This window comes from Urocitellus parryii, chromosome 11 (genome assembly GCF_045843805.1).
Source record: "Urocitellus parryii isolate mUroPar1 chromosome 11, mUroPar1.hap1, whole genome shotgun sequence".
NCBI classification, from domain to species: Eukaryota; Metazoa; Chordata; class Mammalia; order Rodentia; family Sciuridae; genus Urocitellus; species Urocitellus parryii.
Genome location: NC_135541.1, coordinates 78,193,651 through 78,265,739, shown reverse-complemented (window position 1 = coordinate 78,265,739; position 72,089 = coordinate 78,193,651).

Genomic DNA, 72,089 nt, shown 5'->3' with positions numbered 1-72,089 from the left:
TGTGGCTACCCGGGAGTCGTTGCACTACTTGCCTGTGTTGGCAGTGCAATGAGAATCCCTTCAAGCAGGAGGGGTAACATGGGGTGAAGGGGGGGTGTGACCTTCGTCTCCCCCAACTTTCAGAATTAGTTGCTAGGCGTAGCATTGGTTGGTTTGTGCTCCAAAATGAGCACTGTCTCAAAGGGTTTGCTGTTTCACTAAGTAAACTGAAGAATTTTCTCTGACAATGTCAAACAGAACATTTCCTTTATTGAAGAAATGTAGACTTGATCATATTGCAGGAAGGAAGAACAAACTGTGGTGCAGGAGATAGACAGGGAAACCACTGGTTATCCCTGTGGGGTGAGGACAGTTACTATTCTGACAAGGTCAGTGAAGACCAGCACCTCTGGGCCAAGTAAGTGGACAATGTGGATGTCTGGGGACAAGCTGGGTTTCTGTTAGATATATATTCCTCAGAATACTTTTCGAAGTTCATTAGCCAGGATATTTTAATGATAATATTTACTTTCCAAGCCAACCAACTCCTAGAATGTTTGGTGACATTATTTGACCAGAAATACTAATTATTTTATAATAATTTTAAAAATCTCTAATATATTCCATTTACTTAATGAGATAAAGCATGCATGCTTCTGTCTGGCATTCAAGGCATTGTGTCCCTGGCCTCAATCTACACTCCTTTATACCCTCTATGGTGCTGTTCAAATCATATAATAATATTAGTCTACTTACAGTCCCTTGAAGATACCCAGGTTTCCTCATCTCCATGCCTTTGCATGGAGGGGAGCAGGGAGAGCGAAGAAAGAATCAACATTTTCTGAATCCTTGCTTTTGGTGGAGTCTGAAGGATGTGTCATATTAGACTTTGCAATTATGTGAGGCAACATATCATTTTTTATCCTTAATTAGTTCAAGCTGAGTTTCTAGAGCTAAAAAAAAAAAAAAAAGCTAGTCACTACAATGTCAGGTTGGTTTAGCTATTGTGTCAGGGAAAATACATTCTTTTACTGATTTGCTAGGTACCTGGGTACCGAGGGTCACTGTGAGTGACAAGAGACTGTAAGTTTTTAGATTTGTGAAGTACTGCTGGTTAGACAAGAACTTTGAGAAAAGATATAACCCAACTCCCTGGTTTTGGAGGTGTAGAAACAAATGCACCAAAAGCTAAAGCAACTTGCCTAAAAATGTACCACAAGCAGGAATAAATGAAGTTCATGTTCTTTTCTATTATAACATGTCGCTCTCGGGTTTGTTTGTTTGTTTGTTTGTTTCCCCAGAATGAAGAAAAGTAGTGGGATATGTTCCTGTGTGTTGGGATATATTTTATCTCAGTGGATAGAATATTGGATTTACAGTATTAAATCTGGGATTGAATTCCAGTTCTGCCATTTCCTTAGATGACTTACTTAACCTTATGGGACCTGAGTTCATCTATGTAGAAAGTGAGGCTACTAATATATGTGCTGCACACATCAAGTGATGGTTTCTACAAAAGCACTTGGCAAACTCTTCAACAATTTTTCTTCAAGAGATATTCTGAAACATTATTTTTGTCATTGTAAGTATGCTTTATTTTCTTATTTTGTAAACGGAAGATTTTATAATTCACTTCAGGAGCAGTTCCCCTTTAATCATATATGAAAATAACCTTATATTTTACAGTAAACTGTTTCATCTTATTCTCAAACTGAGAAATAGTAGCTAGCTGGCCTAATATCCACAGGGCATATGTAGTTCTGGATATACATTCCAGGCTGGCAGTATAAATACATGCTACTATTAATAGGACCAATCTAATTTTTCTGATCTGTATTCCAAGGGCAGGGTCAATTGACAGAATTCTGTTTTTTTCAGCAGCCTAACACACTGATTGAGACTTGATTTTTTATATGAAAATCATTTTTATTGAATACAATACTACTATGAAATCAGCATGGTAATTCTCTTTATGATATTATCAGAAGGATGGATGCAAGCCATCAGCCTAAACCTCCTCAAAAACTTGTTTTTATACATTTCAAAAGATAAAATTACAGAAAAATTTCAGGATCTGTGTGTATGGCAGGGAAGTAAATTTTTCTATTTTCAAAATCAGTTGCCATGGAGTGGGTTGGTTATTTATTCCCACTCCACTAATATCAGAATTGACCTTTTGATTTCTTTGATCAATGAAATTAGAGCAGATATGTCACATACCAGTTTTCAGCAGACGCTTTGAGAACCATTAGGTGATTCTGTGCTTTGCTGTTTTCTCTCCACTATGATACTGATAACACCCTGGACTGGGGATGATTCTTCAGTCAGTTATGACATATTAAATACACTGATCCACCATACATTGGTAATGGCATTTCCTTTTTAATATCAATGGAGAAATCAAGATATGAGAAAGAAATCTACCCAAAATGAAAGTAGAAGACCATGCATTAAAGAAATTAAACTTTTGTCAGTAATTTAGCACTCCCTTTTTTCTTTTCTTTTTTTTTAAAAAAAAAATCTTTATTTTATTTATTTATTTTTATGTGGTGCTGAGGATCAAACCCAGTGCCTCACGCATGCAAGGCAAGTGCTCTACCACTGAGCTACAACCCAGCCCCTGGCCCTTTTCATTCTATGGTGATTTTTTTAAAAGAAAAATCCAAAGATTTTTAATGATGTTTTTAAATATTTAACAACTTCTGGTGATGGAATAAATATATCTGAATCTTGCTAAATTGAGAACCCAAATATTGATTAGCAGACATTCTATTGACCTTTATTGTATTTTGCCAGACTAAATACCCGAAATTGCCCTTTCATAAACTCTATAAACTCCTTCAGGGCACCATCTTTACTCTCTTTTTGCTTGACACCAAGCACTTGTCCATCAAGAATTTCCTCCAAATTTTACTCTCCAAGCAACATGCAGACTTTACTGGGCAGAGATTTACAATCTAATTTGAATATTTACCGATTCACATAGAAATCAGGCAATGCATATTTGATCATACTATCATCTGTTGTTTGTCTCTTATTAAAAGACAACGAATGAACATACTTGCCATCCCCCAGAAGAAAAATGATTTAAAAGATACAGTACAAAGTTTTCTTCCAGTGCCTTTTAAATTGTGTGCCTCTAAACAAATTTTTAAAACCCCTCGAATCAAAGTAATTACAAGATGTAAAGCAATTTTCAACATAACCTATTTCTTAATCACTCTGTCCAATGGCCTAATATTAGTTCATCTCAATGTAGGCCTGGTTTATACAGTTTAGGCACATTTCATTCTAATTCACTTAGAGATTATACAAAGAAAAAACACATGTAATCATGAAAGAAAAAGGAAGCATCAACTCTCAGAGCTCCTTTGTTGTATTTATATCTTAAGAAATTGTCTTTAGTTGCGAATTAAAAATGAGTTGTCAGGTTCCCTTAATAATTAATGTCGAAATGAACAACTGTTTCAAGTACAACACATTCCATTTAATGTTAAACAGCATTATATTTACTGTAATTCCACCTTTCATCTAATGTCAACCTTTAAATCTTTAATGTTTTAATCACACTTCTTTTTCTGATATCCCTTGTGAGTTCCTCAAACCAATGCCCACTCCTTTGTGATAAGGTGGGCATTTTATGTGGCCAGGGTTAGTCAGCAGCAATTGTTAATTATTAAGGAAAACAAAATGCAGCTGCTGGAAAATTGTGTTTGTTCTCAGCAGGGCATGGTACCTTTAATCTCCACTGACACCGAGGCAAGTGAAGTCATAAAAGGGAGATAATGCATTTCAAGAACATGGCCCCAAAGAAAATTAAAGAATTTCCTATAAAATTAATGAGCCTAATTACCAGATAATGTGTGCATTTGCCTTTCAGTAAGTTATCCACTCTTCTGACAGAGAGCTGGAAAGAGGAGAAGCAATGGGGTGGGGCCCTAAGAAGCAGCCTTGCTGAGCTGCAGGTTGGGTGGAGCCCAAGAAACAGAAGGAAGCTTATATTGCATAGGTTTGTTTCTGCTGGAAAACCACGAAAAGATGAAAGGCGGATGTCTGTAAAGAAAGTGCTATACTTAGAGCAATGTATTGGGCTGAGTCATCAGTTCACCTGTCCCAACCCTAATTTTCTCACCCTCAACATGGCTTATTTAAAAGATTATCTTCACCTGCTTTATTTAAAGGCCTTAGTGCAATGCTTACAACTTTAAAAAAGTAAAGATCACTCTCTGAATATTACAAAATACAGTAGCCCCTCCATATCTGTGGGCTCTGTATCTTCAGATTCAACCAATTGTGCAGAGCAAACATGTGACTGTGCATGTCTGTATGAATCTGTATAGATCTGAATAACACAGAATAAAAACTATTTACATATCATTTATGCTGTATTAGGTATTAGAAATAATCAGGAGATGGCTCATATACGGGAGTAAATGTCTAGGTTCTATGCAAATTCCACACCATTTTATATAAGGAACTGGAGCATTTTATCTAGAGTCTGGTATCAGCAGAAGTCCTGGAAACAATCCTTCAGATACCAAAGGACAATTGTAGTCATTTAATTGCTACTACCATCCTGAGAATTAGATATATTATTTCCACCATCATTATATCTTAGTTCAAAGAGCTAGTGTGTGCAAGACAGAAAGGAGCTCTCTGGTTACAAGAACTGATCTGAGATTATGTTTTAGATGTGCAAAAAGTGTCACCCCTCAAAAAAAAAAAAAAAGAACAGAGAACAATAAATGAATAAGGATTTAAGCCTTTCTTGAGTAGCTAAATTTTGTTTCCAAATGAATGTTTATGGAAACTCAAGTGGAAAAGATGGCTGTACTGCAATTTTGAGGAAGAAGAGCCTCAATGATTAGCCCTCAACATGCCTGAATGTCTACATTGAGTCTGTGAATACTGCATGGTATTACTAGAATCAGTCAGGAGTCACAATGCACCATTAAAACCCTAAAAATTAACCTATGGCAGCAAGACTGTTTAAAGACATTTGTACAAACCTTGAAAATGCTTTGAAAGGTTTTTGCCTGATTCACAGATTTTGAGTCCACAAGATGCTCTGGGTATCCCGGTGACCCCACTGAAACTAGGCTTCATGTCACTTCTGAGAAGGAGGGTATCTAATGCAGTCAGATGCTTAGGATATGGGAATTGCAAAGTATCCTCAGAATAGTCTAAAATAGGTAAAAAAAAATATTCCTACCTTTATTGGTTCATAAGCCATGTCAGGAATCTGTTGAATCCATAGCTAATCTATGGAGAAAAATGTGCACATAAGTACTTAAGTTAAGAATCATTGATTGACATATTGCCTTTCTAGTGTCTGATGTATTCTGAACGACCAACAATAAAAAAAAAAAATCAAAAAAAAAAAAAAAGAATCATATGAAGCCTTATGTGGTCCCTGGGTGGGATGTTGATGTCTGCTATGGCTGGCCACAGGCCTTGTTCCCCAAAGTGTAGACTGGCTTCAGGGAAGTGCACGAAGCTGGAGGGGGTGGTTATCACCAGAGCCTGGGGACCCCCCAGGGCATACAAGCCTGGCTGCAGCTAGTGCTGCTATTACTGCAGGTGTCCGCAGTAGAGAGTCCATAGGGGTTGCCTGTGGTAGTTCACTGCCCAGCTTCTTTAGCAAAGGTGATGATGGCAGAACTGGCCCCCCTGAGGTTAAAGAACAAATCATGACCTGGAGCATAAAAATAGGCATGTAGACCAGTGAAATAGAATAGAAAACACAGAGATAAACCCACACAGATACAAACGCCTGATCCTTGACAAAGGTGCCAAAAATAAGCTGGATAAAATGCAGCCTTTTAAACAAATGGTGCTGGGAAAACTGATTATCCATATGTTAAAAAAAATGAAGCTAGATCCCAGTGTCTTACCCTGCACAAAAGTCAACTCAAAATGAATTAAAGAACCAGGAATTAGACCAGAAACTTTGCTACTGCTAGAAGAAAACAAAAGGAAGTACTCCAACCTATATGTGCAGGCAATGAGAAGGACTCCTGAAGCTCAAGAAATAATGCCAAGAATTAATGAATGGGATCATATCAAATTGAAAAGCTTCTGCATAGCAAAGAAAACAATTGAGGCGTGTGAAGAGAAGCCAGGTGTATTGGTGCACAGGTGTAATCTCAGCAGCTCTGGAGGCTGAGGCAGGAGGATCACAAGTTCAAAGCCAGTCTCAGCAAACTTGAGGTGCTAAGCAACTCAGTGAGACCCTGTCTCTAAATAAAATACAAAATAGGACTGGGGATGTGTGGCTCAGTGGTTGAGTACCTCTGAATTCACTCCCTAGTACCCACCCAAAAAAGAAAAAAGAGAGCCTACAGAATGGAAGAAAAGTGTTGTCACTCTAATGGAGTATTAATATCCATAATATATGAAGAACTCAAAACCTTAAACATCCTTCTTCCCCCAAATCAGTCAATAAATGGGCAAATTAACTAGATAGAGGTTTCTCAAAAGAAGTGAAGATGGCTAGCAAATACTTAGGTGGAACTGTTCAACAGCCTTAGCAATCAGGGAAATACAAGTCAAAACTATTCTGAGATGTCATCTCACACCAGCCAAAATGGCAGTCATCAAGAATACAAATTATACTAAATGCTAGGGAAGATGTATGGGGAAAGAAACTCTTATATAATGTCAGGATTGTAAATTAGTATATCCACTATGGAAGTCAGTATGGAATTTTTTCAAAAGACTGGGCATGGAACCACCATATGACCCAGCTATACTATTCCCCAATATTTATCCAGAAAAATTAAAATCAGCATACAAAAGTGATACATGCATGCCCATTTTTATAGTAGCACAATTCACAATAGCTGAACTATGGAACTAGCCTAGGTATTTATCAATATTTTAATGGATAAAGAAAATGTGATATAATATACACACACCCACACCCCCCCCCACACACACACAATGGATTTCTAGTCAGCCATAAAAAATTGTGTCATTTTCAGGAAAATAGATGGAACTATAGAGTGTCATGGTAACTGAAATAAGCCAGGCTCAGAAACTCAGGGGTTGTGTGTCTTCTCTCACAAATGGAAACTAGAGAGAAAAGTGGGGAAAAGGGATCTCACAAAAATAGAAAGGGTACTGACAGGACAGAGGAAGAGAATCAAGGGGTGGGAGGAGGGGAGCACAAGGAAAGGTACTGGGGAATGAAATTGACCCAATTATATTATGTGTACATAGGAATATATCACAATGAACCAGTAAGCACAATTGTTATGCACCAATGAATTTTTTTAAAAAATTAGAAAAAAGAATCACATGTGAATTTTGCATTTGACCCAGCAATTTTTTAGAGTTCAATATCTATCTAACTGAAATTATTTGAAACCAACATCAAGAGAGCTGCAATCCTGAGCATCTGCAATCTCCTGAACCTGTGAGGCTTCCCTGAGAATTGGAGTTGGCCCTGAGGTTCACAGTGGGCCACAGCTAGCTGCTGAGGGGTCACTGGGTAGCTGGATACCTAGAGCACAATGTGGACTCAAAATTGGTGAATCACACTGACCACCCTGGGACATCTGGCCCAGATTAATGGTGAGGAGTTCTTAGAAGTTTTATCTTTCAGTCCTCTACCCATTCTGGTCAGATGAACTGCTACTATTAAAATATCATATATATATGATATATTAATTTATAAATAATTATATTATACTAAATGTTATTCCCATGAGATTAAATATATATGAAGGCATTTTTGTAAACTATATGCAAGAACATGGGGAAAAATAATGTTTTATATTATTTAATGCAATCCTTAGAGTAGAGCTCAATAATAATTCTGTTTTATATATACTTAAGGAAATACACATTATAAGTGTTAAAGAAAAAGTTTCTCCCTAATAGCCGAAAGCTATTTACCTCACTTCTCCATGATGCAATGCTTACATAAATTGCTGGATTATGAAATTTGGGCAGGCAATTTCTTAATGAAGATATTCCTTACTTGATTGTGCCAAAAACGAAAAACCTGCATTCAGCAGCTGCACTTTCTCAGCAGTGAGAGAAACCTCACACTGCTCAGAATGCATGCAAAACGGTGGGACAAATCTCAATTGTTAAAGCCACAGTCAGATTCACACACACCTGGGTTCAAATCTCATCTCCACCACTTACAGCGAGTGTGACCTTGGACAATTTACTTAATATCTCAGAGCTCCATTTGCCTCATTAATAAAAGGGAAACACATTGTTATAGGCAATTGTGTAGATTAAATGAGAGATTCAGGTTAAGTGCTTAGCTTCGGTCTGGCACATCATAAACCATCTGTGCATGTTATCATTTGTTCTGTCATTTATCATGAATTTATTACATACCTTTTATGAGTCTCTACTATTTATGAAAAAGTGAAATTTCAAGAAAGTTAAAATGAACCTTTACTGCAGTCCTGTGGTTCTGGATTTTGTTTTTTCTCCTGTTATTTGAGTTTTATTCTTTTTCTCTGCTTCCACTCATACCATGCATTTTTTTTAATTTTTTTTACAAACAGAGCAGGCTTGCTTCTCAGCATTGGGAGAAACAGAAGTGAATAAGACAAAGAGCCTCTCCTGATGACTTCAATGTTTACTGAGATAGAGCAGAGGGAATACCTGACCCAAGATGCTACAGGGTCCTCAGATAAGGAACAAAGAAGAGTCAGTTACCTTAGCTGGGGTGGTTGAAGGACAGGGAGTTTGACATGAGAAGCAAAGCATCATGGGTAGAAGTGGTAGCAGGTGAAGGTAGTGAATCACCTGAAGGGAGTGATGAAGGCATACCAACCATTAAGAATTTGGGTTTCCCCTGAAAGAAATGAAGAATTAATGATATGGAGATGAAGATAATGTGAAGGAGAGAGAAGAGTAAAAGTCAACTCTGAGACCAGAGTCACAGAGGAAGCAAATGCCAGTCCCTGAACTGATAATACACATGGGGAAGCAGATTGGGAGAAATAACTTCCATCAGAAACACATTGGGTTGGATGTTTGTAGGATGTTGAGTGGTACTCGCTTTTTTCCCCCACCTATACAGGGAATTTGGGGTATGGACCACTTTGCTAATTTCCCAGGGCTCCTGTAACGAAGGACCACAGACTGGGTGACTCAAAGCAACAGAGATTTATTCTCACAATTTCAGTAGAAGTCTGAAATCAGTTTTGGAGGACCGTGTTCCTTCTGAAATCTCAAAGGGACAGTCTTCCCTTACCTTTTCCTAGCTGCTGTTGGAAAAACACAATCTAGGAAAAGGCCTTGGAATTTCAAGGCTTGTAAAGGCCTTGTTCTAATCTCTGCCTTTTCACACGGCTTTCTCCTGCATGTCTTTTGGTGTCCAAATTTCCTTCTTCTTACAAAGACACCAGACATTGCATTAGGGCCCACCCTAATCTAGGGCGACTTTATCTTAACTGTATTCCATCTACCAGGAGACTATATACGTTCACATTCACAGGTTCTGGTGGATGTGTAGTTGGAGAGGACACTATTCTGCCCTGTAGAGCCATAACAATACTATTCAATCGTAAATAAAATAAAATAAAATAAAATCCTGACATTTGTGAATATGTGATGGAACTGGAGATCATTTTATCTTAAGCAACTGGGAAGAATGATAAGTACCACATGATGTCACTCATATGTGAAATTGAAACAAGCTGATCTTTTAGAAGTTGAGATCAACTAGATGGTGGTCATCCGAGAAGAGTAGTGGGGAAGAATAGATGGAGAAAGTCTGGTCATTGGATACTAAGTTATAGTTCGATAAGAGTAAGAAGTTCTGGTATGCTGTTGCACAGTAGGGGGACTACAGATAACAAGTATGTAGTATAAATCTCAAAAAGCTAGAGGAACATATTGAGTGCTTTCACAGTGAAATACGCATAAATGATTAAGGAGGTACACATGTTTAACCATAAATTTTACCTAGTGTAAACATACATTGACGACATATGGTGCCCCATTTTTATATATAATTTTTGTATTTTTTTGCATCAGTTAAAATTAAATTTTTAAAAGGTAAAAAATAGAGAGCATCCCATTTATAAAGGTAACCTTGGTGATTGATGTGCTTTGGGGAAGCCCAACACAAACCCAAGGGAACCATACACATCACCTGTGGGAAACCTCTAATTGGTGGAGGCCATCAGAAACATGGGGACTACCAAGAAAAATTCTTCCCAGTTGCTTAAGAAAAGCTCAGCCTTCTATGTTCATCTTATCCTCAGATCTGGTAGACTTAGATAAAGAGATATCCCAGGAATCTACATTAAAGAATAAGGAAAAACCCATAGGTCTGACTAAAACCATCCTCTCCACTTAAATGGTGGAGGGGAGAATTTTTAACATGGGATTAAGTGACAAACTAGATGGAGCTCAATTTTGGCAACTGACATGGCTCAAAAGTAATGGACTCTTTCCAGATGTCATAAGAAGACAAAAAAAATGATATTCAACATAAAAATGCAGAAGACAATTACTGGCAAACAAAATTCATCTCTATATCCAATATATGGATAAGAAACGCTCGATCACCTGTTTATAACATTTGGGAGATATCTAATTAGGCCCAGATGTCAGATTGAAAGTATAGCCAAAGACATTAACAGATCCCATGGGGCTGAAAGTAGATACTTCAGCAACACCTAGACCACTATTTCTGTTAGGCAGAGCCACAGTTAAAAGTAGTCACAGAGAGTATTTCACACAGAATAAAAACAAGAAAAATTCTCATGTTCTGGAAGCCCAAGCAAGCCCAGAAGACTTGTTTTACACTGACCTCCTTCCCTGGGCCTGATTTTTCCTTGTCTTTTTACCATCTACAAAGAAATTTAAGTTTTACACAATGATATTCTCTTTTCCTCTTCAAAGTATTCTCTTTCTCCAATGCAATCTTGATTGTTTCTGGCAGAGACAGTTCATCCTTTTTACAATACCTAGGGTCACTTTTCAAATAGCTCCCACCTCCCCACGGCCAGTCAACCGCTATCCCTGAAGATACTCACAATATGCCAAGCAGGGTACTGAGAATCAACAAGACCTAAAAGTGGAAAAGGAATACTGGAGTTGATGGAAATGAGGAACTTTCCTTAACTATCATCTCAGCCCTCTTTGGTCTTCTGAGTAGGCCTTCCAAACATAGTGTTTGAACTGGGGTTCACTATGAGGGTTTTAAAAGTCTGCTTTTCCAGCATTATCAAGCCAGCTGGAGTTACTTATTTCATTCCAGCTCTGTAGGAAACCACAGGCTGCATAAAAATACATTAAGGAATATTTATAAGATGGCAAACAGGACCAAATGTATGGGAAAGAATAATATTGTGCATTGCTCATTACAAACATGATTATTTTGTGTATGTAACGGATGTGTTGTTAAAGCACAGTGGGTTGTTTGAAGTTTACAAGTTTGTTATGGATTGATTTATTCATGAAATGCTTTGTTTCTATGACAACTTTATTGGTTTGCCTGTGGTCTAAATACATATAGGCATGGCAGGAATTCCACGGTACAAAACAAATTACACACTCCCCCCTGAATCACTCACTGCCTTTAGGGAGTGTAGCAAAAGGATTTCCAACCAGCGCAGACATCACCATACACAGAGTGAGCATTAGAGAGATCACATAATAAAGGGGAAAAAGGCTTTTTTAAAAAGAACAACTTAAAAGTCTCCAATGGCCTCCAACTCTGTAATATAAGGAAAGATGGAAATGAGTAACGAAATGCTCAACATAAGATAAGAGAAACACAATCTACCCACAATGCATGAGGTTTTTATTTAAGAAAAAAACCACTGATCAAAGACCCATATTTCCTGCTATAAATAATGCCCCTTGAAGAATACCATTAATATTCACAACAGTTGTGTAACTACAAAAGAGACTGAGAATTGTTGTTTAGAGAAAATAATAATGGGTTTTGGAAGATAAAAGGAAAAGGTGGAAGAGAAAAAAAAAGAGAGAAAGAAAGAAAGATATTTACTATGGACCAAGGATAATCAGGGAGGGAATGGCCCTTAGTTATCTAGTGAAACTTCAGTCAGGGAAATCATGCCAGAGGGAGCTCAGACTTTCTAAAATCAAGAAAAGAGAGAGCAGAATCCAAATGATACTCTTTGTATTAGCCCAGAATGTAAACACATGTTTACATGAGAGGAGAAATGAAACTAAGAGACATTTTAAAATAAAATTGTTACTCTTCATAAATTCAAAGGACAAAACGCTACATAGCAAAAACAGTCTTAAACGTAGTAAAATTGTAAGAATTAGGTGAAAAACACATATGAAGGAAGATGCATTATCCCCAAATCACTATTTTATATTTTGCAAAATCTACTCCAAGTTTTTGCTTTTATTTTCATTTCAAATATTGTGTGAATGTGTGTGTGTGTGTGTGTGTGTGTGTGTGCATGCTCTGATAAATGTAGACGATAACTGCATACATAATCGTCTCTTGGAATCATCTGCTCTTCTAGTTCTTGCTCAGAATCTGGATTAGACAACTATGTGTTCTGCATGCAACCCCACCATCACAGCCATGGCAGATTAAGTCAGAGTTGAACAACTGACCTAGGAGAACCAACCCATTACTTGGCAGCAACTAATTCATTTCTTTTAATGAAGTATCCAGACAGGATATGTTGCAAAGGAAAAGGTAGAAAACACACGGTCACTTCCAGGGAGGTTTGGGACAGAGATTATCAGCAATGGTGCATTAATGCTGTTATTTAGCAAGAAAGGATGGGGCAAAAGAACCCAGGAAAGACAGACCTTGTAAGCCCCTCAAAAACTGAGGAGAATTTCAGTGAGTAGGTGCCTAAGCCCGTGGTGGCTCTTCCTCCCAAGAGGCTTAGCTTCAACTTATTTCTCTGGGGAACTTCTGCCTATTCAATAAAATACTAATTTGGGCTAATTAAGTTTCTTTCCTCTGCAACCATAAAGCTTTCATTAAGCTGCAAAATCTTATCTTGTCATTTCCAACAATGGTTAATTCACCTTTACTTGTAAAAAGCTGTATCATCCACTGCCAAGGTGTGGCAGAGTTCTAGTAACTAACATAAGAAAACAAAACAGCAACAAAACACCTGGAGCCTGCATACCCCAGACATTATCAGTGCATTTCTTGAACATAATTAGCTTCATTCCTTGGTGGCCCTGTTATTCTAAACTTTGGTGGTTGATAAAATTTCAAACAAGTATAGATGGCAGGGATCTCTGTGGCCACAAAGCTGTGCTGTATGCATCTTGCATATCACGAAGGACATAAGAGGCTTTATTTTCTGCATTTTATATTGTAGTTCAATGAATTTTGAAGATGAAACACCTTAGAAACCACCCTAGAAACCATTTATTCCTAAAAAAATTAAAATACATATATTTATATGGTGGAGTTTAGACAAATTGTATTGTGTGATTGAATTAGGAGGAATATGTTTGTATATGATAATTGAGAGTCCCACATTTTTATTTTAGGCTTCGGAGTGTTTACAGATATAGTGTGAGGGCCTCCTGCATCCGAATCTTATGAGATTACAGCTACAGTGCTGTGTTAAGGAGCTGCCACTTACATGTTGCAATGTTTCTCTTGAATTCAGACCTCTCCCAAATTTAAAATCACTATGCATATTAATAACTGTAATCCACCAAAATCAGTTTCACAATTTGAATAAAAAAATAAGCCTGTCCCCCCAAAAAACAAAACCAAATATTCTCTCTGATATATGTATGCTAACCCATAACAAGGGAAGGTAGGGAGGGGAATTATAGAAGTTCATTGGATTAGTAAAGGGGAATGAAGGGAAGGGAGGGAGCTTGGGAATAGGAAAGACAATGGGATGAATTAGACATAACTTTCTTATATTTATATATGAATACATGACCAGTATAACTCCACATCATGTACAATCACAAGAAAGGGATCAAAATTGAAATGGATTGTATTACATGTATGTATGTAAAAATACATTCTACTGTCATGTATATTTAAAAACAACAAATTAAAAAAATAAAAAGTTTATTACCCTCCCCCCTCAAAAAAATAATCAGTGAACCAAATATTTATTTGGGTGAACTAAATACTGAGGTTTTTCTTAGGGACATTGAAATACTGAACTATTCATGTATTCTTTAGTAAAAATTATTTGAGGTCCTGCAATGTGCACCACTTTTGCTCCTTAAAGACCACCTACCTGTCCTGGGGTAAATCAGAGAATGTACAAGTAAATAAGCAAATCAGGAGGCTGATAAATGGGGACACATACTATTGAGGAAACCTACCTGGGGTTGAGATTGGTAAATACAGAGAAAGGAAGGGGAAGTAAATGGCTTTAGGTAGAATTGTTAGGGAGTGATATTGAAACTGAGCCCTGAAGGTAAGAAGAATTTACTGAATGGATAGAATGCAGAGAAGAAGAAAAACTTGCAAAAGAAGGGGGAAAGGTAAAGAAAGTTCTGGTGGCAAAAGAATCTTGGATACATTTTAAAAATAACAACAATTATAATATTAATTGCTCACACTGTTCTAAGTGCTTTTCTATTATCCAACTAAGACCAGTGTGACTGACACAGAGAAAGTTCAGAAATACATTTATTTAGATAAATGGACTTTAAATAACTGCCTACATCCCATGGAACTCTATTTTTTTTTTTATCTGTGTGATGCAAAAGGTAGAATGGGAAAGGGCCCTGAATATTAAAAAGACACTTATCAACTCCCCTGCTATTTAAAAAATTATGAGCATTTTTTTAAGGTATAACTCCTAAAATACATTGTTTTTGCTCCTTATTTGCACAAGGAAATTTGTACTGATTAGAGGCCAATGTCTTGCCCAGTTCTATGGGCATCGTGCATGTCACATTCTTGGTGAGTAGTGCCGTGGAATTTGGTGATGTGGCAGTCCAGCTGACCCCAACAGGTTTCCATCAGGGTCACTGGGATGCAGCACAAGTCTTGCTTGTGTAATCATGCCTTGCCTCAGCAGTAGAAAAGAAGAGAGAAGTTGACTCCCCTGAGCAGAGACTCCTGGAAAATCCTTGTGGGGAACAAATACCATGTGAACATTTTATCTAACACTTCAGCGCCTGAACCATTTTGCTAATTTGACATGGGAAGCGCTAATAAGATAAAAAGCTCGGCCTCCTTATCCCATTAGCACTTCCTCTATAGTTTTTCTGACCCACATTCTGACCTGATCTCTCCCCTATTCCCCATGGCTTGTATTGTACTGATTAAAAACCTTCATTCTTTTGAAAAGATGTTGGGGAGTTGTCTGGATTTAACTAAAATTTCCAGCTTAAATTACTGTGTGATTTTCAGCTGATCAGAACCCATTTAGCATAGATGGCAGTGGCCAAGTCAGGGGATCGCAGTGGAGAAGGGATATAAACAGAAGCCAGTTAATAGGCAATTAAAGCTTCATTGCTCTCTCACCACCACAAAGCTCCTTATCTAGACTTACAAACACAAGAAGGTAAGCCAGCCATTTAAAATCACTGTTTATTTTGCTTGGCCATCTCAGAGTTTCCTTTTCTTTCTCTCTTCCTATCTCTTGGATTTTTTTTTTTTTTTAGATTTATCTGCATTCATTCAGAAGTCATTCATTTTTCAACCTGTTAGCTTTAGCCCCACTAGCTCTTTTTCTAGGATTTCTTTTTATTAGAAACATTCAGATTTCTCTTTACCAGAAACCTGACAGTTTATGGTAGAGACAAATAATTCAGTGATGCAGTGGATTCATTCCTATCATTCCTAGTGAAACACATAATCCCTCTCTGCTCTATCCCTGCCAGGGTGGTACATATCCAGGCTTCAGAGAGTTCCTGTTTTAATTACCACAGCTCCTACTCCTTGGCCTTTGTTTCCCATATTTTCTCCCCTCTGGGCTGTTTAGATTATGACTGCCAAGTCAATTTTCCCTTCACGCTAGGCACCATGTCCATGTATTTCTTGGATCTTGACACAGCTTCTCTAATATTTATGCTTCAACTCTGACTCTGTCACCTGCAAACTGCCTTGCCTTCGCCAGCACCTTGTTTTCTCATTGCAGAAAAAAAAACTGCAAGTGCCCATTCTCTTCTCTCCCCTTCAAGTGACATTGTCTTCTGCAAATAGGAGGTTTGTCCATCTGTATTCTGTGTGTCAAGGCAAGCACAGTGCCTGCACCTAGGAGACCTAGTGACCAGCCAGTGTGAGTGATCATGTTACACAGGAGAAAACCAAGTGCAGGAAGTTCAGGTGGCTTTTTTACTGTCATACTGCAGATGCTGGTGGAATCTGAATTCTCTCCCAGGACTTTTGCTCTTCACCAGATGCCTCCTATCCCCCACATCTCTAAGCATGAGGATCCCTTCTTGAAGTGAAAATTTTTGAAGAGACTTCTGGTTAAAAATGGTAGCTTGAAAGCATTTATTATTCCTTTTCCTTAAACAATTAAAATTATTTTAAAGAATAAAATGATATAAATCCATAACAGCTCAAGAAGAGAGAGTGAGAGAAGCCATAAGAGGGTGGAGAACTTCATAGTTCTAGAAAACAATTAGAGTATTTTGTGTTTTTGTTGTGGTGGTGGTTGTTGCTGGGTTTTTTGTTTGTTTGTTTGTTTGTTTTTGTTGTTGTTGTTGTTGTAATAGATGGACACAATACCTTTATTTTATTTTTTTGTGGTGCTGAGGATTAAACCCAGTGCCTTCCATGTGCAAGGTGAGCACTCTACTGCTGAGATACAACTCCCTCTGTTGCTGTTTTTTAATGAGCCATATTCATAAGAATATTTTAAATAAACTCTTTTGTACTATCTCTGAAGGTATTTTAATATACAAATACATAATATTTAATATGTATTAAATATATAATATGTTCAATATATGTGTGCATACATATATATACACACACATGTATATACATTTATATAAACTGACTCCTCTGAGCACAGGCTTTGGGATTTTTGCATTTGTACTCTCCTAGTAATTATCCTAAGTGTGTCTTCATAGCTATCAGAACTTGAGAAAGTCTTAGTTCAAGTATATTTACTAAAATGAGTTGATTTTATATGCAGGCCAAGATCAATATATATATATATATATATATATATATATATATATATATATATAATTTATTTTTAGGCCTTCTAGGCAATAATCTGTTTTGTATGATGAAAATAAAAACTACATTACAAGTCAATGGCAGTATTTTTCAATTGCTCAATCCTATATAATGGATATTACATTTTAATTTTTGCGTAACTAAATGCTTAAAAGGTTAGTTTGAATTAAGGAATAATTTTAAATAAATGTATACTTATTCAAAACTGCCTGCATACATGTGAAACTTAGACTATTTGTATGAGGGGTCCTGTTTTTCAATATGCAGTTCCTGCTTGATACTACATACAGGTTCAGCCTTCTTGCAGTGATTCAGGAACCATGGTATTTGGGAACCACAGCTCCAGACTATTCCTTCAGTCTGTTAGGGAGTTAATGATTATGATTATCTGCTTGAATCCAGTTAGGATATAGAAAACACACAAGTGTTGGATTCTTTTTAGTAAAATATTCCTCAGCAATGAGGGAATATTTCTTTGAGGGACCCAGTGTCTACAGAAGACTGACTTGGGTTACAGGAGATTTAAGCAGTTGAGGAAGAACTATGGAAAGAGAAGTCAGATTGAGCCACAAGTCATTGCATTTGAACAACTCAGAAGGGCTATAAGGCCATATTTAAGGAATTGGGTTCAATTGGTGCCAAGTCCGATTCAATTTCTTTTCCCAAGTACTTCAGATAATTCAAGTAATAATTCAGAGAATTCAATTTTTGTCTTATATGTATCTGATCATCATTCTGGTTATCTAGGTAATTTCGGTATAACTTTTCCAGAAAAAAAAAATAGATAGTTGTCTTCATTCTCCATTTTGTTTTGAAAGATATGGCAGACCTGCCCCACCAATGAATAACATCATTGGAAGCATTCTAATTTTCTTGAGACTTGTAGCCAGGCCTAGCCATTTTCTATACCCAGTGCACAAGAGACGTTTAACCAGACCTCCAGCTCCTCTTCTGGAGCCTCTGAGGTCAGGGCTGTGGGACTCTTGTATTTTCACTTGGAATTATATTAAGTGTATTTAGATAGCTTTCAGGACTTGAACGCCTTAATTCAAGTATATTGACTAAAATAGGTTGATTCTCTATCTCTAGCAAGCTAAAATCAAGACTTTTTTTTTAAAGCAGAAAATCTCTCTAGCATAGAAAGTTTTTATATTACTTTTCTCTGAAGCAATTCAGAGTTTCTATTAATTTCAATTCTTTAAAAGCACGTTTCTCTCTCTCTCTCTGTCTCTCTCTCTCTCTCTCTCTTGCTTGCTCTCTTGCTCTCTCCTTCTTTCATATTTTTTTTGGTTTTTTTTTCTGTCCCTCTTTCTTTTTATTTCTTACTGGTCCTAATTTTGTGGCTCAAGACTTTAACACTAGGTGCTATGAACATGTGGAGCGCTGAAAATTTTTTTGTAATGGTGACTGCTGTATTTATTTTAATCAATGACCTTGCAATGAGCAGATAGATTTCCACGTCAAGTAAGTACACCCAATCTGTATGAGTTAGATTTAAAAAAACAAGTCCCATAAAGTCAGACCAATAGATGAAGATAAACAACTTGAAGGAACAACTTAGTTAAATAAAGTTTTCTTTTTCTTTTTTTTTTCTTAAGTTTCTATTTTAGCATTATATTCCCCCTCACACATGACATTAATCAATAATAATGAAGATGCGTATATGGAACACAAGCCCTCTGTGGTCTTAGCAATAAGTGTTATACTATTATAATGGTGTTGTTTCTCTGCAAAACTTTTGAAATTGATTATTATTGTTTTGGATCATTCAAAACAGGCTACGATAATCAAAAAGATACGACTTTTTTTTGTGCCACAGATCTAATGAGGTAGTGGCTATTGTACTCCTCAAAGTGACTCAGGGATCGGGTTAAAGGAAGCTCTTTCAAAACACACTCCCATGTTCACCTCAGCAGGGAGTAGGAAGCACTTGGATCTCAACAATTATTTCTGGAAATGACAAATATCACTCCCAGTCAGACATAGGCTAGAGAATTTTATTACCAGATGTTTGAGAGAAAAAAAACACTGATTTGTATTGTCTGCCATTATCTGTGGTGTAAATATTCCCACATCTGATTGCAAGTTACCAGCATGAGCAATGTGGAAGTAGGAAGAAATATACCCCTTCTTTTTTTTATTGGTTGTTCAAAAAATTACAATGGTCTTGACATATCATATTTCATATACCCATTCTTTTGTATTTTCAATACAAAGAATATGTATGATTGTAAAATGTAATGAAATAATTAGGATGTGATATTTGAGTATTTGTTGTCTTTGTTTGAAATTTAATCCATTTCTTAGTTTATATAATTGACTTGTTAATAGTGACTATTTTTAGCAGCTTGCTCACCGAAATTATGCTGGGAAGAGTCAGGGCAAGCCAGCTTTATGACAGTATTGGTCCTTCTTCATGAGAGAAGACACTAAATATGGTTACCTCCTATCATAAAGAGATAGGGAATATGATTATATCCTGGGGGTACAATGACCACTTCAGTTTCCATGGGAATCATAACAACTGATTTTAAATAATATTTATTTTTCAAAAATTCTAGTGGAAAAACCAAAAACAGGTTAATTAGACTTCAACATTAGATAGTTTAGGAGTATACAGTGGATGTCTCATTTAGCTAAAATATAACTGAATGGAAGATTCCATGCAAGAGTATTCATTTTTGAACCAGCCTCTGGTGCAGAGCCTGCCTGTGTGTATCCTCAGTGATATTTTTATGAATGAACTGAAGTTTGCAGTATATGTGACTTTAGATTCTTATTTCATCCATCAGTTCTATATGTAATAAAACACTAAAATACCATTATACTGATACACTAAGACTCCAAAACAGTAGATGCCATAACTACTTGGGAATAAAGGTGCAAATTCTTTGACTCTTTTGATTAGGACAGTACAAAGGTTCATCATGGTCACTCTCAGATATTACAGTTCGAATGGCTGGATGTGCTTCCTGCCCTCCTGTGATTGTAAAATATAAAGACTACTTACTATCTGCTTTCAGCACAGACATGGTACACACATGTATTTGCTGAAACAACAATGGAATCAGACATAACTTTGGTCTGCTTCTAACCTGAGCTACATTCGTTTTCCTAACATATTGACTAAAATTGTCATAGGTTGGCGACTAGACCATTTGTTTAAATTCTGTGGATTTTTTCCTATCAGTGCTACTTGTTACAGGATTTGAACTTTGATACTGATGTACTCCAATGACATTTTGGGGAAATGCTGTGCTTTTCTTTAATCTTCTTTTTCTGGCCTTGATGTAACTGTTTCTGCCTGTAGAGTCAACAGGGCTTAAATTGTAGCAGTTAGTTAATTGATAGTATTTTCTGTTAGGAATCTCTAAGATGTTCTGACTCCAGGGGAAAAATATAAATACATAAAAGAGAAAAGTCTGCTTTCTAAAAATAATATTCTTCTTGGTATATTTTACAATAGGGAATTAATAATTATGATCTTTTCAAAACAAGTTATCTCCCTCCCTTCTTCTTCTCTCTTCTTTCCCTCATTTCTCTTACTTTTATTCCTAGCATTTTGCCCAGATTTTGTTAGCATACCACAGCATCTACGAGTCCTGCAAGGCTAAGATCCTGACCTTGTTCTTCCTGCTCCTCTAGAGCCCACTTTGATCTTAAAATCCTTAGAACATTACTATTAAAGGGGTTTTCTCTTCAACTCACGGTAATTGTTCAGAAACAAAGAAATTTGCTTTGAAAAATGAAACTGAGGATGCTGTTATATGTACCAGAGTTTTATCAGAGAAGCAGAACCACTAGGATGTTTAGATCTATATGAGTTTATGTACGAAGGGATTCACTGTAGGGATTTGGCTTTCTATAGCTGTGGGGTGTGGGGAAGCTTTCTCTGTGAAGCTGCTGGTTTTTTGTGTGTCTGATGACTGGATGTGAAGTCCACAGGTAGACAATCAGGAAGAGAAGAGGGACTTGATATGAGGATATCATATTAGAGAAAGCAAAAAGCCCCAGGCATGAGCAGGAGCTCCTCAAATAGAGTGAAAACATATTGCTGTGACTTTGGCAATTTAGGTGACCTTTAGATGTCAGAGCCACACATCATAGTGCTGTTGACTTGGTTCTGGAGTTGGAGACCTTTGAGCAGCCCCAGGGCTGCCTCATCCCCAGGATATAAATTAGCAGTTGAGCAACAATGGATGTGAACTACAAAGGCTTCTTTCTGCCTTCCAGAGCTCTCAAGAATCTCTCTGTGGCCTACCTTGGCAGAAACACCCATAAAAGGGAATTCTGGAAGTGTAATTCAGCCTAGGCAAATTGACACATTACAAAACCCACCATGGTCAGTATGTATCATTCTTGAATCAACCTTACTTGACCCCTATGTTCAATCTCATACAAGTTCTGCCAATTCTGCTTCTGAAATGTTTTTTTTTTTTCATTTTGTTTTGTTTTCCTTTCTACTCCTCCTGTCTTTCCGGTATTTTGTTTGTTTGTTTTGTGATGCTGAAGATGGAAACCAGGGCTAGGCAAAACCTCTCCCACTAAGCTACCTCCCCAGGTTGTTCTGGCTTCTTTTAATAGTTAAGAAGTGTCAGAGTCTCAAAAAAAAAGTGTTTCCTGAATATCCAATTTAAAATGGGTATTTCCCCAATGGATATCCTTTCATTTTACCAAGGTTTCTTTCCATACCACTCTGCTTTTTCATTCATACCTTTTTATAATGTGTAATTATATACTTGTTTTATGTACTTTTAAAATATCTCTTTCTGTCTTCTCCCACCAGACTGTACAATTTTATAAGGCCAAGGGCAATAGCTTTCAATCACCATATATCTGGAGTATAACTCAGGACCTGGCAGCAAGTACAAAATAAGGTATAGGGATTGCATGAATGAACATGGCATTCTTGGGTTGAGTGAATTTATACTAAATAATCAGCTTAATTTCACAAGCAAGAAGAGATATTTACAATTGTAATAGGAACAGCAGGGACTATTTCAGAGATTTATGGCACATCCACTAAGTTATTGTTATATTAAAATAATAGGTCTTCTTTTTTTAAAAAAATATGAAAATAGAGAAACTATTTATGATGTAATATTAAATTAAAAACCAGGGAAAATATATTTAATATGATTATTACCAGTTTGTAAAGAAATATATAGGAAAGCAAGGGGAAGGAAATACATCAATATGTTAGTATTTCTTTACTGGGATGACAAATTATGACTGTTATTTCCAATGTTTTCTAAATTTTTCTATGACAATAAAGGGCAACATAGAAATGCCTGAATATTTTTTTCCATATATATTTAAAAGCAGTATTAGGTTCATAGTACAATTAAGAGCAAAGAGCAGAGAGTTGCAATACCCCCTACCCGCACACACGCCCAGGCTGCCCCATTACCAACATCCCTCATGTTTCCCCATATTTGCAACAATTGATGAAACTACATTGACACATCATAATAACTTAACACTCCTAGTTTATGTTAGAGATAATTCTTGTTGCTTTATGTTCTACACCTTTGGACAATTGCATAAGAATCATAGTAGCATACACACACTATATTTTTACTAACCTAAAAATTATGCTCCAACTATTCATCTCCCCACCCAACTCCCAGTAACCACCATTTTTTCCTATCTTCAATATAATTTTACTTTTTCCAGCATGGGGTAAATTGGAATTATACTGTGTGTAGCCATTTCAGATTTTTTTTTTCTCTCAGTAACATGCATTGAAGTTTCCCCCATGCCTTTTCATGATTAGGTCATTTTTCCTTAGGTCTGGATAATATTCATTTGTCTCTATGTATCACAAATTATCTATCCATTCATCTGTTGAAAGACATCACAATTGCTTCCATGTTTTGGCAACTATGAATATAATTGCTATAAATAGCAATGTGCAGGATATTTTGTGGATATGTTTTCAACTTCTTAGGGTGAATACCAAGGAGTGTAATGGTAGGCTGTATGGTAAGAGTATGTTTAATTTTATAAAAAAAAAAGAACCACCAAATTATATTCTAAGGAGCTGGGTAAGGCTGTATACACCTGTAATCCCAGCATCTTGGGAGGCTGAGGCAGGAGGATCTCAAGTTCAAAGTCAGCGTCAGCAAAAGCAAGGCACTAAGCAACTCAATGAGACCCTGTCTCTAAATAAAATACAAAATAGGGCTGGGGATGTGGCTCTGTGGTTGAGTGCCTCTGAGTTCAATTCCCCATATCAAAAAAAAAAAAAAATATATATATATATATATATATATATATATATATATATATATATTTCAAGGAGTTATACCGTTTTGGCAATAAATGAGAATATCTGTTTTATATCCTCATAAGCATTTGGTAATGTCAGTGTGCAAAATTTTGGTCATTCTAATAGGCACACAGTGGTATCTGTTTGTTGTGTTGATATGCATTTTCCTGATAACATGTATGTGTGGAACATATTTTTATATGCTTATTGCCATCTATACATCCCCTTTGGTGAACAGACTGTTAACATCTGTGAACTATTTTTAAATTGGATTGTTTGTTTACTTATAGCAGAGTTTGAGTTCCTCCTATATTTTAGATATAAACTCTTTATCTTTTGCAATTATTTTTTCCCAATTGGTGGATTATCTTCTCCTTCTCCTGGAATTATCTTTCAGAGAGCAGAATGTTTTACTTTTATTAAAGTCTTTTTTATATATCAATTATTTCTTAGATTAATAAAACACATGACTTGGAGTTGTTTCTGAAAATTCATCACAAATCCAATGTTATCTAGGTTTTCTTCTATGTTATCATGTAGGTGTTCCATAGTATAGCATTTTACATTTAGACCTATGATCCATTTTGAGTTAATTTTGGTAAAAGATATACAATCTCTATCTAAATTCCCCCTTTTTTGCATATGGATGTCCAATTTTTCAACTCTATTTGTTAAAAAGACTAGCTTTGCTCTTTGATACAAACTTACATGAGTCTATTTCTGGTCTCCTATTCCATTTTTCATTAGTACTACAATGTTTTGATTACTGTAGCTTTAAAGTGGAATTTGAAATCAGGAGTATCAATCTTCCAATTTGTTCTTCTTCAATATTTTATCTAGATCCTTTCTCTTGCCATATAAACTTTAGCATCAGTTAATAATAATATCTACAAAATAACTTAAGATTTTGATTGAAATTCCATTGAATCTATAGATCAAGTTAAAAAGAACTGACATCTTGACAATATTGAATCATTTTTAACACGAACATGGGAGTCTCTCTTCATTTATGTAAAACTTCTTTGATTTCAACTATCAGTGCTTTTTCACTTTTTCTCATATACATTTTGTAGATATTTTGTTAGATTTATACCCAGGTATTTGATCTGCTGAAAACAGATCAGGCCTCTGTGATTTTTCTTTAAGGGAGAATCATTGAGTATTTTAGAGTATCACAATGATATGATAGAAATTTTACATTATTTCAGATTAGAGTAATCTGAAAGTGGTGTACTAAGTATGAAATATCAGGGAGAGCACCTTGGAGATTTTGCAGATGTCCAGTTCTGAAAGAGTAAGGGCCTTAACTAGAGTGGTAACTGTGAACATGGAGGAAACTGAGGACTACACCTATAGGACTAGGTAACTGGTTGGAGATTAGAAGTCAGAAGAAATGGGAATTCGAATTCTAATTAGGTTATAAACTTACATATATATCTATATATTTAAATCTTTATCTATCTGAATGAATAGTAATGGTCAAGGTGCATTATATTAGTGATTTGAAATTAAGTATATTTATATAGTGTATATATAAATCACATACACATATCTCTATATCATAATAAATGGACAAAAACAGAAAGGGGCCTATTTCATAAGAATATCAGGCAAATGGTGAATTTGTTTTGACATGTTCTGTTTGGAGTGAATCTGTTACACTCAAGTACAAACATTTGAGTAAATACTCAGACAGTAAAAAATGTTGGCTATCTTAAAAGCATAACCAGGTTGAAGATAGATTTGAGACAGAATGAGGTCTCTAAAGCAAAATCTAGAAAGACATTATTAGTAGACCACAGAAAATGCCTTGGGACAAAAGGACATTGAAAGTACACAGAGGCTTCTAAATAAAAAAGGACGAGTGCCATAAACATTTGGGAGCTCAATAAAAATTGATTTATTTTTCAGCACCTTACTGGGGTAGAGAAAACTATATTATCTTGAGGTAAAACTACAACATTAGAAGGCTCTGCTCCTCATACAGACATTTTATAATTCCAAATGTCTCCTCCATCTGTCACAAAAGTGGGTGGAACATACTGTACCATCTTAGAAATTTGAGGGCATTTATATAAAAAGTACTTGGGCAAATGGCAATTTATATCACAGTAGAAACATATGTAAAAGCGTATAGTATTCCATCAGGCTCACAGAATTTTTCTTTACAGTAAGTTCACTAGAGCAGTAGTCACAATCTGAAAGAGGAAAAGGAGTTTTTGAGTCCCTATTTATGTGAAAGGACATAAACCCTTGATTGCATTTTGATCCAAAAGTGTGGGGAAGGAGTTGGCAGGGAGAAGGAGAAAGACTTGCAGAGCTGTTTCCAGGGTGAAAGTTTTGGAATGAGGAGGAAAAACTGATTTACAGGTTTGCATCTCTTGGAGGCGATGTGAGATAGAACTGCACCCTCACACATGGGCTGGGGGAAGACAGGACCTTGACATTGGAGACCCTTCCTTCTTTCTCTTTACTTTCCCCAGTGATCATGCAGGTGATAAGTCTTCTATTTCCTTCCTTAAATCTAGATGTCTATTTCACAACATTGAATTTACCATAAAATTCTACTGTAATGCAGATCAATACATATGAAGACAAAACAGAACAAAGAAAATATGTTCCTATACTGGTCTAGACTTCTTTGGGAATCATATTTGTTCATCTACATGTTATTTTATGCCAGGATTTGTTTTAATTTTGTTTTATTCCTCTTGAGTTTTAAAAGTATTTTTGGAGGGTTTTTTTTTCCAACTTAGAAAATTTGACCCACTTTAAGTTAAATTCTTATTTTATTTTTTCCCTGGAAACTAAAATTAGATGTTTGGATTTCTTTTTAATAAACACAAACATTCAGGAGTGTGTTTTGTACATGAGCAACAACTTCTGTTTGGTAATTGGCATTTTTCCCTTTCTGATGAATCACATTTGTACAGCTGAATTTAGAAACACTTTACTAGAAACATTGCCAATCCTAATATCATACTTTTAATATTTTTTAAAAATATTAAAATACAGTAGAAAGAAAAACATGACCGCTGATAATGTCACAAGGGACAGAGTGGAGTCACCTTGCTTTTCTCTTAGACAATGGAAGGAGTGTTGGGTCTGAAACTCGCCTCACACTGAACAAGCTCTAGCTCAGAGAAGTGCTCTAAATGCATTTCCATTTATTCTTGATGGAATTGTAAATATATAATAGGTGTTCGATAAATATTTGTAGAATAAAAGAAAGAGAGAAGAGAATCAATGTATATTGCATTTTTAAAAGTGGAAACATACAGATTGAGGTTTCCTTTTTTAAAGACATGAAACTCAAAAAATTAAAATGAAGGCTTTGTCAGGTGTAAACCTTAAAATGAAAATTTTTTTTTGTTTGATGCCAAGTCCAATGTGCTGCCAAATTCACTTCTCTGTGTTAGCAACTGTATTTCTTTAAAGAAAAAAAAATCTTTTAAAATGTTTCCTTTTATTCATCTACTTGTCCCTAAAATGAGACCCTGGGGATTGATGAGTGACTGGCAGCTCTACAGTAAACTGGAAAGCTGAGACTTCTACGCATGTCTCATTATGTACCCAAAGCACCACAACCTGGCCACGGCACAGGCTCACTGCTTAGTTCTGAAATGGAAGCAGGTGGCTGTTAGCTGAAACCAAAAGCCAAAATTATCTGTACAATTGTGCCTTGACCCTGTGCCTACAAATATGAGAGGCAGTAATTGTGAATGTGGGTTGCAAGAAAGCATTTCTGGGGGTTTCAATTCACATTGGTGATGGTTGTGGTTTATGCCTTTATAAGCATGAGTAGCGCAAGGTTTATTTTGATATACATATATTTAAACTTAGGAAAAGGTTTTACACATTATTACTCTTTAGATTATTGCTGTCAGTGTGGTTTCTAAAGCCAGGTCACGCTTGTGTCTGGTGTTATTTCAGTTTAGAAACAGCCATAGAATGAGGAGCTTTCAGATTCTCACATGGGGGTCTCCCACTCAGAAACCCTAAGTCCAGGAACCTTGAGAGCGCTCCCTCTAAAATACAGACCTAGTGTTTCAGCAACTGTGGAGCTGTCATCAGCAAGAGAGGGAGGCCTAAAAGGAAAAAGAATGAATATTCATACAACAAATGCCGCCCAGAGAAGCTGGGAAAATAACTGATAAACCAATATATTTGGCTGAGGTATTACACATGATTGAAAGAAAAAGACATTAAAATATGGAGGGGTGGAAGGCATTTCAGGAAGAACTTGTCACCAGATGGTAAGCAATTATAAAGCTCTTGTTCTCTGTATCTATCACTGAGAAAAATGGTCACAGCGTAATGACCTCTGAGAAGCACAGTTCCCCCCCCCCCACAAAGAATCCTGAAGTAAAGAGTAAGTTCATGTTGATGTCAGACCAAAGGTTAAGCAGCATGTTTTGGTTTCTTTCGAAAGTACCAAATTCTTTAAAGATTGGGAAATGGAAAGAGCTATTTCTAAGAAACAGTCAGCCACACTTAACGTTTATGGAGAGAAATAGCACAATACAGAAGATACGTAAGCCAGAACTACCTAGTGATTCCAGTAGCTTGCTTCCCACAGAGAGTTTTGGCCCAAGGCATTTTAAAATTAACTGACTGGGTCAAGGGAAAGGTACCTTTATTGCCTGCACTGGCAAAAACTGATCATAAACATGTCGGAGATGGCTTAATAAACCTTCACTCAAAGCCATGAGGCCAAGTAACCAGCCTGTGAATGTGAAATTATACTTGGGACTGGAGTTCACAAGCAAGTGGCACACTGTGGACTTTACTCCCCAGAGAACTTGTCTTAACTCTGCGTCCACATGAATATGTGAAGGGGATGCATCATGGGCTTCAAGCTTCATATCATGCCAGTTTCAGGGTATCAAGCCACATTCAAAGATGGTCAATTTATTTTTGAAAATGATAATAGTGAATAGTGTTGTAAAACAAATTATTTAATGTGATATTTACATATAGCCCCAGCTCCTGTGATTCAGTTTAAGTTCAGGGGGGAAACAGTGTGCCCTCCTTCTCAACCTTGTCCCTTTCTCTGAAAAAGGCATTTTATGCATTTCTAAAAGAAGGTCACATGTTCATATATAGGAGACAAGAATTTTTAGCAGTAGGCACATTCTTTTCAATGGATTATGACAATATGGAGGAAAGGAAGGCTTTGGGATTTTGTCACTGCTTCCTGCTCTTTCCCTGCACAGATTGGCCCAGGCTAGGACCTGGAGTCTAGGATAGTACCTGAAAGTTTAGCTCAACTCAGTTCTGAGAGACCCTGCCCAATGGTATGTTGACCGCACTTTGTAGCTGTGATATTATCAGGATCCACAAATTGCCTGCTGACCCCATGCCTTTTGTGCCTAGGTTTGCAGAGAGCCTCAATGGATCTGAGTTATTTGTCTACAGCCATCAGACATACCTATCACATTTCTTTAGTCCTAGACCTCTAGTCCATACTGAATAGAAACCTGACCCTAAATCATTTTGGTAAGTGTGGTAATCACTGCTGATATCCTCTTGCCTGTTGAGGTACCAATGTAATGCTGAAGTGTTCCATCTACCAGAGGCCCAGTTATGGTGCCCTCTAGCCTGGAATTGACAAAAGTTTGCTATTGGCTTCGGCCCCGATGGGTTAGGCTACTGGTCTCTGGAAATGTCAGTTCATTTCTTCATCATAGTTTTTGAATTCCTTCTAGACAAGCGCCAGCTTTCTCTATCTATTCCCTTAAAACTCCCAAAACATTTTGCAGTCAGAGTCAGCCCAGCGATACCAAATTGAAAATAAGTAGTTCTGGGTTTTAATCCTGACCCTGCTACCAACTGTGCAACCTACAGCAAGTTCTATAAAATTCTTGGTCTTCAATTTCCTCATCCACATAAGCACTAAATTCCCAACGAGGTTCCTCCCCATTTCCAAAGTTCTTTGATTTTTGTGATTACATAGCAAAGGTTAAGAATAGTCATGAGAACCACACTGTCAGAAAAAGGTTTAGATAGGTAGTTGTTCTTTACAGGTGAAAGAAACACCAAAGGAGGTTTCTTTTAAGTGCGTGCAGCCAAATAAACCCAAGAATGACCTGAAATTTTTAGAAACATGATTACAGACATCACTGTCCTTTATATGTGAAGACAATGCTACTGACAGTGATTGCTATGTCCCTAGATAGGAAGACAGAAACATCTAAATGCACTAGAAAGCACTTTAAAAACACACAGAAAGGGTAACCTCACTCGCAGAACTTATCACAAAAGGCAACTTTTGCTAACAGTGTGAACTCCGGTTCCCTCCTATTACCAACCATCAAGTAAATCTGTCTGAAATTATTATTTGTAACTACACAGAGCTAACACAAGATTGGAAATACTTACTCAACATGCCCCAAAATGATTTTAAAATACATTTTTTATTAGAAGCTTTGCAATAATCTTATTATTAATAGCATTATCACCACGAGTATTCACCTGTCTTGATTTTGATCATCAATAATTTTACGCAGACCAAAGGTTTAAGCCTATATAAATAAGACAATTGCTTGAAATATACCAGATTCACAGATACCACTGAACAAAGCACCATGTAAGGTTTTTGGAGTAATTTGGAAAATTATCAAAATTGAAGTGCTCAGTTCATAGCTGTCATAGAATTAGCAAGAATTCTTCCATTTTCATAAACCACAAAAATGCTGAAATTATTTTAACTTTCTCTTTCTTTTCTTCATTTCAATAGAGAAGGCATATCTTTCAGCTAAGCTTCAATAACACATTTAATCTTCATATCATCTGTCATTTAGCAATGAGGTAACTGAGTTTCTGATAGGTTAAGAAATTTGTTCCAAAATCACACAGTTACAAAAGGCAGATTTTGATTCTGATGGAAGTCTACCTTATCCAAAGTCTTAATTCACAACCAGCCTGTAATTTTGGTATTCATGCTTTCTTTTATTGAATTAGGAAAGACAAATAGATTTGGAAGTGGTAGTAGCATGTTCCATTGTGAACAAGTCAATTTTGAGGTATTCCTGAGACCTGCAAGAGATCCAAATCTCTATTGGCATAACAAACAAATATATTTAAGGCCTTTGAATGCTATAGACTGGTACAAATATAGTTCTAAAAGTTATTGATATATATAGGTAGAGTTATAAGAATAAATATGTATACGTATATAAGTGAGAAATATATATATATATGTATATATTAGAATCTATACATATAGAATATATGTATATAATCTATATTTTTTAGAAAATATAAATATACATGTGAGAAAGGAGCCATATACATAGCTTTAGGAATAGGAAGATACCTGTTTGTTGGAGAAAAAGTGGTAATTAAAGAGAAGTCACACCTCTAACCATTGCAGAGCCCAGGGGGAAAGTACAAAATGGGTCTGCACAAGACCATGCCTCCTCCTCTTTCCATCCCTGGCCTCTTCCTGAGATTTGTGTGCATGTGTTGCATAGTGGGCAACCTCTGCAAATCCAAGTCTGCCCCTGTGCAAATGCCTCTTCATACTGTTTGGGCCTATGGACTGTGTGTTCTGGCAGCATACTGCCATGGAGAGATCCAACTCATAGGAGAAGCCAGGATAGTCTGAAAGTAAGCTCAGAGCCCCTGGGACAAGAAATGTGGTGGTCCAGGTACCTAGGGCATGTTCTGAAGGTCCGAAGAAAAACCTACAGATGGAACGCATGCACCTTTGATCCTGAGACTCTTTACCTTGTTAACAGGGATACATCAAAAGAGATCAACAAGAGGGGCCTGCCATGCTCAGAGGCAAGGGCAAACTGCTTCAAGTAGCCTGATATAAGGGTGGCGATGGATAAAATAATCAGGGCAAAACAGGAAATTTTTACAGTCTTTAAGTAGTAAAATTTTAAGACATGAATACAAATAGCTACAGAGGTATCAAGCAAAAGACATGGGTTGAAAAGTATTCTTTAGCTAAATGAGCATTTGATAATATTAAGGAATTACTGTTACTTTTTAAAGGTATGATAATTGTATTATCATTATGAAAAAGTCATCATTTTTAGGGATTGATACTAAAGCATCATTATCATTTAAGAACAAAAACCATTATTTATATTACAGTGTGTGGGAATTTGCTTTACAATACTCTGCTTCAGGAAGTGAATAAGGTCATAGGTGAAAGAGGATTGGCGATAAGTTGATAACATGAGTGTATTATATTTTTCTCTTTACTTGTGAATATTTTTAAGATTCTCCATAAGACATTTTTAAAGTGTTCATGGAATTTGACAACTACTGAGGCCTTTGTAACAGCAGCAGGAGAGAATTTTCCACTGAACAGTAGTTACAAATTCAAGAGTTAAGTCAATCTTAGAAAGAATGAGAGGTACAAGAAGAGATAACATGGGCCAATGTGTGGTTCTTCTGGGAAAAACAAGTAGAATAGTGTATGGAGAGGGATGCAGAGGCAAAAATAGATTATTTTGATGGGTTATGTTAAAATGTATTTATATGCTGAGATAAGAGACCTCAAGTGAGAGAGGACCAAGCCCCACACCTTTTCCTTAGGTCAAGAATTTTGATCAGTAATGTTGGCCCCTGCCTACCCTGAAGCTGTTCAGCTACTTTCATTTCCTGATGTGGCAGCAGTTGAGTGTGGGAACTCTAGAGTCCATCTGGCCAGGTTTAAATCCCTGCTCCCCTACTCAATGTCTCTGAGACCTTCAATCTTTCAAATCTGTTTCATTTGCCTTATTTGAGAAATGGCAATAGTAATAACTACCTCATAGAGTTATTGTGAGGATTACATTAATTAATATATTTGAAGCACTAAAAAAATGTACCTAGACCCAGGTAAGTGTTTGTTCTTGATGTTATTGATATCATTGTCATCACGGACTGCCTTGTTCAAGACAGTAAATATTTATCACATTTTCTGCCAGCATCTTGAGAATCAGGCATACTTGACCAATCCTGCTGTCTTGTGACACTCCGTAAGAAACACGATCACTGAATGAGGATCTTTCTGTGCCCATGACCCAACACTCAACCCTATGTTGACTTGGTCCAAATAGCAGTTTTTCCCTCCCATTTTTCTTTTTACTGCTCACTCACCACAAAGAATTGGAGCTAATTGTTTTCCTATCCCCTTTTAAGGCTCTGACAAGCTTTCAAATTCCAGTGCCAGAGTTTCCGTTCTGTTTCTTGTTATTCTAGTGCCTGCCTTGTTTCTCACAGTAGAACGTAGTTAACCTTGAACCATGACACTGACATCCTTTCCGAGTTTGACAATGCCTTCTGGTTACATTTTTAACATCCTACCCTCTCATAATGTGATTGTAAAATTTATAATCATCTAAGACAAAGATTAGTAGAGTTTAATTTTTAAAATAAAATGTGAGTAGATTTAGGGAAAACACATATATATGAACATATAATAAAAATTTCAAGAACACCTACCATAGTGGGATAGATGGACGAATCTTTTTCTAGAATGTGTACCTTTACCCAACTGATATGCCTTTACATCTGTTAAAAGACAAAAACAAAAACAAAAACAAAAACACTTCAGAATCACTAATAGGTTTGATGTCTGACATATTCCTTCTGAAGTGCTTGACAGAGTTCATTATAATAGTACCCCAAAATATTTATGGGCAATACTTGAATCCATTAGAAGTTCTTTAATAACAAAATTACTTCTCATTTAGAAGTAGAGAATGATAGGCTCTTTCTAAGCATGCAGTAATAGAAAACTACTTCTAGGGTGACTAATAATTCTGTTTTGCCTGGGATTTTATCAGTTTTCATACTTGAAGTCTCACATCCTAGGAAACCTCTTTAGTACTAGGCAAACCAAGACAATTGGTCATCCTATGTTTGACCCACATATTAGATAAATCTCTCAAATTATTTTTCTCAGGGTAAAGAATCTTTTCTAGTTCAGCCAGATGAATTCATCTTTTCTTTCTTGCAAGACTCAAAATGAAAAGAAGGATATTAAAAAGAAAATTTAAGCCATCATCTTACAAAATCAAAGAACATCACCAATGACAGGCAAAATATTCCAAAAGATGTTTTACAAGACAGAAAGCAGATGAAGAAATAATTACCACTTTAGCAGGGCATAAAAGCTACAAGGTAGTGCACCTGAGGAGATGTGAGCTATGAATCCCTGAAATCTTCAGGACTTTAGGGACCAGGTGAAACAGAGGGGGATGGAGGTACAGACCTTAGAATGTGGACATGAACAGTTATATACCAGAGAGTCAGATAGCACGCTGGCTTCTCCACAACAGACTAAGTGATAAGCATCCCTTATCTCCCACCAACACATCCACGGAAAGGAGAAGGTAGATTTCCAAAACAGATTGAATCACAGATGTTTGAAACTCAGGGACACCAGGCATGGTGGACAGTAGGGGTAGAATTTCAGGATGACAACAAGTGAAAATCTGTGTATCAAAAGGAGACAGCCTTAGTATCACTTCCTCCTCTAATTCCAGAAAAACAGCAGACGTCTATCAATCAAAAATCAGACTAGAATAAAGATATGTTTTTGACATGGAAGCATACAGTATATTTATCTCCCATGTATTCTTTCTTAGAAAGGTACAGGAATGTGTCAGCCAAATTTTTCTTTCCCCCAAAAAATGGAAAATATGGGATCCAGAAATCAGTAGTTCAATGTTAAGGCAAAGGTGAGGGGAAGTTAAGATGACAGCAGTGTAGCTGGATGACCAATTAACCTCTAATTAACACAGATATAAATAAAAGAATTAAATCTGTAAATGATACAAATTTGAGTAAAAGTGTAAGTTTTTTAAAAGGGAAAAACAGAATGGATAGCTTTTTTATGTTTTTAGCATTTGGAAGAAAAATAATCCGGTGAAAACTATAATCATATAGTCTTTCAAACCAATAAGAAAAAAAATTGTCATAGAACTGAAATAGATTCTTAACATATTACTTCTCTGCAGTGAGCAATATTTACATAATCAAAACAATGTAAACACTATTGTTTTATCTAAAAATTGTTAGAGTACAAACTCGAGAGGTTGGTGGGAGAAGTGGGAGTGTGTGGAGGGCTGAATCATCATCCACCATGACAACAAAAACACAGATGGTATCCGAAAATAATATGCTAGGTAGAACTGTGAGCACAAACACTGTGCCCTGTGCACTTTAAACATATGAATCCAAATACCCAAGGAAGCTAAGCAGTCACCTTGACGGGATCAGGAATGTGGAACCCAGAAAACTTTTCAGGTGAAGCCAGCCTCATAACAATATCCAGTAGGAGAGCTTGATTATGGAGTCCAGGCATCCTGGTAGATTGGAATTGAGAGTAGAGCTGTGCGGGACAGTTAAAAGCTTGGTGGGTTGTGTCAAACATATCAATGATTTTAGTATTGATTCTAAGAGAATTCAGTGAACATCCATAAAATCAGTGGTGCACAAAATGTTGTCTGAGGATCCCTCTAGGTCTTTCTAGCACTTTGAGAAAGCCCCAGATATGAAAACCATTTTCATAAAAAGATGGAAAAGATTTTGACTTCTTCACATCCTTTCTCTCACAGTATATAGTGGTGTATTCCAGAGGCTATATAAAACTATGATGATGTCATTTCTATGATATCTGTGTGTGTATTTGTATTTTCTAAAATTTCCTAAGGTCATAATCTTTTTCAGGGATTAACTCAGTTTGTTATCAATACTTCTATTGTGTTCCTACTAGTTTTTAAAATTATGTTTCATATAATTTTCATAACCTCATCTTTCAACAAATTATTTGAGATCCTGAAAATTTCTGAGCACCTAGGCAGAAATACACAAAGAACTAAGAATACTTTCATTTTTTGTTTTACATTTTTTTATTTTGAAATTTATTCTAAATTATTTTTTCAAAAATATTACTATTACCGGGCATTGTGTGACACACCTATAATCCCAGCAGCTCAGGAGGCTGAGGCAGAAGAATGGCAAGTTCAAAGCCAGCCTCAGAATTAGTGAGATCCTGTTTCAGAATTTAAAAAAACAAACAAAAAAAATAAAATAAAGGGCTAGGGATATGACTCAGTGGTTAAGTGCCCCTGGGTTCAATCCCTGGTACAAATTTTTTTTAAAGTTACTATTTGTAGTGCAATAACATTCATTATAAAGTAAAATAAATGCATTTATAATATATTTTCCTTATAGTTTAGGATAGATCAATGGCTTTAACAGGAAGTCAGAAGACTTCCTTTCCCTAACCCAAGGTTCCACATCTATCTCTAAAGATACTAAGAAAGATGAAAACTGATCTAGCACAGAATTCTCTAACTCATGGAAGCCAGGATTATTTCCAAACAAACTGAGCAAAACTGTAAATAATAATAATAATATAATAAAAACAAAGTATTTCCCTTTTCTTTATATATGCTTAATTTTTATGTTGCAGCATCTTATGCAACAGAAATTTGGGGAAAATATTTTGTGCTAGTAAAATTGTGGCATCATTTTGTGACCAACTGTTTAGTTTAAAAGAAAGAAAACTGAATATTTCATATGTGGGCAAGAAGAAGTCTCATAAGCCAAAACTTGTTCATCACTTTTTGTACCAGAAAAAGAAAACCCACAAAAGAACTGTACACATTAAGTTATATTTTGCATTGAAAGGAGACATGCATAGAATAGTTGAAAGACTAACACACCCTTCTGGAGTTGACATGGCTGAGTGCCTGCTAGATGAAAAGTCAGTAAAAGAAATGATAGTACTGTCAGATTCCAACAATACAGTAATTTGTTGAATTAAAGACTTAACTGCAAACATGAGGACTGAGTTTACATCTCTTCTGCAGAATTATGCTTTTGTCTTTTGAGTGCAGTATTTTACAGACGTATGTGGACTGTTGTTTTCTTGTGTGTGTCTGGTAGTAGCATCAACTGATAATCAAGAAAATTTATTTTGTGTGTAAATGGCCACTTTATGATACTCAGATATTCAGAGTTGAATACACCTTGTCTTGTGGTTCATTTTGGAACAAGCTATATTGCCCTTTACATTGATTTTGCAAAAGTTATGGTGGGAAAAACTGCCAACATATTAGCAGGAATGAATCAAAACTGTGACATCAAACTGCACTAGTAGTTACTATATTCTTCCCAGGCCTTTGCAAAGGGATAGAGAGACAGTTTCACTTAAGAATGTCTTGCTGAAGAAATTAAAGCAATCACTTTAAATAGTACCCTTTGAGCACATATCTTTGTATTATATGGTATATAAACTGAGAGGTAAAAAATACCAAATTATATTATTCTCATAGGGGAAAACACTTGTGTGATTATTAGGTTGTGATCTAACATAGCTGATCTTTTCACAAAACATCATTTTAACTTGAAAGAAAGGTTTACAGACAAACTATATTCAGACTTAATATATAGCAGGCATTTTAATGAAAATGAATTGAGTGATCCTGTCACTTCAAGCCAACTACTGATTGTTATAAGTGATAAAATTAGAGGTTTCTAAGCAAATTTTGGAAAACTTATATCCACTAGCATGAGCTTGACAGCTGTCTAATACTTAAAGACTTCTCAAATGTATGGTAGTGATATTAACAAGTGTGATATTTTGATATTGCATGATAAAATGTGTCAACATTTGGAAAATCTGCGTAAGTCAGTGAGCTAATATTTTCCAATTAAGTGCATGATGTTAGAAGATCACTCATGGGTAAAAGATCCATTCAAAGTGCTACACAGATACCTTAGCTTTTTCACTGCTGGGTATAAAAAGTCCTGACAAGAACAATTAAAGGAGGAAAAGTTTATGGAGGGCTCATAGTTTTAGTCTTAGTTCATAGAAGGCCAATTCCATTGTTTAGGGCTCAAGGTGAGGCAGAGCATCAAGGCAGAAGGGTGTGGTAGAGGAAAGAACATGGCCATCAAGAAGCATAAAGACAGACACTTCAGACTAGGTGCAAAATATAAATCCCCAAAGCACACCTCTTCAGGCCACACCCTATGCCTACAGTTAGCACCCAGTTAATCCCAACTCCTGCATGAAACTTGTTTTTGGAAAAAGAATCTCATGTTGGAATTTACTCTGAAATAATTTATGGGGACTATCATGGGATGAAGGAATAATTACTGAGGCTCTTATAGTATCCAGTCAACAAATAATGATAAATTAGATCAGAGAGAGAGGTAGACAGAGTTGTGATCTATTAAATGATAAATCTAAAATTATCAGACTGGATATGGATGAATAAGGGGAGCATGGCTGAAGAAGAATCAGAGTTAGGAAAATATTCCGAGGTTTATATTTATAAAAAAAAAATGAGCCCATCTTCCAATCTATAAAACAAGAAGAGAAAACACATGGAAAATGGAAGGGAGACTATGATTTTTTTGTCATTTTGAATTTGAATTTCCCCTGTTATGGTCAGCTAAATTGCATTTTTCCCCATTATTGATCTCAAACTGCAATTTAGTTGGAAAGACTCTTGCGTTAACAGATACAGCAATGCCACTTGTAATTCTGAAGATCCATTTATAAAAGACAAAACTGTGTGATCGTTGAGGCTACTAGTGGCAAACTTTGCTGGTTGCACTTGCTAACCACAACATATTCTCTACTTCATTATGGTATGATTGCATTTTTCAATGAACTGTTCCTCATGACTGCTGAGAGTGTGCTCTTTTCCGACTGGGAGCCTGAGATGCAATGTGGGTGGGATAATTATTTTATCTTTAGTATTACATTCTGTTACATGATAAATTAAAAATGTACACTGCTAGTAACTTTATTTGGGTGTTTTTCATATTATATAAAATATTTCAAAATATAATTAGAACAGTGTATAGCTATATCATTATGATCAGTAGCATCAGCTTGCACTAGAAGTATCATAGAGGATTGTCTCGAAACATCAATGAGATTTGAATCTGTAATGTACACTTTCTTCTGACAAGTTCAAAATTAATATCAGCCAATTCTTTGTTTTCCTGGGAAAGATTCCATAGCTTGGTATTTATCTTGCATGACTGCCTTAGCTCTCTGATGGTCTGAATATTATAAACTAAACATTAAAGCATCCCACCTTACCACGAGACCAAAAAAAAAAAAAAAGTAAACTATGCAGGAACTAACAAATAGCCTGCTTAGTACATTTCAGACATTCATAGTGGGCAATTGTATGTGAGAAGAATGAAAAAATAAATAGCAAATTCATTCCCTCTTAATTTCCAGGGACTGCTATCCCTGTCGAAACCCCCTGTGTGGATGTGTTTGTACACAAACATGAGTTATATGCAGGAACCTTTTTCATTAAGGGCGCGGTGTTTTTCATGCCAGTGCAGCACCTATCTATCTTCTTTCTGGCAGGGCTGTCTGCTTTTCAGTCAGCATCTGACTAAAGATCAATGAGAGAAAGCTTTTTGAAGGTGCTTTCAGGTCCTGCGGCAAGGGAGATGATCAGAAAGCTGCCATAAGCTTCAGACCCACTTGACAAATTAGGAACTATTTTGGTGCTCTATAAACTGCTGTCACATCAGTTACAAACACTAATTAGAGATACAATACTTTGATAGTGAAAGTGTCCAGTGCATTAAATACCACTTTTGCTTACTGCAATTAGCCTTTACATTGACTTACACTTTGTACCGTAAAATGGTCAGAGATTAAAATGCATCAACCATTATTAAAAAATTTATAAGGTAAATATGAGCTAGCTGTCAAATAGCTTTTTCCTGTTGGCCTTTGACCCTTCTAGTTCTTATTTTTCAATGCTTTTGCTTGCATTTTTTTTTCCCACCAGTTTTCATTTGTCTGGTCTAAATGTCATGCCTTACGATGGCCAATCATCCAGCATCAATTAATCAAATTCTTCATCCTGAGAATGAGGTGTGTAAGGAACACTGCCTCTGGTTTTTATAAAGCAATTAGCCATCGGGCCATTATAGTATCCAGCAGGCTCAAACAAATAGAATTTTATGCTTTTTCACTGCTGTCTCAGTGATGGGATATTATTGATGAATAGGCATTTAAAAATCCATCCTGTTGATTTTTGAAAAACTACTTTAAAGTTGTTTTTTTTAATGGCATTTCCATTTTTGGTAGCAGGATAAGTCTGCATTTAAAAAAAAATCCAGCAATAACTGACAGAAGTGGTATGTTTTTAACACAAGAGTGGGAAAAAATGTCAGGATTTTGGTGCTGATTATCTATAGAGTTCCAAGAATACTTTTTTTTTTTTAACCCTGTGTGTGTGTACGCGAGCGCCCATGTGAGAACGTGTGCTCACGCATACGTGTATATTTATGTTGGGAGAATATATTTGAAATCTTTTCAAAGATGAAAAGTGTGTGAAATATAAACTTCAACTTATTTATGATGCATTTTTGAGATGGCATATGAAGCATCATTTATAGTTTTGCTTCCGAAATAAATAATCACTTTTATTTCGTCTTACCAACCTCAGGCAGCTTCTAGTATAGAATCGTACATGTGTACATGTGGCTCTTCCAGTGATGTTTGTTCAGAAATAGATGGCTATGAAATAATAATAATTTAATAATCAGCTGAGTGTGAGATGAAGGTTACACATACGAATTCACTTAAAAGTAAAACTGAGTCAAATTGAGATATATTTTAAGAAACACACCCTATAGTAAAAAGTTAGATGGAAGTAATTCAAACAATTATTTTTAATCTGCCTTGTGTGTGTGTGCTTACACCTCGAGATAAAGAAACTAAGTCATCCATTTTAAATGCCTACAAAACAAAATGTGACTTAATTTCAAAGAAACAAGCTCTGGGATCCAAATCTCTCCATTCTCTTCCCACTTCAATTTATATCAGGGAGGCAGCATATGGTGGAGGACAGCCGAAGGCCTGCCAGTCACCTCTGCAGAGATGGTTGCAATGGTAACACATTGAAGCTCAGTCTAGAGAATGTATGCAATAATGCTCATCACTTCTCTACTTCAAAGAGGGCTGGGAGGATTAAAGAGCCAGCGCTCCAAATTCAAATTCACATTTTCTTCCAAACCTCAGCAGAATTCTTTGTCATCCCAACAGAGATGATCTGCGTGAGAAGTGCCATTAAGGAAATAGTAGCACACTCAGAAGAGCTCCAGGGGGATTCCGAAGAGCTCTGGCAGAAGTTCCGGGATAGATGTAAACTCAGCCTAGTGCTCATAAAGCACGTTGAAATTCTCAAGTGATAGGCACTACATGGGAACAAATCATTCTTAATTTAAGAGATAAATATGCCATATCCAGAACTAATAATGAAGGGGCTGGAATAAATATAAAACTATAATGATTATAGATCATTTATCCTTAAATCTAGCTTAGTGTCTCTGTGACAGTTGGAAATATTACAACAATTGTCTGCCCTGCACTATACAATGCTGGTGTAATGTTCAAGGTCTTTGGTGTTGCAGGGATTGTCCCTAAAACAACAAAAGACTAAGCAAGCGTGATCAGTCTGCAATGGCCCAGCCCACTTTCAGCACCTCCAGAAACATGCTATTCAGCAGCCTTAGCAATTAGGAAAAGCTCCTGCCATTTCAAACCTTTACACCTGCTCCACATATGTTTCCTTAGCTAGATATTCAAGAGGCAAATTGTGTGTAGAGTCAGGTCACCAGTTTTTAATGTCAGAGATCATACCATCTGCACCTTGGAAATAATGAAATCTGCAAGAAAGAATTTTAATCTTTTTAACAATTTAGCCATATAATTTTTAAGACAGTGTTTTTTATTTCCTCCTGGTACAAGTTTTTCTCTCAAAAGACACTTATTATAAAAGACAGTTTATTTGTCATGCTAAGTTTTAGAGTATAAAATATTTTTAAGTAGTAAAATCATCTCAAACTATAAGTTGGATTCATAGTATGAATCTTGTAAACTTCTTGTCCAAGTTAAGTACTGTATTCATGTAACCATGCGGAAGTACACATGGGGTGTGTTTGCAAAGCAGAGGAATTGATTATTGTTTATATTGCTCTGTTAATCAATTGTGTGAGTATAGTCCTTCTACCACTTTTGGGCCCATGAATTCCATCCCACTATTCTTTTGTACTATTCCATAATTTTCTGCCTGTTTTGACCAGTGACTTGCTAGAATCCAACACTATGTCCATAGAATTTTCAATCTAGAAATTTAGTCATTCTAGCCAATGGCCATCCATTGAATCTAATTTGGGTTTTTCCAGTGCTTCAGTTAGGACACGCTGATGCTGAGCATTTGTTTGTGAGTTTATTCATGGGATCTAATGGCCTTTGATTAAATGTATTTAGAGCCTGACAATGGGAATGGCCCTCATTTCTTCATGAAATGTTCCAATATTAAAATAATACATCCACTCCAGGCATAGAAAGACAAGTGTCACATGATCTCACTTATTCGTGGAATATGAAGGCTGATATAATACAGGTTGAGAATTCGTAAAAGTGGTTACCAGACAATGGGGAGAATGGGGTGGCTAGGGGAACAGTTGATCAATAGGTACTATGTTATGTTTAGACAGGGGCAAGATCTGGTGTGCTGTTGCACAGATCACAATAACAGACATTTCAGAAAGACAGAAAAAAAGGATTTTTGAAGTTTATTTTTTCCATAAATAAATGACATATGTTTGAGGAGTGTTATGATTTAGATATTAGGTATCCTCCAAAAGCTCATGTGTGAGACAATACAAGAAGGCTCAAAGGTGAAATGATTGGGTTATGAGAATCTTAACCTAATCAGTGCATTAATCTGCTGTGTGGGGATTAACTAGATGGTAGGCAGATAGGGCGGTGTATCTGAAGAAGTTGGGTCATTGGGGCATGTCTTTGGGTTTATATTTGGTCTTGGTAAGAGTAGAACTTTCTCTCTCCCTTTTTCCAGGGATCCATATTCTGAGCCATTACACGCCAGGGAATGGAGCCAGCCATCTGTGGACTGAGACCTCTGATATGAGGCTCCTAATAAACTTTTCTTATTCTCAAATTGTTCTTGTTGGGTCTTATAGTCAGAGCAGAAAAACTGACTAAAACAAGAAGATAGATATGTTTAATATTATTTAAACATTATACAATGTGTATATATATATATATCTAAACATCATGCTATCTCATTAATATGCATTCTTTTTATTTTATGTACAAGTTAAATAATAATTCATAATCTTCTGGGAATAAAAGCAATATGATTCAAAATAAATTTCATCAACACTGGGGGATGAATTTTTTAATTTGAGCAAGTTCTGTTTTTAAAGTGGAGATGGGTTGAATGAGCTAAAATGTGTCTTCCTTTCAGAAGTTGTCACATACTTTCCATGAACGAATGGAAAGCTCATGATTTTGGATTCAAGGGTCAGGATTTGAATTTGCCTCTTACAACCTGAATGCTTTAAGTAAGCTTATTATTTGAATGCTATGAGTATTACTTTCTTAATTTTTTTCAAACAGATCTGCAGTGCATATCTTGGGAATTATTTAGGCTAGACATATAGATAGACGACTCACAATTTTTTTTTTTCAATATTGGGGATTGAACCCAGGGCCTTGTGCATGCTAGGCAAGCTCTATACCACGGAGTTACATGCCCAGCCCTTTTTATTGTTATTTTTTTTATTTTGAGACAAAATCTTGCTAAATTGCTATGACTGTCCTTGGATTTATGATCCTCCTGTCTCAGCCTTTGGAGTGGCTTGGATTACAGGTATGCACCATCCTGCACAGCTCAACATGAACTTTTTCTTTTATATCAAAATATAATTTTGAATACTACATGTCAGCCTGGCCTCAGTGGCACACTCCTGTAATCCTAGCAACTCGGGAGACTGAGGCAGGAGGATCACAAGTTCAGAGCCAGCCTCAGCCACTTAGAGAGGCCCTAAGCAACTCAGTGAGACCCTGTCTCTAAATTTAAAATAAACAAAAAAAGGGCTGGGAATGTGGCTCAGTGGTTAAGTGCTCCTGGGTTCAACCTCTGGTAAAAGAGAGAAAAAAAAAAAGAAGGGAGAGAGGAAGGAAGGGAGAGAACTACTTTTCCTTCTACTTCATTCTTCCCAAAGTTTTTCTCACTTTTATTTCAATACATACTTCTTCATTGTTTGTAAAAGACTAAGGCTTCATTATGGTTTCCATCTATCACTGTGACATGGAAATATAAAATTGATAAGGTTCATCCAGTGTTTTCAAAATCTTGAGAAAAAATATGTAAAATATGTCTATTACCTCAAATTTTTCAGACTGCCATTAAAGTTGACTGATGGCTTTTTTGTTAAAAAAGCAAAAAAAAAAAGTTTCATTGGTTTAGATTATGTTTACATGTGAGTAACAGAAATCTCTAAGTAATAATGACTTCTAAAAAGAAAATTTGATATCTTTTCATCCAAAGTCAGGAGTCCATGCAGAGCCATTCTGTATCTCTGAGTGAAATTCATGCTTCTTCCAGGTATCCCTATAACCATGCCAAAAAGAATGGGCTCTTGTGTCAACTCCCTGTTCCTAGGACAGAATAGGAGAAGGGGCAAATATGCAGGTAAACACTCTCTTTCGTTAATTCATTAAATACTTATTAAGGTCTACATGTGCTAGACCTTATACTAGGCTCTGATGACAACAGTAAAGAAAACAAATATTTCTGCCTTCATTTGACTTCCTTACAGAATTACCCTACATTAAAAAAAACAAAAATGTTTAGAAGCTTCCATTTGATACTCCTCCAGTTAAGATTCCACAGAAAATTGAAATGAGAGCTGTGGGCATAGCTCAGTGGTGGAGTGCTTGCCTAGCAGGTACAAGACCTGGGTTCCAGCTGCAGCAATGAAAGAGAGAGAGAGAGAGCCAGAAAGAGAGAGAGGGAGAGAGAGAGAGAGAGAGAGAGAGAGAGAGAGAGAGAGAGAGAGAAAGAGAGAGAGAGAGAGAGATGAATGAATAAATGAATGAAAGAATGAAGGGGAAAATAAAGAGAATAACAGCAAAAGGAAAGCAATTTTTTTAAAAAAAATCACCTTTGAAAGCTATTCTTAAAAAAACCCCACAAACCTATGCTTGAACAATGCACATTGCTGGAATTCACAACTAGACAATGCACCCAACTAAAATACTCAATATTTACTTACAAAAATAAATATTGGTATGTATTTTTTCAAATTTACAATACAATAATAATGCATTTATACTTTGGAAATTAGCAGTCAAGTTCAGAAAAAAATAAATTTATTCAAAATAAAAGAAAAACAGAAAAAAGTCACCCTAAATCAACCAAAAAGTTAATGTATACTTTTACTAAATAATACATTTTATTGTAGTTTTGTGTTAAAATGACAATACTTTTGAAATATGACCATAGCAAACACAAACCAATGTCAAATATGTGAACACCATTATCACCAAAAAGCTAAACATGCTTGGCTGAAAAAGAAAAAAGAAAAAATTGAGGTACAAGTCCTTAAGACGTTTTTATCATTTTCAAATTTTCTTATTGTTATTTATATTTTAAATGGTCAAAGAAAATTATACATACTTACAGTATATATATATATATATATATATACACACACACACACACACACACACACACACACACACATATATGCCTTGTCTCATATACTTATTTATTTGTGGTGAGAACACTTAAAGTCTACTCATTTAGGAATTCTCAAGTATGTAATACATTGTTATTAACTCTGTTCCAAATATCGCATGTTGTACAGTTGATCTCTTTAATTAATTTCTCCTAACTGAAATTTTGTATCCTTTACCTAGCATCCTATTTGTATCCTTTGTTCAACATCTTTAGTTGGTTGAATATTAGGAGAATTAAGATAAATAGAAGTTGTCTAAAAAAAAGATATTATACTAAAGTAAATTACAAATAAAAATTTGAAAGTAAATAATTAAAAATTATTAAAATTTGAGTTTTAAAGTAAATTTAGTTTGATCATAAATATACTTCCCTTATGCATTAGATGAATTTCTGGTTGTTTCCAAAGTGATATATTGTGTCTAACATATGTTTTCTGAAAATGTTTCCAGTACTAGATTTGTTTCCTCCTGTTTTCTGATTTTTTTCCTTCCTCCTTCCTTCATTTCTCCTTCTCTCAACTTTCTGTACAAATTTAAAGCATTTGTCAAATATGGAGCTTTCTGTAGATTCAAGTCTGAAATTAAATTCTCAGTTCACCAATTCAGAGTGTCTTCAAGGCTTTCTTTAGAAATTTACCTAACTTTCCTTTATATAGCTTTCACTAGAATGGAATTTGTTAGAGGAGATTCCGAAAACAAAAAATAAACTATTTCCCTTTTCTATGAATCATAATTTAAATTTTAAAAGCTGACAGCTTGTCTCCACAGTTCCACAGTATGGTGTGATAGAAAAAGTACTGGACAAGCAGTCCAAGAGAGAGATATTTCAGTTCTATGTAAGATTCTAGATAGCTGTGTCACTGTAGGTATAGTGCTTAACCTCCTTCAACCACAGAGTCTGACTCTTCAAAATTAAGGAGTTGAGTATGACGATTACTATGATGGCTTATAACTTTATAAGTCTATTCTAATTCAATATCTTCCTTGAAAACATATATTTAGTAAGAAACAATTGATGTACCTGTGACATGTGGTGTATGTGTGTGAGAGAGAAACACACACACACACACACAGAGAGAGAGAGAGAGAGAGAGAGAGAGAGAGAGAGAGAGAGAGGATATCCCATTATCCTAGTTACGGTACTAGATGATATTACACAGAGAGTGACCAAACTCTGGATTATCTACACAGCTCAGTCTCTCTGAAACAATTTTTTTTTTTTATTTTTTAGTTGTAGATGGACACAATAACTTTATTTTATTTATTTATTTTTATGTGGTGCTGAGGATCCAACCTAGTCCCTCACCTATGCTTGGCAAGTGCTCTAGCACTGAGTCAAAACCGCAGCCCTCTCTTAAATAATGAATCAACCAATTGAATAAAGAAAAGTCAGATATGCCTTATTATAGAGAAAAGTAGCAATGACACATTTATAAATCAGCAAACTGGCTCAATAGCAGGAGACTCATAATTCACTGGATAAAATTTCCATGTATTCTCTCTGAAGTATTAGAGATTTAATGCCAAATTTGGAAATTATCTTCTCTGATGTTTGCTGTGCATAAAAAAACAGAACATTCACAACCAAAGTGTAGTATAGAAAAGAAACAAATTTTTTTCTTTTAAGAAAATTAAGATGTTCTCAGTCTGGGAAAATCAGTTCTATTGATCTTTCTTTCTTCTATTTAATGTCAAAGTAAGTCTAAGAATGTTCATTACCATTTCATTATTTAGTATTTAAGTTTATGTTCCTTAGACACCTACCATAATGTATAACACATAATAAATATTAATTAAAAGTTGCTTAAGTAATGATTTCCCCAAACCACTGTTTTCCATTAAATACATAATGATTATACTGTTTGTTTGTACCTGACAATCAAGGTAGTTAGTGAGAATGTTCACCAATAGCATGCCAAATATTTTTCCTCAAACAGATGATTTTAATATTGAGAAAACACATGTGATAATATCTGATTTCCTAGAGAAAAGAAAAATGAACACATTTATGATTTAGGTTGGAATTTGAAGAGTAAAACAATTTGATGGGCTATAATTTAAAAATTAAAACCAGGAATCTGAATGACTATCAGAAATTTATTTATTCCTGCCTGATCCAAAATATTTTATAAAATTTGAATTGAGCATTAATTTTTCAATATAACAATAGAATATACTTCAGGCCAATAGTTGACATCATATGCATAAAAGAAGTTAGTAATACAATAAGAAAGCCCACTATTAGTACAAATACTATTGTTCTAAAATTGCTTAACAATGCATAAGTAAAGATAATTGTAGTTGAAGTAAAACAATAGGAAAAAGTAAGATAAATTAGTTCTGTTTACAAATGATGTTATAGCCTAACTAGAAAAACTAAGAGTGCAAGAATGCAATAATACAAGGGCCAGATACAGAGTAAACATATACAATAACAATGAATAAATAGTAGTTTTCATATATGCCACAAATAATCAACCATTAAAACATAAAAAATTAACAGAGCAACACAAAAGATAAGTGGTAAAGAAAAATGTTAAGATTAAAGAAGTTTAGAAAAAAATTAAGTATTGAAAAAGTATTAAGTCTCAAAAATAAAACTGAATAATTCCAGTTACTCAGATAAATGTCAGTTCTCCCTAAAATTAACTTACAGATTCAATGCACTTCCAGTCACAATCTGAATGTTTGATTTGGAACCTATGAAAATGATTTTAGAGTTCACAAGGAAGAAAATGTTTGAGACTAGCCAAGACAAAAAAAAAAAAAACTATAAACATGCACAAGGAGCTGAGGAAAGAGAACAGGAATAAGCTGTGGTATTAGAAACTAAGACATAGTTAAAGCTACCAGAATCAAGATCAACAGCTACTGATCTTAAAAATAAAATCTAGTAGATGATACAATACAATTCATATATGAAAAAATGTTCAATCCCAATCAGTGAGAATGAATGGATTGTTTAGACTATGATTCAGAGCTGCTGAATATTGAAAATCAAAATAAAACTTGATTCATATAGATACCTCACTCATAGATTAGAGGAATATAAACTCTAGATAACTTACTAAAATGAATGTAAAAAGAAAAAAATGAACTGCAAGGCAATAAATTGGAATGCTTGTTGATTTTTGTGGATTGGAATAAATATAAAAGTGCAGAACAAATAAAAAACAAAATGATAGATTTGACTCCATGAAAACGTTAAAACTTCTCAATGTTTAAAGACATCAAAAACAAAATTAGACAAGATGAGAAACTATTTGTAATATATTTGACACATAAAAATCTGATACAATAAGTGCTTAAAAATAAATGCTTTAAATTAATTACTTGAAATTTTTATATGTTATATATTTTTAATTTTCCAGGAAAGTGAAGTTGATGTCACCCATGTACTTATTACTCACTTTTAAAATATCTTTAAATTTTGTCCTATTTGTTTCAGATTTATTTTTTTTGTTGGTAGTGTGGGAAAACAGTGTTAGTGTCTCAAGGAATAGTCCAGTTCACAGGGCCCTTGGTACCTCCTCTTCCCCAGAGCAGCCACTATCCTGGCTATTGTGTTACCAATCCCATAAACACCTGTGTAATTTTCTAAATATGTATATATTCTTTCCTGAACAAATCCATATAATGTTTCAATTAATGTAAACATTAAAATACTCAGAATTTGTAATGTTGTTCTTTTCAATAATGCTGTTTTTTGAAATTTGATATTGAGATATGTAACTATACTTCATTCATTTGACTGTACAATAGTAAACTGTGGTTAATAAAACATGTTTACTGATCTTTCCACCAGGAAACAATTAGGTTTTGTGGACTTTTTTGCCATTATGCATAGAGGTGCCATGAATAACATTGGTCATTTCAAGGAAGTGAAATTAGTGACAAAAGATGTGAAATTTAAGCTCCCTTGGGGAGTGACAACTTGTTTTCCAAAATGTTCATAAAAATTTTTACCCCATCAGCAATGTAAAAGGACCTACTTCTGCACATTCATATAAATTTTTAACAATTAATTTCAACTTTATTGCATCATGGTCTAAGAACATGGCATATATGATATTCACTTATCTATTTATATTCACAAAATGAAATGTTATAAATAATAATGCTTTGAGCCTATAAGGTGATCAATTTTTCTGGGATTATTTCCTGTGTGCTTAAACAAACTGGGTGTTCCCTAATTGTTCCAAGGAATTTCATGTATGTCTATTAGATTAGGTTTGTTAACTGTGCTATGCAAATTCTGTTCAGGGTTATTACCTTGAAATTTTTATCAATTTTTGAGAGAGGTGGGTTAAAATCTCTGATGTGGTATTTTTCAGTTCTTCCTTGTAAATAAGCCAACTTTGATTTTCTATGTTTCAAGCTATACTGTGAACTGCATGTAAGCTCAGTATTTTTAAATCTTTCTGATGAATTAATCTATTCCCAATGACCTACTTCTTTATTGCCTTTAAGAATTTTGTTGCACATATTTTCTTTTGTGTATAAAACCACAAGCTGCTTTTAGTCAGTGTTTGCCTTATACATATTTCCTATCCTTTTACTTTCCTTTAGAACTTTCCAGTCATTATATTTTTAATTTTGTATTTTATTAATAATGGAGAGTTACATATATGCACATATTTTTTTCTTTTTATACTAATGTGGTTGCTAACAACTATATTCATGTCTATCAAATTATGTTTTGATTATTTCTAATAATTTTCCTATGTTTTATCATTTAGTTTTCCAATTTTTCTTGAATCCATGACATTTCTTAAAGAATCCCTTTTCCCTATTTTATGGGTATGAAATTCCACATGGTATTTCTATTTTCTTTGGAGTCATTATTCTTAAATTTTTAACATTAATTTTCTATGGCTAAAAATAAAGCTTTTCCTCTTTGTACTTCCCTATAATACAAATCTTCCTCACTCCCATCCCTCATTCCACCGTCATTCATGACTTAATGCAACTGGATTTGAGCCACTGAAATTAGTCACCATTATTTTAATTGAGTTTCATAGTTATACCTATTTATTTATACCTATCTGTTGGTTTCCTTTTCAACAATGCTTCTTGAGTATCCTTCTTTCTAGGTTCAACTTCTTTCTTAATGAAGAACACAGTTTATTATTCTCCCAGTTGGTCCTAAGGCACTTTTTCTTTCCATAAAACATCATTTTTAATTCATTCTTAAAAGATAGTATATATAGCATGTATATATAGCTTTAGGCCTCTATGCTAACAGCTTTTTTCCACATTAATATTTTGAGGGTATAACTCCACTAATTTTCAGTTTCTGTGAAAGCCTATTTTTATTCTAATTGTTGAGCCTTTATCATTAATTTGAATTTTTCTGATTGTAACTAATTTTGTTTTTCTTTCTTTTTCTTTTGCATTATTTATCTTACTCTGATATGTCTAGGCATGGCTTACCATTTTAATTATTATTATTATTTCTGGAAATTATGCATCTTAGGTTTGGTGATACAGGTTCAATTCTCAGCACCACACATAAATAAATAAAAATACAAGTCGTTGTGGTTGCACATGCCTATAATCCCAGCAGCTTGGGAGGCTGAAGCAGGAGGAGCTCAAGTACAAAGCCAGCCTCAGCAAAAATGAGAAGCTAAGCAACTCAGTGAGACCCTGTCTCAAAATAAAATACAAAATAGGGTTGGGAATTTGGCTCAATGGTTCAGTTCCACTGAGTTCAACCCCTGGTACAAAAAAAAAAGTAGAAAATTCTTAATCATCCTTTTCACTTTATTTTGAAATTCTTATAAATGTATGTTGAGAGCAAGCCCTATCCATCTGTGCAGAATTATGGTTTTTGTCCCTAACCAATTTTTCATGAAGTTCACTTGTTTTCTCATTCTTTAAGGACATCTGATCCACTTTTTAAATCATCCATAAAGTTCTTATTTCCATAACTGTTTTCTATTTTTTGAATATATATGGGTAACTTTTCAGTCTGTATTTTTGTTTTTAAATCAGTCTTTCATCTTCTATTTTATAACTTATTTTATCATATTAATAATTTTAAATGCCTTACTTTAAAGTCTGTTTAATAGTGTTGTTCTATTATCTCAAGTTTTGCAGGTATTAATTTTCATTTGTCTAAATATATTCATGAAAAATTGTTTCATCTTGTGTTCTGTCAGTATTTATATATTAGCTTATTATAAAATAGCTTATTATAAAATAATATTTTATATTATCTTGTTTATATTAGCAAACTTACATTGCTATGATGGGAATTTCATGCGTCTTGGTTTTTGAAGTTTCTCCCAGAGAGCTTTGCATTTGATTCTAAGAGACGGCAGAGCTGTATCAATGACCAAAGACCAATTTCTACGTTTATTTCTTAGCATGCTTTTCTTGAAATCCATGAATAGTATACCAGTGGACACCAAATTAATTGGAGTCACAGACCTTGGAGTTTGAATTCTCAGAGGAGGTGTTGTTTGACCCAGTGTCAACACAAAGCCTAGTGTAAGGATAGCCTTTCACAACCAGCCTTTTCATGGCAATTAGATGTTGAGCTGGGAGGCAATACTGCATCCTGCACATCATCTCCATCACATCGGGCCTGCCTGGCTTCAGCTAGTGGGATCACTGCTCTGCTTCTCTTTGTTTCTGCTGCATGATGAGGTTTTCCCTTTTCACATGCTTGACAGCTTCAACCGTTCTCATTATTTACTCATTTATTTAGTCTTGATACAATGGTGTAAGGTTTTCAACTTACTATAGTGAAACCTCATACAAAATTGAAAGTCTGGAATCATATAAATAAGAAACCGGGTCATGGGTATTAATAGTAACTCACTAATGAACAGTACACATGACTGATAAAAGTTTCAAAAAATCAATCTCATTAATTAACCAAATACAGACAACTTAAAATGTGATTGTTCACTCATCAAAAATAGAAAAGATTGAAAAGGATATTAAAGTATAAGGATCTTGGGAACATTTATATAATGCATGATTTCTGGAGAACCTTATATATGTATATATAAACACAAAAATTTATATATATATATGTTATATATAAATACATATACATATAACATTTTGTTATGCATATGATGCTTAAAATATGACTATATTAATAAACAGATATTTCAGGTCTATAATTTTCTAAAGAAATAATCAGATTGGTATACAAAATTTTCACTGAAAACTTATTTATGATAGAATTCAAAAATTCTTCAATATCCAATTATGAAGAATTGGTTAAATATATAAATTATGGTACGTCTGAATAATGGAGCAATGAGCAACTAACTATTAAAAATGAAATTATAGACTAAGTATTGGCATAGAAAAATATATGTGTTAGAGGCTTAAGTAGGGGAAAAAAATTCAGGATCTAAGCAGTATGTCTTAGATACGTTAAAACATTTATGGGTACAATTTTATGTGGAAAAAAATCTAGAAGTTTATACACAAAGATGAATTTCCTAAAATGTATATGTTAGCTTTATAATGAGAAAACAGAAATGGAAAATGCTATTTTTTAAAAGCACAAGTTCAGTTATTCCAGTCAAATCTTGTGAAGCTTCACAAACTTCTTGTCGCTCTCTAGTATTATCCATGTATGTCCCCAACTCTCTCCTCAACCCAGATTATGAGTTAGGAAAGCAGCCCTAGCTTTACTCAGTTTGATGATCTCAATCAAAGCTCCTAATAAATTTTCAATTTACAATGAAGAACTAAATTGAAGTAATGAGTAAGTAAATGTGTAAAATGATGTCAATCCTCCAGGATGGTGACAGTTGTAAAAGCAAGATGAAAAACTCCACTATAAAAATGCACTACTAAAATAACATTCTAAAAAAAGATTTAAATATTTCAGAGATATGTCTTTTCAAAGAAATACTAGTTTGGGGTGCAATGGTTAATTGTATACTTAAGGTTTCTATTTGTATAGGCTATTTAAAAAGTCAGATTGAAATGATATATGTTGACATAGTTGAAAAAGAATCTGAATTCATCAGCAACATCCTCATAAACCATCTCCTTATATTCCATTTCAACCAAAGAATTTAGCTGGATTGCTTCTGCTAATGGCTCTTGAGTTTATGCTTTTTGTAACACTTCCTCAGAGAGGAAAAATGAGAAACACTTTCATTGCACTCAATGCCACACTTCCTTCTCTGGCCTTACTGAGGTCCATCATAAGGCAGTATCAAAAGTGGTTCTAAATGATGTCTGCTCAAGTGCTGATTCCATGCATGAATACAGCCATAAAGCAATCCAGAAAAAGCCTAAAACAAGATAAAAAAAAAACATTTCTAAGAAGCAAATGGTATAGTGATGTGTGACCTTGGAATGTTTACATACATGGTGAGGAATGCCTTTTGGTCTGCTGTATTAGAATGTCCACTTTCTCTACAAGTCAGGCAAGGTATGTTGATATATGATTGGTACAAGATTACCTTTGCATTTTAAAAATTAAATCAGTATTCAACAATATAGTACTTATGTAACTCTAAAAGGGAAGCTTTGGGATTTCAAGGGGAGGAGTGACCTTGAAGAAAGAAAAGAATTTTACTATAGTTTTGCATTAAGATATCCCAAAGCTCTCTTAAGTATCCTAGAGAACAAATCCATAATTCAGCCCACAATGTTACAATAATATAAAGATCATTATGCTATCAGAATCTGGTATGAAATTCTGTTGTCTGAATGGTACAGATTTTTAATCAGTCCAAAAATCTCTGATTTGGGGATTTAATACCAGTGATTGCTGTTAATTTCTTCAGATTAGTACTCATTATAAAAATCATATTTCCATATGAGTTTTTCTTCCCTTCATAAAATCTTATCCCGAGACAGCTAAAATCCTTCTGAGAGCACAAACAGTCAAACCTGGACTCATAATGCAGAGATAAAACACTCTTTATAGCAGCATTCATTAAAGTACTAGACAGAGTACAAAAAAGCAACAACAGGGAGCTTTCCCCTAAAAGCTTTTAATACAACTCTTTCCAAGACCCATTAAACCGGCCCAGCACTAAAGCCTCTGGCCACCCCCATGTATTGATCCCTATCACTATGGAACCCCCTACTCTGTCCGACTAAAGTCTGAAGTAATTTATCTCTGATGAATAGTCCACAGAAAAGTCACCAGTACAAAAGCAGCATGTCAAAATCCAGACTTTCAGTGGAGCAATTGTCAAGTGTGGTCTAGATGTTTCCGAAAAGTCCCTGAAAATATGAATGTTTTTCAAGACCCCTTCCCTGAATTTCCATTTGGTTTACCCAAACAGGTCCTACCAACAGGCAACATTTATTGAGCCCATACTGTATGGCTGCACCAAGATACAAGTTTTAAACATTATTTTTAATTTAATCCTTACAACAACATAATGCTCTATTTATCTCTACTTTGCAATTAAGGGAAATGAGATAGAGACTAAGGAATGTTCCGGAATCTCAAAGCCAATAGGTGGTAGAAGCACTGTTTTGAAAAGCCTCGAAGTGAATCTTTCTATTGAATTAACCTTTATTTTATTTGGATTGTGACATCATGTACGGGTGCCAGGACCATGGCAGAAGTGGTAAACAGGCCTGTGGATACAATGCCCGTGTCTGTGGAGCTTCCAGCTCAATTGGAGCAAAACTCAACACAAGTAAATGAAAAATGAATAGAAAATTGTAATAATCGCTATGAAAAACAAAGTACAGAATATTACACTGATTGCAGCATCAACAGCACATCTCTTTGTTTCAAATTTACTTGGCACTTTTAGATTATACTTTCAATAAGATTCACCCATAAAAAGATGTTTGTTATTTTCTTTCTAATCAAAATGATGACTCAGCATATCCTTAATTTGAATGAGCAGAAGTTCTTTGAATTGATTATCCTTTGTCCACCGGATGACCATATATTCTGAACAAACAGTTCCAAGCATTGTTCTCATTTCAGTGTCTTTTCTAGTTAGCAGTTTATGTGTTCAAAAACATCAACAATTTAGAAAATAAATGGACATAACCACCCTGCCTATAGAAAGAACATTTAGAGCTTCCTTAAATGTGTTTTAGAGGAAATCGTGGTGAGGTGAAACCAATGGCTGTGTTCAGGGTCTTCAAGTGATTTCTCCATGTCTCTCACATATCTTTCTTCTATTGATTGAACCCCTTCTTGGTGTTAGACCCTACTATGTGCTAGGATATAAATGAGCACAAGATAAGTATAGTTTGCTCCTGTATTTGTGGAGTTTGAAATCCAATAGAAAAAGCAGAGGGGAAAAAAATCAAGTAAATAAAAATAAACATAAATTGCTCTAAGTGCTATAGCATTTAAGAAACAAAATCCAATAGCTTTCTTATGGATTATCTTAATTCCAGTACTCCAACACACCTCAAAACCATCAGAGAAACTTCTGGACACAAACATTATCTATTATTTAAATTTCTTTGAGAATTGCTTAAAATCATCAACATAGGTTCAATGGTGCAATTCACTTTATGCCTTTTTTATCTACAGGCACAATAAAAAACGGAAGAGGAATAAAAACAGGAAAATGCATCACTCCAATCTTTCTATATTGTAGAAGTACCACCCTTCTTTAAGGAAAAGTTGAGCCTTGGTGACATGTGACCATCCTACCAATTTTTTTTTTAAATCCAAGTGATGGTTAAATACTACTTAATATACTGACCTTCAATAAATTAATATTTAAATTAATTCAGGGGCAAAAATACAAGTAGAATTTTTTCTGAATAGATAATTTAGAAACTATAAGTATATACAACCCACTCTGGAGACCCTTTGTGTTCTTGCTTATTCCTATAGATTGAAGAGCCTTTGAGATCGAAAACTATGTGATTCATTAGGCTACCAGTATTTTGAGTTGCTCAACATGTGGTCTGGATAGAACCCAGGAGGTCATTACTGCTTGCAGACTGACTGACTGAATGAATGAATGAAGGCATCAATTAATCATGTAGCAAATTCTGAGTACCCAGAACTTACAGCATGTTTGTAATGGTTGGTCTCACATAATAGGAGAGAATAGGATATATGTACCAACATTGTCTTGACATTTCTAACAAAATCTCATTATTACTAGGACCATAGGGAAATAAGTCTGGAACGTGGATATTTGTCTTAAATAATCAGCATTTGGAAGTGTGCTTATTTTCATATAACCATTCTACTAAAGATGCTGTTCCAGAACAGTGAGTCCCAGGGAAGAGGATTTCAAAATGAGGGTCAAGGTTAAGTTCACACTCACTCTAACTACAAATGATTTCACTGTTGTTAAGAGTACTGCAAATACTGCCTATACTCTGGGCTAATTGATTAATTGCTGAATGCATCTCAACATGGTACAGGTGCCTTTGCATGATGATCTTCTTATGGGGTTCACTAACAGGAGCAAAGAGAAAGCCACCAACAATATTTGCATCTCAAAATCAAAAACAACAGTCACTTTTTAAGGGCATTAATCTGATTAAGAGCAGAAATACTAAAAGTGGGACAAAGATATATTTAAAAACACACACCATGCAAAACAGTGAGTTTTACTGTCATCAGTAAGGAAAACCATTTGATGGGGGTGGTCTGTGAAGAAAAGAATATATGTATGTGAAGTAGAGGAAATTCTTATGAGGAAAGAAAGATTAGTTCTGCCAACCTGGGAATCTGGAAAGGAAGCTAAACTGAGTCAATGAGTGTTACATCAGCTGAGAAAGTGTGCATTTAGTGTTTACCCTCCCCAGGCCCGTCTGTGGATCATGGATGGCCTTTCAAAGAATACTTCACTTGCAGCTCTTGTAATGGAGATGGTGTGGAAGAGGGAAGAGGGCACCCAAGTAATATTCAGCGAACCATTGATTATCCATTGTGACCTAGATGAGTCGTGTCACAGATTTATTTAAAAAAAAATCCATGCAGATTTAAACTTATTGTCTTTGTACATAAATTTACATATATGCTTTAGTATGAGGTTCTGAATATTTGATGAAGTTAAAACAGCAGAAAAACAACAACAAAAACATTGTTATATCTTAACAGAGGAAGCTAAAAGAAACGTTTCCCTGTTCAAAATCTTTCTACTCTATTCTGACAAAAAAAGCATCATATTTAACCTATAAAAAACTTTCATTTTTAGGGAACATCTTTCTTGAATTAAGGGTAAGTAATTAAGTTTGTAAGAACTCAGAGTAAACTAGACTATGTAGTAGAGTCTAAAAGATACCAATATTCTCTTTTTCACCCAGAAAAATGTACAGATGCTTTATGTTCTTCATCCGATCTGATCATTCTAGTAGAAAAGGATACAGGGGTCTTAATGTTACACTTATCGGTAAACTTTGTCTGATACAATAATTTAAGAATTATTTGGAGGCTACTCCACATTTTTAGGTTGAAAGGTACAGTCTCCTAGCTTTTAGTGCCTTCCTCTGATCTTCTGGGATGCCCGCAAGGTTCACAGCTTAAAGAAGGGGTAAGCGATGTGATCTGGAAGCCAGGGCCTCTCGGGGAGTCTTATAACTTCACTCATTCAGGCCTTTCTGGACTGCCCCCAGGGACCAGATGCCTTCTGAGAAGCCTCAGAACTTCTGCTGACTTCTGCTGCTGTCATCTGCTGAGTTACTATCTGTGGTCCATCTTTTACTCTCGGTTGATTAGGATTAAGTTGTTTTCCCCCTTCATTTGGTCCCTTGTTCCCCGAAGACTCTGTAGACTTTTGGTAAAGCTGTTAGATCCTTTATCCATCTCCTTACTGATACTTCTCACATCAAGTGTTCTGTGGCTGAGATACCTGCCACTTGCCTTCCTACACTTCAATAATAAATCCCCAGGCCCTCAATGGCACGTTCTGTTTCTTCCCATACAAATTGTGCAGATTTGTTAAACCGGCACAAGAAGCAAGGACTAAATCTGACTCTCCCTCTGCCTAGTCATGTTGCCAGCCATTTAGTCTGACTTTACTCTCCTCTAGATCATTTCAGGAAAATATAAGAGGCCAACCCTTCCCAGAGAAAAATCTCAAAACAGGTCACTTGGGACTCAGATGTTCCAAGATTTCCAGGTACATCTTTGGGCTGGCCAATAGAAAACGGAAACAGTCAAGTTACATGAACATCCCGACCCCACCCATCTTTCCACATTCTCAAGACATGCAAGTTCTTCTAATTGGCAGAAACTAATTTACATCCAGAAATTTAGCTGCAAATTTGTCTTGGAATGATATATTTTAACTTTCTAGCTTTTGAAATACAGGAAGAAAAACTAGGGGAGTGAAACCACCATATTCATTTCAAATAAGCTCATAATTTCTCTATCTCTTATAACCTTACATAAATTTATGCCTAGCTAAAAAAAATTTACTTACTCTGGGGAATTTTCTGGGCATCCTAATGGGAAATTTTCTCATATCACTGATACCTCTATAAAGAAATTTTCATTTTTATAGGAACAAAAAAATACTAATAAATGTTTTACTTCCTTAGTAAAGTGGACCAAAATGCCAAGAAGTCTTTCTTATTAAGGTATTTGTAAGTATATACTAAAGAAGAATGAATTGTCTAGTCAAATTTCAGGTCTTCTTCTTGTGGTTCCCTCTAGTGCTCCTTTATCTATTTAAGGAGTGGTTTATCCCTTTATTTAAAAGCATAATAATAAAGCCCGGACTTGGATTTTTGCCCAGCAAGGCCTAATGTGACCAAACCCAAGGAAATTTGAGCCTTCTGCCACTTCAACTCCCCAGAAGCTGAAATGCCCTTGTATTTCCTACATAGAATGACCCTGATTTTATTTATTTTTTTCCTCAAAATCTGACTATGGAAAGAAGGCCTACTCTTTCTTTTATGAATCTTGCAAGCAGAGATCGCCTGGGTTCATATTTCTCCATGTTCACTTAGAGGGTTCAGAGCAAGGTGTCAATAATTATATCCAAGAATAAACACAATCAGAAGCAAAGGCTAGGCTGCAGCATCAGTGTGTGAATCCCATCTGCTCCATGTGCTGGGTGTATGATCTGGGTTAGTGTCTGGACCTCTCTGCACCACCTTTTCCTCATCATTATAATGAAGTGAATAATATCATGGAAACTGTTGTGAGGGTTAAATTGATCAGCATACATGAAGTCCTTATCATGGAGAGAAGCTCTACCACACTCAGGGAGTGAGTACAATTTCTTTTGCCTCTTTTACCAATAGGATATCCTACATATCTCTTGCTGCCCTAAACTTTTCAGAGTGAAGTAAAGTTTCAAGGAACAGCATAATGTAACCCAGAAAAAGGAAAAGGCTTTATTTGAAACAGACCACACATTGCTGGCTACTTGCTAATTTTCTTCTCACACATTCATTTGTTGAGCAAGATGGATCTTCAAACCCTGTGCCAACAGCTTTCCCATGTCTTAACACTACTTTAACTTCACAACAACCTTCTAAAACACCAGATTCCATTTTATAGAGGATACTACTGACATAGAGAGGTCATTCGCATTTTTCTGTGAACAAATTCTAATAGTAACTGACTAGAATCCAAAACTAAATCTGTGGGAGTCCAAGTCCAATTCTTTTCCAAAACTTTGCCTTGCCTACTTAAATAGTAAATCTGTGGAGTTATTTACTGCTTATAAAGTCAAAGCACCTACATTGTTTTATTTAATTATCAGAATACTCTGTGCTATTGATGATCAAATAGGCGAATTTACCTTCAGGTAACAGAGAGCTTGGGAGGCAGTTGTTGAATCATACAGGGTTTTAATTGCCTGCACATCATAATAAGTATAGACTTAATTAATGCCTGTTTGTTTCCTGGGCATTGCACCAGTGGCTCAGCAAAGTCATCAAGAACCCAGGCTCCATAATTTCCCTCTAATATTTGATGCATGCTGAGTTCTTGTTCCTCTGCTATTCATTTTGCATTTGAAAAATGTTTCTTACAGCTCCAAGAAATACAAGGCAAGAAGCAGATAGTTAGGACAGGTGCAAGCAAAGGAGTGAGACAAACAGCAGTTGCTTCTTTATCAAGAGGAAAAAAAATCTTTCCCAAAATCTTACCAAGAGATGTCAATTGCATGGCCATACCTAACCACACCTAACCACAAAGGACACTGGGAAGGTGAGCAGTTGGATTTTGATAGTCTCTCTACTGGGTGATGGGACAAGAACAAAGGAGGTTAGGAATAGTTAAAGGTCAAATAACTGGTTCTTCCAATCCTAATAGTGCAATAAGAAATTCAGATTGGATTTCAGATCCAGAAAATTGTGACTTATCCATTGTCTCAAAGGTAATATACAGTGTCTCAGGTCTTAAATGAAGGTTTTTGATCTTATCATCTAAAATTTCCACCTACCACAATAGCTACATAATGAAATACTGTTTCTGAATTTTTCAATTTTTCACATACACAGTAAGGATAATGATCCTTCAATTCATTTTTGAAGGTATAATTTATCTCATAATTTACACCATATTTTTTTCAAAAACCAATGAGAATTAAAATAAAAAGCTATTTTTCTAATGATGTTATACAACAGAAATATAAAACAAAATAGTGTAATGAAAAGGAGAAATAAAATATGCTAATCCAAGGCTTATGTAAACTTACTGAGATTAATTTTAACTTTTGTGCATGTACCATTTTTAATTTCCTTAATATATGGAGTGCATTTTAAAAATCACTGAAACTACTCAATTTTTCTGATCTGATGGGATTGTTATTCTTACTAATTCTATATACTTTATCATCAAGCAAAATCAACATTGTCATAATTTTGTATCTTTATTTTAAATTTTGCATATTGAAGAGTCAAAGTGAGTTTACATAATTTTCCCTTCTAGAACTTATTAAAAAGTTGAAATACATTTAAATTTTATCTATTTTTTATTAATACATATAAACTGTAGATACAATCTGATTCTCTGTGATATCTCCACACATGCATGCAGCATGCGTTGAACCACACCAAATTCTGAAACTATTACTCGTGAATATATTAAAAAGACATTTTAGAACATAGTGTATAATAACTCTAATATTAATTTTATTTTAAAAAAAAACTAAATGAGAAGGCGATATTTAGAGTGGTCAAGCTAACATTTTTTGATGCTATTTTTTTCTTTATTGGAATTAGAGTGAATTCAGGGGCATTTGAAAACTGAGCCACATCACCAGCCCTATTTTGTATTTTATTTAAAGACAGGGTCTCACTGAGTTGCTTAGCCATTGCTGAGGCTGGCTTTGAACTCATGATCCTCCTGCCTCAGCTTCCTGAGCCACTGGGATTACAGGTGTGCACCACCATGCCCAGCTATTTGATGCTATCTTTATGTGCTCTGTATGGACATGAGAAATGACTGGACAGCATATTTCTTATGACATCTTCCTTTGGCTTTGGTTCTCTCTGCCACATTTTCTTTTTGCATAAATATTTTAACCTTAATCACAGAAGTAATACATGCCCTATGGGAACATAACATGCACACACAGGACAAAAAGTGAAATAAACCACCTCTAATCCTACCACCAAGAGATAACATTTTACACATATTTCTGTATATCTAGCCAATGATTTCTCAAGCATAAAATGAATATTTTAATTTCAAATATGCAATGATACTGCATACACTATTTTTGTCTGACTTATTTTCATTTATGAATGCATCAGAAGCACTGCCCTTAATCAATTAATAGCATCATGCAACATGATTTTTAATTTCAGTTTTATATTGCACTGTGGGCATATAGCACAGTGTTGCAGCCAATTTCTTAATTTAGATATTTAGGCTTAAAATTCCCCCCCCTTGTAAGGAGTAAAGTACATCTTTGTACATGTATCTTTGCACACATTTCTGATAAATTAAAAGTGGAATTGCTGTGTCAAAGTGTTGGAGCATTTTTAAACCTTTTGTCACATACTGCCAAATTGATCTCTAGAAATTTATTCTCTCACCATCTCATCCAGGATTTTGACAGGTCCTGGATAGAAGATAATTTGAATTATGCTCTCTGATGAGAACCACCATGAAGTACTACCAGAGAATTTGAAACAATCTTCCCCATTCTCTAACCTCCAGTTTGGGGAGATGGAAGCCTGCCTTAGGAATCAGAGGAAGTGGATTCTGATTGTGGTATTATTATCTGTTATACCCAATTAAATGATCTTGTGAGATCAAGTGAGGTAATAATGTGAAAATTCTTCATATATGTCATTAAACTCTGCAAACATAGAGGTCTGCTACTCCAACAAGGGCCTTCTCATAAGAATATACCAGAAAGAAGAGACATTTGTCTTGACCATAAGTGAAAGAAATGCTAAAGAATGCTAAATTCTTTAATGAATGCTAAATTCTCCCTGGAGAATTCTCAGAGGGATGGAATTGTATGATCTGTGATCTCTTGTGTCCCTTCTTGGGTGATCTTTCAGGAAATATTTAAAGAAATGTTAACACATGTTCATTGTATAGGCTTCTTGCTGGGTCTGAGATGGGTGTTTATCCCAGAAAACCCGGAAGCAACTGTATATTAAAGAAAATAGAACAGAGGCAAGAAGTGACTGTTTATTCTCTTCTGAAACATAAGGGAGCACGGAGCTTAGTTTTCACAAAACACCTGAAGATTCCTGGCAATAAATGCTGTACTTGGTATTATTTAAAAATTCCTTTTTATGTGGAGCACATTTTGAAAATCACTACAACTGCTCAACATATCTGTTTGGACAGGATTGTTGTTCTTACTAATTCTACATTCATTCTCATCAAGCAAAATCATTACTGTCACCACTGTTTTCTCTGGAAGCTTTGCCATTTTTTTCATAATATTAAATAAGACAGTATGTTAAAACGATTAGTTCAATATGAATGATTGTGAATAATCAAAATAGCAAAATATGTGGTTGTGACAATGGAGTTTGCTGAACTTTAAACAGCAAAGTCCCATGCCACAATAATTCTGAATAGCCTTGCTTTAGGAAGTTAGTCAGAACATGAATATCATTTAATGTCTTTTTTTTTTTTTTTTTGGTGTCTGTCCATTTGGCAAAGAACGTCAGAGCATATTCCATTTTTGACAAAATTTCACTCTTGGCATCAAAGAATTAATAGCATCGACTTCAAGGAAGGAACAATTTATGCACTGATGCTTTTCTATGGAGTTTTCTCTTCCGTTAAATCAGCTGTTCACCAAAAAAAAAAAAAAAAAAGTATTGTCTGTGCTTGTCACATCACATGATTCTATGCTCAGACAACCCCTGAAATTCATAGCATTTTTCCAATGTCACATACTGCATGTCACACCAGCTGCAACTTCGGTACTTTTTTCCTCCAATATTTTAATGGGCAAACTTGAGTAATATATTTCCCAATTTCAAACCCTTCAGCACTGACAGTCCAAAGCTCCTGAGGATATGAACTAATGCAAAAGGTTCCGGCAGAGCTGAGCATCTTCAGGTCTGGTCTATCAGTGTCAGGTCCTCAAGCTCTTGAGAAATAATTTTACTTATTAAAACACATTTCCCCTCAAAAAACTGTAGGAAAGACAAAGCTCTCAGTGACCTCTCAGAAAATTGTTGAATTAAGGAGAGAAGTCTACATAACTCCTCCATTTTAAAGTCGAGTGAAAGTATAATTAATGTACTAAGAAAGAGTTCTGCTTTTTGTTCACAGATTTGAATTATTGAACTGAACCTCTACTGTGAGATTGTATTGCAAAGCATGGCTTCCCAGCATTTCCTCTCACAAATAAAGATAGGCAATGCCAACAGGTTGAATTCAAGAATGTGGCATGCATCTGCAGATTTTTAGTCAATGTCTCAGAACCAGTTAAGATGCTCCTTCCCTTCAGGACCATCTTAAGTAGAAACTGACCCATCAATATAGTTGTGAGGAAATCTTCAAGTGTCTGAAAATCTATTGTACAAAGAGTATTTTATTAATTTGATTCCAAATAAGGTCGGCATCATGGTTAGAGGTGTCTATTGAATTAGTGTTGATAAGGGCTACTTATAAATTCATCAACTTGGGTCCCTTGTTGATTTCATAGGATTTTTTTGCATAAATATTCTAAACCTTGAAGACAACTCTTCATGAAAATATTTATTAAAGCAGAAGTCCTTCTGAAAAAACATAAGCCCCACTTTGCTTATTTCTGTATGTGTTTTTCCATCCCAGCAATTATCCTTTCTTTAAAAATACTAACGATTATTAAGAAACCAACCAAGTGCAGGATCAATAAAAGGCAAAAATTATTTTTATTTAAAAAAAGCAACTTCAACTTAAACAGAAGCTTCTGATTGAGAGTACTAGTAAGTGTAACGTCCTAACATTTGGCTTTGATAAGTCCATTATTTTTTGAAAATACCACCTTTATTTGGTAATGATAGCCCCTAGCCATCGAGTTGCTTACAGTCTAGTGGGAGAAAGTAGACAGTTGCTTATGGAAGAGTCAAAAGAGCACTAGAAGGAAAGCAGTAGATAGCAAAGCAAGTAAATTTCAACTGTGCACATCCCTCTCTAACAGATAAGGAATTCTTTGGTAACACTGTCAAAGAGTAAGTTTATAGTTTCCTTATGGACTCTCTGATAAAGACATTTCTGACTCCTGACTCCTTGGCCATCATTTGTTGAGAACCTTCAGCAGGAGCTTTCAGGAATCTCTCCAGACATTGTTCCTATGCTTGGTTTGAGTGCCATGGCTTAGATGCAGTTAGTTCACACATTTATTTGAGGCTTTTCCCCTGGAGTGGTCCTGTTGAAATGGTAGAAACTCTAAGGGGTGGTGCCTAATGGAAGATACCTGGATCATGGTGGCTCTACCCTTGTGGAGTCATTTACCAACCATCTCCCAAAGTGGGTAGAGTCTCACCGTGGTGGGTGCATTCTCATGAGAGAATGATTTTTGCTACACTGAAAGGCCACCCTGCATGCTTGGCCTATTCTGTAGAAGCCATTTCCTTTCCCCACTTCCCCATCATGATGTGGCCTAACCAACAAGGCACTGGCTAGGACAGTAGCACATGCTTTTGGACCACCAGAATTGTGAGCCAAGTAAACCTCATTACCTATAAAGTACTCAGAGTTTTGTTGTAGCAATACAAAACCAACTAAGAACTGAGTCTCCCATATTTGAACTACATCCACATTCAAGCTTCATGAAGAAGGAAATGGGAAGCAAACTTTAGGAGTATGACAGCCACATGCATCTGCCAGACAGAAGTGGGTTGTGCAGTTGGAGTCTGTTTTCAGTTAGAAAATATTATAGACTCACATTAAGATTTTGTTCTGACCCCTGCTTTTTAGTACAGTGATTTCAATTTCATAATTTTACAATCCTTTAATTTACTCATTAGACCATAAGTATAGTTGGATAGAAAATATGTGTGTATGTGTGTGTGTGTGTGTGTGTGTGTGTGTGTGTAATTTCACCAGTTAACTTCAGTTCTATGCCTGGGGAAAGTGTTGCCATGATTTAGGACATTTTTATAAACTGCTGGTTGACAAGAGCTTGGGAGAAAGCATCAAAGGAGGAGAAATAGAAATTTGAGGACACCTAATATCTTACATGGAGGGAGGGGTGATCTCTGATTGAGAAATAATTCATAATTCTCTGTGTCCTGTCCCTTTGAAAACGGGCACAAAATTTGTAAGCTACAAGCCTTGTCCCCAAGGAGCATCCAGTCATCACAATTTGTAGTGTAATATATAGTAAGTTACTAAAAACATTAGAACTTAATGTTGAATGGTCTTCTCCTGGAGAATTGGAAAGCAGCCTACCACCTGCAAATTTTTTTTACATATTTAGCATGTAGTGAAACCCACACCCGCCTCTGTGATTGTCATTATGCTACAGGATAACAGAACATGAAGCTTAATAGCAAGGTTATGCTTTAAATATCAGCATCCTCAACTGTAGACAGACATGGATTTCCCCATGCATCAGGTACTGTTCCAAACCAAACAAACTCTTTCTGGATTTCTGTAGTTCGGTGTATATGTAATGTTTAGTTATATTTTGCCACGGATTTTTGTCATGTCTATGAGACACTTATGCTATGCTAAACTTTCATTTAATTTTCTTGAATAAATTGATTTAATTTAAAATCACCTTTTATGTGTGTGTGTATGGTGCTGGGGATTGAACCCAGGGTCTAATGCATGCTAAGCACACACTCTACCATGAAGCCAGATCCCCAGCCCAAATCACTTTTCTTTAAGCTCTATCCAGAGAAATACCCATGAAATCATAACTTTGATGTGCAAATTGCATTTTCTAGTACAATTAAGATAAACACACTATTAAAATTAAAAATATGTTCATCAGTGTGTCATCAAAAAAAGTCATGTCACACACTATTGGGAGGAATACGGTAGAAACATAAAGATAGAGAATCTCAGAGTCTGGCTACTTGTATCCAAACTATAGTTCCATGACTTTTGGTAACTTTTTTTGTGCCTCAGTTTTTCCATGTCTGTATATACTTTCTAGGTTTGTTCTGAGAAATAAATGATTTCATATATGAAAATATTTATGACAATACAGCTTTTGTATAAACGCTAGCTGGTATTGGCTATCTTTACACCACAAATTCAAAGTATTCTAGGAACTAGAAACAATGTACACCCTCCTTTAAAGGTATTTTCTATTTACAACCAAGAATGTGATGCCCACAAAAGATCTGGGTTCTCTGAAATATTCAATGGATGTGTGGAGAGCCTGCCATCCCAAAGACCCCTAACCCAGAAAGGAATACCTGCAAGCAGCATTCCAGGAGGCTACAGAGGTCACCACGACTAACCACACCTTTGTCTGACTGTAAATAATGAAATGAGAGATGCTTCAGGTGTTCAGAGTTTGCAAGAGGTCTCCAGATAGAAAGCTTCTTGTTCTCTTACTGATTTAAAAAGAAGAAAACAAAGAGTTTACAGCTTAACAAAATGACCTGGGAGAACTCCTAAGCTGACTTATGAGAAGAGGAAACCTGAAATGCCAGTCCTTTTATTTATATCACCTTTCTTTTGTTTATTTCTCCATTCACAGTTGCAGCTGGTGGTGTAAATGCAGCATATTCCTGCCTGAGGCCAAGCTCCAAATGTGCGGGTGTTTGTAAACATCACTGACTCAGTGAGTCACTTCCACTCCAAAGGATAATTTTCTGAGTTTGAATATTAAGGTCTAGACACAGTAAAATGTAATCTCAAAACTCTCATTTGTATTTGAAAGTAATTGTACAGGCTATGAATGTGATTGTATGTATGCTCAAGCCTTCTGAAAAAGAGACTGACTGCTTAGGTAGAGCCTAAGGTGGCGAAGCCTATTTCCAGGGTGTCATTACTACTTGTTAACAGCATTCCTAATTTGGGATAATCATAGGAGAAAAAACATAAACAAACACCATGCAAAAATCCCACTAAGCCATAGTTCTCAAACAAGCTCACGGAAGGGCGGAGAGCAGCCAGCCTCTGACTGGAGGGCTGCTTCCCAGAGGTTTTTCAGGCACACAGAGGGTCTCACTCAATTTGAATGTGCCGTGCACCATGCTTATTCTTTATTAAGGCATTTTGCCTGCTCTGTAATCTTCAGTAGTGATCTGCCTTTAGCACACTGTTTCAAACAGCTAAATTCAGAAGTGTATACCTCAATTATTTCAGGATACAAATATATAAAGCTTTCTTTGTCTACAGGACTGATACATACACACAATATTATATATATATGTATATATATATACATATATATATATATATAACTATATATATATATAACTTTAATATAATATACTAATATTATATAACTGGGGCCCCCTGCCAGGGTTCAAAATACCCTGGAGAATGTGACATGTTCCAATTCCTCCAGCCTCATCCTCATCTGGTACCCCTTTCTTTTCATTTCTTGTCTTCCAGCCAACCAATCTTCAGGAATTGCTTCAAAAATGGGCATTTATCTTTCTGACATTTCAAGGACTTTCGCACATTCTGCTCCATCTGTCTGGAAAACACACCCAGTCTATCCTCTCCCTGCCTACTTCCAATTCATTTATTTTCTTAAATATCAGTTCATTCATTCATACATTCACTTATTCATGGATTCATTGATTCAAGCAATTTCATTTATTGAACACATGCTACAATTCAGGAACTGTTAATGCTGAGTTTGTGAGCAAAAGAAATGCAACCCTAACTTTCACAAACTTAAAATCTAATGGGAAATACAAACAATGGATAATCACATAAATTCAAACATAACATAGTTACAACAACTGGTTTGAAGGTACACAGCAGAATGATGTAAGAGAGAAATACAAGAATCTAATTTAGATGAGCCTGGGGGTGAGTGGGGGAAGAGGTTAAGGAATGTCTCTGAAAAGTGGCAGTTACACTGAAATCTGAAAATTTAGCTAGGTAAATGAGCATAGGAAGAGCTTCCTAGGTACAGGAAACAGCACCAAGACTTGATCTTCCTTCTAAGATCACGCCCACCTTTTCTGTTCCTACAGCTTTCTATTCTCCTTTGTAACATTAATCACAATAGAGATTAAATAATTATTTGTAAAAGAACTGTCTCTTCCACTGGAATGCAACCCTGCTATCTACCTTGTTTTTTGCTCTTTCTCAAGCACTGAGCACAGTGAGAGCCTGACTCATGCAGGATACTGGCAAAGGTTGCTAATGAATGTAGACAGCATGGATGAGCTGGGGACATTGGGAACAGAGGTGATACATTGTTACTTTTAGTCCATACTGAAGCTCTGCTCAAATAAGGGCAATATAATTGGCTTCACCCTGTCCGTTAAAAATAATAGACTAAAGTATGCATGCCCGGGGAGATGATGAGCATTATACTGAAGAAAATCAAAAGGTCTAAATATTTACTCATTCTAAATTGACATATCATTTCATTTAACAAAAAACTGACATTTGCGTTGTTATCACTGTGTAGCACACTCTCCTTCTAGCTTATAGTAGGCACTCAAATATTTGGCAATTGATGATAATGAATTAATTAATCAAGAATGTGTTATAGCTATGTTCAATTATACCAATTTATTTATTCAATAATATATGTTAAGTGATTACTATATACCTGGAGTTTTTCTGGGTACTAAAAATACACAGATAGTTCTCAAAGACTGCCATTACTCAAAAGAGAATTAAAAATCAAGATACAGATGTAGTGAGGTAAGTACTGAAAAGATACAGCTGTAACTTATTATGTGTGTTGTGAATGGGGAGAAAAGCAGACAAAACAGTTAGCTAAGTCCAGGTGGTTAACAGATTTTTCAAGAAGTGGTGATGGTTGCTATGCTGCTTAGACCATTAAAGCTTTACCAAGACCCATGCACCAAGAGCATTATTTCCAGCTATTTAAAAGTTTAGCCACAATGATAAAGACTACATTCCTTGGCTGTTCAGTCTTCTGGTCCCATGGGCAGTTTTGCCCCCAAATGATATGTGCTATTTAAATTTCAGACAAATTTATTTTATACTCTACAGATTTCTGAATGCACATTAAAACCAAACACAGGAGGCCTCACTTGGTACATGATTAAAGGACAAGATTTGAGGACAGAGATCCATTTCTTCAAAGAAGATATTTTTGGTCTTTTTTTAACTTCCTGGCTGATCTATGCTTTCTTTTAGACCTGAATGGATTTAGGGAGGTGTTTTTTATTGTCGTTTTTGTTTTGTGGGGGTTTTTTTCCCCAAAGAGGAGAATTTCTAAAACAACACCACTAACTTGAAATTTACTCATGATCTTGAAATGTGGCGAATGTGGCAGAAATGAGTCAACATAACTGAGTCCTGTTTGTTGTGAATTGCTAATTAGTATAATTATTAACCTTCTGAGAATTGCAGAGCAGGAAATTTTCAGCCTTGACAGCTTATCATTCACATGACAGTACTAAATTAAAATAAAATAACACAGTCACAGAATAAACAACAAAACATTATATAAAATTTCTCAGGAGCAATCTATTATGGAACTATAGAAACTGTTCAGCAATGCAGATGGCCACTTCATTCCACTTCTAGAAAATACTTTTTAGAAATGTCAGAGGAAGTGCTGTATAAGAGGAACATCCACAAAGTTCTATATTCAATTCCTTACAGATCACAGTGCAAGAACATATATTCAATGTATGGCCTTCTAACAGGTCCCAGAAATCCTTTATTAAATATAATCTTGATTCTCCTTTATTGCTCACATAAAAGCTGAGAATTGTGTTCCAAAGGAAGTAATACATATTCTAAGCAAAATATAACTCATAGAAGTACCCAGGCATGTTGAAGATTATAAAGAATCTTTACTTATGCCTATTTGGGGAAAAAAAGAAAAGAGAAAAGAAAAAGAATTTTCATACCAAAAATCCTCAGACAAATACTTAGAAATTGCCTTCTCTCTGAGATTCAATTCAAAATTACCACCTAAAATTAATACTTATCCTTGAGCCGGGAATTGAATCAAACCCAGAAGGGAAGTCTGCATTGAAGTAGTTTTAATTTAAATCAAAATGTAAACTCATTCTGTTTTGTTGAAACCCTTTTTGAGCTAAATCCAGAAAAAGAATTACTTAAATTTTAAAACAGCACTCAATAAGGTTGATACCATCGACTTCATATCCATGCCCTAGACTATGAAAATAGAGATGAGATTTCTGGAAATTGTATCCCTTGCCATGTAAAATATTGTGAGACATCAAAATGAGCTGATGTGACTTGATAAAATGCCTTTGACACCAAATGTGCTTATATAGTATAAATTTTAATTTCTAAGCGTTTATATAGGACATAATATAACTTTTAGGTATAGTAAACAAGCCTTCATCTTCTATATAGATAGTTGAAAAACAGCATGTGTAAGTATATAAACTCTAAATTTTAAAGGTGATAAACATTTCATGTATTCATTCTTGCTTTTTCAACATCAGTTGAGTACCTCCTCCTTATCATACTGAGCTTAGATGAGAAAACCAAAAAATGAAATAGAGATGATTCATGCCTTCAGAGTTTTAATCTGCAAGGAACATGGCTCACTGATGAAGTGATTGCCTAGGGTGTGTGAAGCCCAGGGTTTGATACCAGCATTGCAGGAAAAAAAAGTTTTAATCTAGGAAATATGTGCCATATATTTTACATTTTAATGATAATCTAATTACTACAAGGTCTAATTTGTGTGGAGCAGGCAATAATAGCTTTTATGAATTATTTCAGTATAATTTTCCATTCTTGATCTTCATAATACAGAAAACATGAAAGACATGGAGACTGTTCAGATTATAAAGACAGGCGTGATAAGGAAAATAGAAAATAGAATTTGGTCAATCACAAAGGATCCATAAATAATTTTTAATTAAATAAGTATTATTAATAGTAATCCAGTATAAGGAAACAACCATCAGAGCAAAGATCTTTGAGAGATTCAGAGAAAAATTTAGGTACAATCTAAAAGGAAGAAAAATCAGGTTTGTGCAAGAAAATCAATTCCTTTAGCTGGGTAAAGATTTCATCATTTTCTAATGCAGATGTAAAAGTTAATACCAAACCATTATTTTTAATTATAAATTGTCATATACTTTACACTGTGTCATGGGTTCACCCATTATCATTAAATATCTCCAATCTATAAAGCCCAAGTAATTTGGATATTATTATAAACATGCCCCACTATGCTTTCATCATTATAGTTAAGCTTCCTTTGCTCAGAGCAAACTTTTCTTAAAGTCTGACTCTGTATTATGTTTATTTTTTTTGCATATATTTCACACACTATTTTTGAACTTGGCTTAGAACTTTGTTATCATTTATCAATTTATGCAGTGTTACTGGTGAATTTCCCTGGAAGATGGCCTCTCTGGTCAATAAGTCACCTGACCTACCCATGTGCTAAATGCACCCAAAAAAAGAGGGGCATGCTCTGAGCATTCCTCAGAGACCACTGCAATGTCCCTGAAAATATTTTATGTTTTTACTATCCTCTTACTCTGAAAGTATTACACAGCTTTGTTTGGCCTTTTCTCATTTCACTACATTTCATACTCTAATAACATAAGCTAACTTTACCTTTCCTTTATCATGAGCTCCTAGTGTTAGTGACACTCCCTATTGCCCTTACAAATGACCAAGAGTTGCATCATTTTTTTTTCCTTGTGCCTGAGAAATGAATCTTGCAGAAAGAAAGATTGAGAGCTCACAGTTAATTCCT